The following is a 72,089-nucleotide window of genomic DNA, read 5'->3' as shown; positions in this document are numbered from 1 at the left end:
GGCATATTTGACCCCAAACCAACATGTAGAATTTTTCATAAATTGTTGTCGCCAGATTTTGTACAACAATGCCCGGTTTTTACAAGAGCATAGGTAGTTGACCATAAACAGTCGATCAATACAAATTGAGCCTGTTGGATTATGGTCCAATTTATTAGCGGACTAGGTTTTGTCACGCAGGACTAACAAAAGAAACCGAGCGTAAGTACACGGATAAAATCCAAAACTTGTTACATAATGTAAGATGACATTCAACTGACCAACCTAATAATACAAATTACTTAAAATGTTATCATGATGTTTTGTTAACAAGGGTAATATAACTAGTTTACACCAGCTTAAATATGGTGACTTAAGTGTTATTGTGTTTGTAATTAATATTATAATATTCCACTTTGATCCAATCTTGGATTTTGAATGCACAAATACATGAGGAGATACATTAAAAAACAAACAAATGTAAAAAAAAAGACATACAATTGACAGGTAATGGATAACTGAATGCAGTGCATTTCACAATCCTTTTTTTGTATAACCATGACTTCCTTTGACCTCTCCCGATTTTACGCGTCTGGCGGCAAATGATGCAAGCATTATCCTTTCGACCAATGACAATAGACGTCTAAGGTCGTTTTTATTACAAATGAAACCGAGTGATGTGAAAAAACTATTGACTACTTAAAGTTTTTGACAAAAGAAACACGTAAAATTTTTTTATTATATGTACAAATGAACTTGACACCAGGGTTTAAATTTTAAAACTAAAATTTAAGGAATACCTTAACTTAAAATTATCCTTAGGAAAGCATTACAAATTTTAAGGAAGCCTCCTTAACTTAAGATTTTTCCTTAACTTCTGAAGTGCTTTCCTATGGGTAATTTTAAGTTATGCGATGCATAAAACCGGGCCCATATGAAGTACAAAAAACACACCATGTACTGTCTGTGATGTTAGGCGACTCGTATTAGCATATGAGTGGTCCTAGAGGGCACGTCACTGAATGATAAGATTAAGATTAAAAGTAAGTTGTCAAACTTACCACTTTTTTCTGCGACATCCACCTGTGATATAAAGCGAATCGGAACCGTTTCGGCTTTTAAGTGGTCTCAGACGGCATGGCATTGAATGACAAGATGTAGGTCAAAAGTAAGGCTGTCATCTATTTACTTATTATTTGCTTACTTTCATTTCCACTGAAATAAAAGAAGTAACAGTGTTTTGTTATATACCGCAGTCTCACAAAACACGCACCACGCACCTCATAAAGACTACATACCGTTCTTACATGACCCTGGCTGTTTAAGTTATAAATGCCGTATTTTTCACGAATTGATAAGTGCTTTCATTATGTTATTCTCCACTAAAAATATTTTGAGAATTACAATTCATTCAATGCACGGGTTTTAATTTTGCAAGTACAAATAAGGGCCTTAAACGATTTTTGGCAGTACTGTAAAAAATAATAAAATTACATTAACGTTTAAAGTGCAGTGAAATTAGTACATACGGTCAGACCATGAAGCCAAATTGTTGTCTAGAATTTCATTTTACGTTTTTTCCGTATTACATGTAATTCCTACAGGTATGTTTCAATCAACACATATATAAAACATGAAATCAAGGATTTTACAGTGTATAACGCGTGTTCTTACTGACGTTTATATGGCTTCTATTAATGCATCGTATGTTTGTCTGTCCATTTGAATGATTTTCATAGCGTTGTTCATCAATCGAAATTGTTTTTAATAGATTACTCAAGAAAGATTAACATCTTAAATTCTTAAAGTTACGGCTTATATCACTTTAAAAGTCCTCAGGTGACCCAATAATAAGACGTTGAACTGATTAACATAAATATCCTTATTACCACTGCGTTAGATAAGAGGATCTGACAACATCCCATTAGGGTTCATATCTAGTTGACCTTTAGAAATGGCCAATCAAATTGCTGCTGCCAGACTCTTGAATGAGATTTAAAGGGGACGATTTGTTTGAAAGCTGTCAGAATTATTTTCGTGCGGGAGGTCATCTCGCCAAAGCAGCACAACAAAGCTAATTTTACATGTATACTGGGATGAAATGGCGCAAGTCAATTGGTGTAGCAATGATTGTTTGTTTGTTTGAATAATTAACGTCCTATTAACAGCTATGGTCATGTAAGGACGGCCTCCCATGTATGCGGTGTGTTGAGTGTGTGTTTTGGGAGACTGCGGTATATTCATGTTGTGTCTTCTTGTATAGTTGAACTGTTGCCGTTTTTATAGTGCTATATCACTGAAGCATGCCGTCGAAGACACCAAGCAACAATCCTCACCAGGTCACATAATACTGACAACGGGCGAACCAGTCGTCCCACTCCCTGTATGCTGAGCGCTAAGCAGGAACAGAAACTACCACTTTTATAGACTTTGGTGTGTCTCGGCCAGGGGACAGAACCCAGAGCCTTCCTCACAGGGGCGAACGCTCAACCCAAGGCCAAAAGTGAGGCGGTGCCAAAGAAGGCATTAGGAAAGATATAGTCAGTAAGGAAGAAGGGAAAAGATAAGATCCTAAATTTAGTCGCCTTTTACGATTATGCAATAGGGGCAGCAGGTACAATTCTAACGCCCTACTTGCAATGAATGGAAAATGCAGTAGAAAGTACAAGTGTTACAAAAGGTCCTCTATTGAACGGAGTGGCTAGAAGTATATGTATTTCAATCAGATTGTTGAACATAGGTAACCAACATATATACTACCACACCTGGAAATAGTCCTCCCTTAAATAACGCTGCTAATTTGACAATACATCTAATAAACCAAACATAACAACTGTAGTCTTATAAGGTCACGATTACTTACGAATTTCTCAGGGTTATTCAGTTCATTATTTCAGTACTATCGTGTTGATATAAATCCCGTAACATGTATAAAGTAAGGTTCGTTCCTTTTCCTCCAAGGCCACGTATTAAAATCAAAAGCCCATTTAATAGAACTGATACAAGTATGCCCTATGGTTTTACATATCAATTAGCTATCTAGATGTATGTGGGCTTATATTACTTTATCGTCAGTGGTCGGGTGGAGATCCTAGCTAATTGCATTGGAAACATTGTTAATGCGCTCAAGGTTATATGGGTTATGTTTTCACCGCATGATCTCCGCCTCTTGATTTACGTAATGTTTGATAAACAAATAATGAAACAGTATCTGCATGTGTATATATCTAAATAACGGGACATTAAAATCATCAACAGAAGCTGTAGCAGGTTCAAACGTAAGGAATTATTTTCTTGGGCATTTGCATTCCTTTATGATCCATAGTGATTGTACGAACTTCATGTTTATCAAATTTATTTTACAATCAAGTTGAAGTAAGAAGAACGCTTATCAAACATATCAGAGGTTTTGTTAGGAATATTATTGTGGTGCCAGGCCACTTGAATTAATGTATTTTAATAACTGCCAACAGAAGATACGAAAGTTCTGTATATTTAATACACTTCACTTTAATACCTGAGAAATTAAAGCAGGCACTTGTGGACTCCAGAAAATTCAAACAACAACATAGATAGATATTGTTTAGGACCTAGTTTGTTCTTATACACAAACGCTTTACACTATCAACGCATAACAGTAATATTTACGGTATTTCAATCAGTTTAACGGGTAAACACAATGATATAGATAATAATGAAAATATTAATAGCAATTTTTTACAAGAGACCCATGGGCCTTAATTGTCTCCTGACTATTGGAACAATACAACACCTCAAAGAATAAAGTAGTGGCACACTATTAAGGCAGTACAAATAGCTTCTCTAATAGTTCTAAAAGTTCAGGTTCTGATATATTTGATGAGTTAGACCATGAATGGTAGTCCCTTGGTCCCAACCAGTATCTAGGACTCTTAGTTATTCATAAGACGTAGTTAAAAGAGTTTAGCCCATTTGACCTCTGTGACCTTGTATGAAAATCAAGGTCATTCACTTGAACAAAATTAATAGTCCTTCATCCCAGCATGTCACAGGCCAAATATCAGGTCTCTTAGCCTCTTTGTCATTCACAAAAAGTGGTTTAAAGATTTTAGCATATTTGACCCCTGTGACCTTGAATGACGATCAAAGTCAATTATTCGAACAAACTTGGTACCCATTCTTCCCAGCATGTCACAGGCCCAATATCAAGTGTCTAGGCCTGTTAGTTATTCACAAGAAGTCGTTTAATGATTTTAGCTTGAATGACGGTCAAGGTACAGTGGGCCTTCTGGTTCTTGAGAAAAAGTCGTTTAAATATTTTAGCCTATTTGACCCCTATTACTTTGAATGAAGATCAAGGTCATTTATTTGAAAAAACTTGGTAGCCCTTCATTCCATCATGCTACAGTACCCTAGGCCTTTCGGTTAATGAGAAGAAGTCGTTTGAAGGAAAAGTTTACGGACAGCAGACGGCGCACAACGATTGACGTCGCATGATGACAATAGGGTCAGATGACCTTATAATATCATTTTCTCTGCACAAGCCATTGAGGACGACGTTTATAAGTATCCTCTAGCCGGATAAAATGTTCCTTCGGCGTGAACAGTGTAATAGTGTTGCAGCCGTTTTGCCCGCAATCTGTGTAACAGCACCAGATGTCGGTGTCTTCAGCAGTCATCTAATTGTAAGGCCTACATGACTTGTCTGTCCCCCGAGGTGAACAAAAATGCATTGTCGTGCTAGGTCGTTTTGGTTAAACTTATCCAACTCAAAGACTGATGTTGTCCTGACATATCTTATCTATTTGCGTACAACCAAAGATGTTAAAAATACAAATAGGATGTAGATCTACATGTTGTAGCGAGCAACACAGACTCACCGACACACAACATGTAAACATTGCGACGTCATCGGAATGTGCAAAACTGTACATTGTACAACATTGTTTATTTATCATACGCACGGAAGCATTGCTCAAAACAATGTAACTTTTCTACATTTGTATTTACACACGTACATGTATATGTGTTCAAACCTATTTTGATATTCGGTACTGAAAACACCAAAGGTTTCTGATTTGGACCATCATAAATTCATCCGCGCGGCTCCAAATTTCGCGTGACATACTCAAACTATTGAGAAATAAAGTTGAGTAGCCTTTGGTTGAAATCAACGGGGTTTATACTATCAATTCACCACTGACTGTAAACATACGTCAATATGGTAATTCTACCCATGAAAAATGTTTGGAAACATTCTGGTCGTGTAAACCTTGCCACTGGAAATTCAAATATGAATAAATCAATAATTGATTATACGTACATATTTTAGACTTTTTCTTATTTAAATAAATTAATAGTTATATATGCGGACATATTTCAAATTATGATCTATTTTAGTACAAAATTATTTAAATATGATTGCTGTAATTGTATTTCTATATTTGATTTGGTTTACATCCTTATTTGCTTACAGCCAAGGTCAGAGAAGTACCCAGAGAAAAATGACTGACCAGCGGTCAGTATCTGGCGTCTGCCCCATATGGGATTCAAACAGAGGTGGGAAGTGGAGGGACATGTGATATTGTGTGTGGACATCATAACCACTTGGTCTTCGTGACCCTTATATGTCTTTATAATGTGTATATAGCCATTTTGTGATTGCCCCAAAATAAGTATGTTATTATCAGTGTTTGTAAATAACAATAGAAACATTTTTAATTGAGACCTGAATGTATTCAGTAATACTTAAATCATAAACATCACCTGCATCAACAGTTACTTTGAAATACCAACACTCCAAAATCTATACGCAAACATGTTTACGTGACAAGCCAAGGTTACTATGGCCAAATAACAAGGGTCCATACCACGACATTGTTTGTTTGTTTGATTTATTAACGTCCTAAACAGCTATGGTCATGTAAGGACGGCCTCCCATGTATGCGGTGTGTTGCGTGTATGTTGTGCGAGGTGAGTGTACTGGGAGACTGCGGTATGTTCGTGTTGTGTCTTCTTGTATAGTGGAACTGTTGCCCTTTTTATAGTGCTATGTCACTGAAGCATGCCGCCGAAGACACCAAGCAACACATCCCACCCGGTCACATTATACTGACAACGGGCGAACCAGTCGTCCCACTCCTGTTTGCTGAACGCTAAGCAGGAGCAGAAACTACCACTTTTATAGACTTTGGTGTGTCTCGGCCAGGGACAGAACCCAGAGCCTTCCTCACAGGGGCGAACGCTCAACTCAAGGCCAAAAGTGAGGCGGTGCCAAGGGAGGCATTAGGAAAGATAAAGTCAGTTAGGAAGAAGAGAAAAGATAAGATCCTAAATTTAGTCGCCTTTTACGATCATGCAATAGGGATATTAAAACAGTATTTCGCAGGACGGCAGAATAACCTTCATGGAATCAGTTTGACATTTTCGCACTCATATTTGATGAGGCATGTAAAAGAATAATGTCGGATGACAAGAAAGGTCAAATTATGACAAATGGTGTATGGCAATACAAAATGAACCTGTGCTTTTTAATGATTTTGTCAACCTCTGCTTTTTTATGATTTTGATAATAGTTCGGAACAGTCTCCGATATACTCAAACGCTGTATAATCTGTTACTCCTATTGGTTACAATTCGTGAAAATTGTGTCATGAAACAATTTCCTTACATGACCATGGCTGTTAATAAGACGTTAATTAATTATACAAACAAACAGGCATAGTCCTGGCTGTTAATAGGACGTACATTTAATCAAATAAACAAATTATTTAGTCATTTTAACGTTGATACGCATGACGATGTTGGTATTGTATCTATTTAACGATTTAGTTTAGATAAGTATCGGCAACTGCATGCTAGTGGAGAACAGTTTCATTATCCGATATTTGGGATGGTACTGCGTTTAAACACAATTATCAATTGATATGAATTACAGTACGAATGTTAAAGTATCAGACTGAGTGTATTATGTGACTTAATTAAAAGATCAATTTCGTTTGCCTTCTGCAGTTCGTCACAATTCGTTATTGTCACTTACATAAATGGAATTGGGAAAGAATATACGTATATCTAAAAGGTTGGTCCTGCTTGTAGGGCAGGGTATATTTTTCACATCTTCCTCATTGGGGGCCGCGTTGCCGAGTGATTAAGATGTCCCGACATATCACCACAAGCGATCAACCTCTGGGATGCGAGTTCCAATCCAATGTGGAGCAGTTGCCAGGTACTGACCGCTGGTTGATGGATTTCCGGGTACTCTGGGTACCTCTACCAACAAACCTAGCACGTCCTTACATGACCCTGGCTTTTAATAAAACGTTATAATAATAGAACTCAAACCTTCTTCCTAACTGACATTATTCTTCCTAATGTCTTTCGTGATGCCACAAAACTGTTGATCTTCAATTGAGCGCTCGCCCCTGTATAACGTGACATTAAATAACATTGTCTTGTAATAGGGCTATTTACAATAAGCGGTATACCCATACGTATACGGATACGTATTTGAAGGGGAGCAATCATTACTTATAAGAAATGATGAATTTTCTCAATCTATGATAAAACTAATGTTATCGTAACTTATTTGGATTTGATTTGATTGTTTGTGAATATCTTAGTGTGTGTTGTTGATTGTAGTCTCTGGATAGCTACCTGTTTGACCTATAATGCAATATCTCGTCCACAAGTGTGTACCTGGGTGAACCGTAAAGGAGCGGAACTGTACGCTGGTCATTAGTGTGGTTCATCGGAGCGAGCATTGACTAAAGTGAACAGTAAATATAGAATTCAAGTAGGAATATTTCTCATGACTTTTATCATATTAATTTTGTTCATATGATTGTTCGATGTATGTATAAATTAAAATTAAGAACACAAAATCAACGTGTAGTTTGTTTTGTTGAAATTTTGTATTTAATGTGTATTTCGATTCCCAGTCAAAGCTTAATCCGTAGAACTACTGGAGTCGCTAGAGCTAGAGCTACTTGAACTCGAGCTCAACATATCACGCCTACTTTTTTATTTTCATTTTTTGTCTATATAAAAACGTAACAATTTATTTTGGAATTTCTCGTTTTCCTTTCTTAGTTGTTTTCTGGGTTTAGTATTCTTGAGTTTTTCCTTTTTTTCCCTGAAGCGACAGTCATTCTGATGTCGCTATCTGATATATCGCTACTTGTATGAGGTTCAACTGACGGGCTTGATACAGGTTGTAATGTTTCAGCCACTGTTGCAGTTTGTTGTGGGGCCACAGGCCTAGTGCTAGTCACATTTTGGGTTTCCAATCTCTTTATTTCTTCGACTTCTTTTCTGTTAATTAAGAAACATTTTAAAATTAACGATGGTACAAAGGATGGTAAAATCAATTCAAAATTGAATTATACATGAAAGTTTTTGTTTCTTATTCGTTTCTATATTTCTATCTTTCTTTCTTTATTTGACGATAATTTTAAGTCGAATTCGTCAAATTGAAGAGTTCTTTGTATTGTCGTAATTGCTTGCCACTACCAAAACCTACTCCGTTCCTTTAACAGACTTATCAGACGTTACCGAGTGTATGTTGAACATATAATTTACCAGCTGAAAATTTTCGCCGAGTGAGATTATTGTTCTGTGTGCCTATCTTCTGCAGTGTAGAGCTGATCTGTTTTTTCACGAATAAAAGTCTATACAAGTGTGCCTGCCTTCTTCGCAACTTGTACGACACCAATTATAATCCATAATATTGTCGTTTATTCTAGTACACATGCATACAGGTACATGAATCGTGCAATCTAATTAAAATTAGACTTGTAAATCCGCTCCACTACGATACTCTACGTTACGCTCCAATACAAGATCAAACGATGCCCCGTTCGTGGTCACCTCAGCTTGACCTCTGACCTAGAATCGGAACATCTCGGGACGTATTATTATCAGTTTACACTTCCGAATGAACCAACCACACCGAAGATTCCGTAGGCGACAGGCTGATTTGCTAACCATAGGGGTCATTCTGAGGTGACCCCGAACGGGACATCGTTAGATCTTGTATTGGAGCGTAACGTAGAATATCGTAGTGGAGCGGAATTACAAGTCTAATTTTAATTAGATTGATGAATCATGCGTTGTTCACCGCTCTGGCGACACACACATCGCTCGAGCTGTACGTTTATGACCGATTGTTTGTTTGTTTGTTTGATTCAATTTACGTCCTATTAACAGCTATGGTCATGTAAGGACGGCCTCCCATGTATGTGGTGTGTTGCGTGTATGTTGTGCGAGGTGCGTGTTTCGGGAGACTGCGGTATATTCATGTTGTGTCTTCTTGTATAGTGGAACTTTTGCACTTTTTATAGTGCGATATCACTGAAGCATGCCGCCGAAGACACCAAGCAACACACCGGAACGAACGGAGCATTAATTGACCAAATATGACTCAGACACTCACAGAATATTTGTACATATTTGTATGAAAAACATTTACTAATTATAGATGTGACTATTTAAAATCTGCAATGGATAATGAATAATGATTGCTCCCCCTCAAATACTTATCCGTATCCGTATGCGTATACCTATACCGCTTATTGTAAATAGCCCTAATAGGAAGGTTAACATAATATACCAAAATACACGATGTATATGACAGGAATAGGAATCATAATAAATGAAAAAAATAAGCATATCCCTCTCTTATATGAAAAGTGAAAAAATATCGAAAAGGCATTTTGCGTGAAGATACTTTTAACATTTGGAAATTGCAGATAGTTTGAAAAAAAGGAATAATTGACGTTGAAAAATATATTTCTCTCATACCTACACGTGGAATACTGGCTGATCTACAGCAATACACTCATGTCGCCTGAGACTGTATTGTATGGCTACCGATGCAATAAAGTCTCGTGACGTTACAGTGTTAACAAACTTTCTATTTCTAGGTACATTTTTAACATTTTTTTCAGAAAATAGGCTATATTTACTTTAAAAATACAAACAATGGGAATTGAGTTGAAAATATCGCGCAATTTTCAAATATATGAAGAATTGACTTGCAGTCCGTTTTCTTTCGAATTGATTTTAAAATTGCGGAAAATCACAGTAGTAAAATTGCAAAAAAACATCGAGGTATGAGAGAAGAATACTCTTTCATATTTAATATGAAGGATAGGTATATTCTACCCTCGGGATCACAAAATATCGGTTGCAAGCCTCTTGTTTTACAACATTTTTTATTCACATATGAAAGAGTCTTATAATGTTGTATGCCTTTACATAGGCACCTAAATCCGACGTTATGAAAGGAGTAGGTGTGTTTCCTTTGACGATAAATAATAAGATGTCTTCCGCACTCTAAGTTAAGACACTAAATCTCCTCCAGTGGTCGATTACATATGTTCGCAGTTGTCCTATAAACATTAACAAATCAAAATTGTACCAAAATTAGATTTCTAAATTGGGTATAAGATTGACAACCGTCTCGTGCTGTGTCATATGTTCTAAAAAAACATTTAATTGATCATGTGTCCTCAATATCATAGGCGCGCCAGACAATAATTCACTGTTGTGAACGTCTACCAGTTTCAGTACAGAGTTCATCTCCGTAATATATCATTTAGGCTCTGAATCTTATTCATTACAACAACTATTATAACATGGCTGTGGGTTTTGCTCGCTCCTGATTGACTGAAACTACACTTTCCCGACACAATACAACACGATATCCACCAGAAAATTTCGAATTATACATTGTGACGTCATCCCAGGTTGATATAAGATTCCAAAACCCGCAGGTCGTACCCAAATATAGAAATCTTGCATTGTGACGACATATAAAATGACTTCACGATCACTTCACAGGTTGATATTAGATTCCAATGGCTCCAGGTCTGTACCAAAAAATAGCGTATATGGAATTCCCGTGACGTCAAATATCTGTTGTGACGTCATCATTCAGTCAGATGTGACGGAGAGCAGAAGGTTTACTGGGAACAATTTGACTCTGTGTGTACATTTCTGACAGATTTTAAAAAAAATAATAAGTAAAATGTATTACGTGGTGTTTTCTCTATTTTATTAATATTATTAACCTTCATTTTCCTCTTAAATTATTCAACAGGACTATGGAGTATCAAGGAGATATCATGAATAGAAAATACATGTAGTCAATTGGTTTACATCATGTAAATGCCACAAAATAAAACAGATATCGATCTGTCACCTGAAAACATGTCGATGTTTGTATATTATCACTACTAATCGGTAAGGTTTACTTCTGTTAAGTTCAATTAAGGCAACAGTGGCCGAGTAGTTAGATGTCTCAATATATTACCACAAACCATCCACCTCTGTGACGCCAGACCAAATTCCATGTAGGAGTTCCTAGGTACTGATTGTTGTCGGTGGTGTTTCTCCGGGAACTCCGGTTTCCTCCTTTAATAAACATGACATACCCTTAAATGACCTCTGCTGTTAGTTGAACGTTTAATCAAACGAAACCAAAATGAAGATTTCGGTCAGTACCTAATAACTACCCAAATGTGGTTTTCGAGCTAGCTACCAAGAGATAGAGAGTTTTCGATTATGGGAAACTTACATTTCGCCAAAAAAATTTAAAAGTATAACTAAAATATATTCTTCATTTTAGCTAAGCCAAAATACATGTAGTGGAGGCGTGCCACATGTAATGCATATATCTCGTAACAGCGGAAGGACTGTCCTGTACAAAATATACAAGCCCAACCTGTACCAAGTTTTCTGAATTAGGTCGATAACAACACGTCATTTCTGTGTCAAAGTAATGAGCATAGTCTTATACAGTCACACGTAATAGTAACACGTTTGACATCTTCCCCACATTGTCAACAAAGTGTTAACGGAAAGTTTAACATGCTAACCAGCAAACATGTTTACGGTCTAAAATAAAAACAGTGAGTAAAGCTAATCAAAATTGATTAGGATCAATAAAAGACAAACACAGAACAAGTTGAGCAACAAGATATTATTTTCGTATTTTCAGAATTTAATATATATATAATTCCATATTTACATTTTTACTGCTCATACATTTCATACCGTTACATATAACAGATAATAGCATTCATAAAAACACTCAATACAACATGCGACATAACTGGTAGCACAATTAAGCAGAAAATTTGTACATTTAAATCAGGTAAGGCAATGCCAAGCCAATTTATATTTCAGCTCATCACAGATAATCAGTTATATCAAAATATATTTCAATGTTTGATTGATGTACAATCCGTACAGTATAGCACATGCTCAGGAATTCATGTTCAAAGAAATGCACTGGATTTTAATGACAACAATGAATCTATGTAATGGAAGAATATGCAAATTAGCACTTATCTTATTATTAAAATAAATTAATTGATTATAATAAATGTTATTATTTCAAAAACAGAAGATCAGCAAATTATTCTAAACAGCGATACATCATCAAAAAGATGCTGTCTAAAACGTAATTCTGTAGCTAAAGAATTGGTTTCAACATGTACATCTTCAGTTTCAATAAATATGAAATTTTAAAAAATATGATGCATGCAAATAATCTTCTTTAATAAAAATGTATAGGATATAACTCTTGCCCCTTGCAATGCCCCCACAGATAATTAGTCAAAGTCTACCATAAAATAGCGGTGTGACGTAAGACGCTTGGGTTGTATGTTATTTGACTTTTTCATCATTAATTCAGTATTGTTATGATGATTTTTGTCTTGGCGAAATTGAACAGTATCAATATCCCGTATATATCCGTTGTTTCAAGTATGTTCAGATGTTGTACACATAAATATAGTTCTGGTGTGTCACACTGCAACTAATAGTCAGAATAACTTTCGCTCTCTAGAGCTGGGGAACCAAACATTCTTTTGTTACATGGGGATTGGTCAGATCTTCGAAATAAAAAAGTTCGAGATAACCTCCTACAGCGAAGAATTCTTCGAAAAGCAAATCTAAAATCTCTTGAAAATAGCGCATAAATAACAGGATTTATCATTGAATTACAATACCCAAGCCAAAAAAATATTGAAAAAGCTAAACCTGGTACACAATCTGGACAAAACGCGCCAATCAGGTAGATAGTAAAAAAAGGAAACCAGCACAAAATGAAAGCGCCGACTATAATTGCGACGGTTTTTGCCGCCTTGGTGTCCCGTAGAAATTTCCTGATGTTGATTTTTTGATTAGTTTGTCCGTCATTGATATAAAGAACAGAACGATGGCGTCTGTTGGATTGACTAAAGTTCCGGTTGTTGACTATCAACTTTCGATTTTGATAAGGGCTCTCTGGATAATGAGCTCGTGAGGAGGTCGCCGTACCAAGATACACGGCGACACTGTCGCTAGCTGGATCAGCAGTACACCTATGTTTCTGACGGAAAGTTCCATTTCTCAAATCGGAGTCGGAATAGTTATGTCCTAACGATCTATTGTTATTATTGCACGCTATAGTGCGATTACGTAATGGTAAAAGTTCAATATCACTATTACAGTTCGCTAACTTCTCATCCTTACCACAGACTAAATAGGACGCCCTTCGGCTGGATACATTGGAAGGTGATCGGTAGATTGAGCCACCACCACGATGGACACGAAGGGCAATAGTGTCCATCTTTTGACACTTGTTTGACGGTTCATCTGAGCGTTTAGTCATCAGTATACCAGTTCTGAGCGACGCCGCCGTACGTGTGGCAGCCCTGTATATCCGGAAGTAGAAAAACGACATGATGAACATGGGAATATAAAATGATCCCAAAGCGGCATACACTCTGTAGCCTGTAGTTGTGGTAAGTTCACACTCGGGGTATAACTTCACACAGACCGTGTCATTAATGTCCTTTTCGTTGTATAAATGATCCGATATTGAATTATTACTCAGCTTTGTGTCGTTAGTTTCATCGAAGGTTGCTATTATCCAGTTGCTATGCTGATTAATTCCAGTTCTCTCGTCGTTCCAGCCAATTAGCGGTGGAAATGAAATAACAAAGGATAAAATCCACACACACATTACTAATATCTTCCCTCTCTTCTTTGATACGAGACTAGGATATCGAATTGGTTTTGTTACAGCAAGAAATCTATCTAAGCTTATGGCACAAAGATTTAAAATAGAAGCTGTACATAGCAAAACATCAATTGCTAGCCACATGGTGCAAAATGGTTGTCCAAATGGCCAAAAGTGTAAAACTTCTAAAGCAGCAGAAAATGGAAGAACAAAAATAGCAAGAAGCATGTCTGCGCATGCCAACGACACTATGTAAATATTGGTGATCGTGCGCAGCTTCCGGTTCCGTATTACAGCTGTGATAACTAAACTGTTGCCAAGAAGAACGACAAGGTTGATCAATCCGAGTGCCACACATGCAACAATCATCCCTGGGCTTAAATCGTAGAACGCGAATCCCTCTACTTCTGCCGAACAATTTTCCATGGTTAAATGTCGAGGTAGTTTTCTTCAAATATCACATATCTTCCATATCGATTAATGATATCCCATGAAATGAGAAACTTAAATAATTGTTTAAACCCTTGTGTGAATAAATTGATGATCAGTAAAGTTAATGTTCTTTTTCATTACGCCAAATACCAAAACATCATTTGCGGCTTTCTTTTCTGGGATGAAATTGATTCAATAAACAAATCAAATTTTGCCATAACGAATTGTTTTGTTTGAAAAATCTAATTTTGATCACACAAGTGTTCCATAATTTTTTTTTGATTTCTATTACGATTCAAGAAGTATTTGTTATTCCCCCTGCATGAATTCGTGAGGAGATTTGTCATTGAACTTCAGATCAAGACATTAATCCGTCATTGACTTTCATTATGGTTAAAAGGAACTCATTTTATTTTAATTCTAAGCGTTTCTATTATTTCGTAGGTAAACAAGTTCTGTTAAGAGAAATTTATTAAATGAATTGGTTTATTGAATTCAACACAGATATTGCAGAATATGTCAAATGATGTATTGGTGGAACTCTTTTCCTTCTTGCACCGATGTCTAGAATCATTTCCACATCGGATATTCTCTGGTGTAATTATTGACGTGATTAGACGCCCTGGATGAATATTGATTATAGTGCTTGACAGGAAAGCGGCGAAATTGATCCCTTGCTCTAATTCCACGTCATGTTCGTGGCAGCCAAACATGAATACCTCTTCCTGTGTCAATATTGTTGTCACCCTCCAAGCAGACCTGCAACATAACAAAAATGTTGTTTACATTCCAACATGCCGGTCATATTAGAAATAGTCCTCTGTAATTAACTTAGATTAATACACTATATCAGTGTCTAAATGTAGTGTGATGATAATATATCAGCCATTTTACTTTTTACCCGATTTGTCACTTAGATGGTTATCCTTGTATCAAATGAACAATTCATATGCCTGATCAATAAGGATAAAAAGAAACGTTTTATCATTTGTCATGACACGCTGTCCCTTACGAATTCAACCGCATTCACTGAAACTTTAAACACTTTACGGATGTCAAAGCATATTAGGATTGACAAATTTTGTTGTAAACGTGGGCGAGGCAAGCGAATTATTTCAAAACGTGTTTGTGGACCAATATCATTTTATTGAATAACATCATTTGATTTATGAGAATTTTTATACTCTCTGCAAAGTCTTTCAGAATAGATGCATTATACCAAGATACCAAGATATACATGTATATAAATCAATGTATGTCAGGACCAGCAATATATACATAATGTAGGTTTGGTATATGACAAAGGCACGTAAGATATTTATGTCTTTGTAACGTTTTTGTTAATTTCGAATTAGATTTTTCAATACTATATATTATTTGGATTTTAAATTCCCTTGTATTCGTTTTGAAGGCGTGTAAAAATACATTCCTTTTCAACACATTTTCTTCCAAAATTTTAAAAGTGTTGGTCTTGTGACAATGTGGATGATGTAAATGAATGTTTTTATTAATGACATCCGGTCAAAATTCCATTTGATAATGTTCCATCATCGGTAATAATTGAATACCTACTGGCAAAATAACTTCAGGAGGTGGGATTGTGATTTGGTTTGGTTTAATACATGTATGTCCTATTAACAACCAGCGTAATTTAAGGACGACCTCCCATGCATGTAGTGTCTTGCGTGTGTGAAGTGCGAGGTGCGTGTTTTGGGAGTCTGTGGTATATAAGAGGTCTGGTGTCTTCTTGTATAAATGAACTAGATAATAATATGGATATGGTTGTTTCATCCGAAAATGTTCAATATGCATATTTTCAGTTTCTCAAATTGCCGGTTGTGATGTGAACAATGTTATTAAGAATGTTTTAAAAACTCGGAATATAAGATACTTGACGTCATCTGACGACAGACAAGTTTTAAATACATTTTTGCGGAAATAACCTCCCTTATTATATAACAAGTATTGTGGTAGACACAAAATTGCCCTTGGGATACTCTGCACTACAATTATCAGTGTTTACAAGGAAATCAATCAATCTGTTTACTAAAATAACATATTTCGTTACATTAAAAATATTTTTTAAATGTCTTTCGCGAGTTCTGAATCCAACATAATACTGCATTTAACAATTGTGATATCGGTAAACATATGCTTGACAGATGATCGCATTTTATAAATGAAAACGAACCCAGGTTTCAGACTTGTGATATCGATTAACGTGTTCTAAGCCAAATGATTGCAATCCGTTTACTAAAGCGAGCCCATTGTTCATAAAAACATGTAAATATGTATACCTTTCTAACAATAATAACATATTGCTCGCATTTCGTGAGTGAGCCTTATGACGAAACGAAGTCCGGAATTACGTTCCGGAAAGAATTAAATGATACGATAATACAAAACTATACAAGCATGGTACAAAATAAATTGACGAAACATTCAGTATAACGTTATTTACTAGGGTATATGACCTATCAATAACTTCTCTTCAATAAAAACCTCTGATCTATAGGCCGGGGTTTTTGCTAACCTGTGGTAGTTATAGTGTCTTTGACCTGAACGATCTAGTCGTAGAATTCTTGAAGGAACCACGAGAATAACAGGTACAAAGCGGGAACACCAAACCAAAAATTATTCAATGTCATTTTCTTCATCTTAAGTTTTAAAAAGACAAAGAAGCCGGCTGCAGTTCTGGTCAAGGACGAATTAACAACATTGGATAATTTATTACTAGAGCAGTCGAATACGTGTTCCTAAAGTAATTGGTTCTCTCTTTAAATGTCTTTCAAACCTTGGATTACTTTGGCAGGACCTTAATGAGGACCAAAATAGACACTTATCTCATTAATGTTACATCGAGGTTAAAATCACAGATAAAAGATCCTATTAATAACATTGCAGTCAAGAAACATTTGGCCAGTCCTTTTAATGGTTACGATATATTACACATTGGCACGAAGATTATCTGAACACGAGCTTCAGGAAATTATGTATCGTGTAACGAAACCATGGTAATGGTAATGCTGGACATATAAGGTAATGTGAAGTATAGCACAATGATTTTACCAATAATTATGACATTTCCTTCGTCTGAGTTCCTGAGAAATGTGACTGTCTTCCCGATTTCATATAATATGTCCGTGCTACAAATAAATGTCGCTATGTCAATGTTGTAATGATGTTACTGAATCGTCCAACCAATCCCAGTACCAGACAAGTTGACCTAAGGGTAATGCACGGTAACATCTTAAATAATGGATATCGTTCTGTGAACAAGGCCATCTAAATGTAATGTAGATTACGTGTTTGATGGAACTTAGTACGGTCGTCCTGCATCCGATTGTTATTGGGTAACGTCTTGTCTATCGTAATGTTAAGTGCTATCTCGATGAAATATGCTGCCGAAAAAACAGCAATATTTTGGTTGATATTTATAACGTCTTTACACGATCGTCGTGTCATTTCAGGATGTCGTTCCAGTAAGGGATATATAGTGTGGTGATTGTTAAGTGCGAAGTCGCATTATGTAGCAACGGAGAAATGAGTACACGGAAAGACATTTGTTTGTTTGGCTAATTAACAGCTATGGTCATGTAAGGACGGTCTCCCATGTTTGCGGTGCGTTGCGTGTATGCAATGCGAGGTACGTGTTTTTGGGGACTGTGGTATATTCATGTTGTGTCTTCTTGTAGAGTGGACCTGTTGCCCTTTTATCGTGCTATATCACTGAAGCATGCCACCGAAGACACCAAGCAACACACCCACCCGATCACATTATACTGACAATGGGCGACTTGGGTGCATTTCGGCCAGGGGACAGAACCTAGAGCCTTTCTCACAGGGGCGAACGCTCAACGCAAGACCAAAAGTGAGGCAGTGCCAAGGGAGGCATAAGGAAAGATGAAGTCAGTTAGAATGAACAGAACAGATAAGATCCTAAATTTAGTGACCTTTTACGAATTATGCAATAGGGGTAGCAGGTACAATTCTAACGGCCTACCTGCAGGGCCATGGGGAAAGACATAAAGAAGTAATGAAGAAAGTAGGGGAAATTTAATACATACATATGAAATCCCTAACATTGCATCAATGGAATAAAGATGTCTTTTCTTGGCATATCTATACGTTATGATATCGCGTCTGCAGATACGTCCTCTTTTACGCAAATTGTGTAGATAGTGATTCCTCAGTGACATAGCTACGGCAATGTCTATTACATTATTATCCCAATAAACTGCAACTTCTTCAAAATGTGGCCGTCAGGATAAACTGTTTTTTTCAGATTCCTGAAGCTGTGGACATTTATATGTGCCATGTATTCTAATTACTCTGCTACAGAATTGCCAGGAGACAACGACCCACAGAGTTTTGTGCGAAGAGGAGGAAATTTTAAATGTCAAAAGTAAAGCATTTCATGGATTTAATACGCTCTATAGAAAACGTGTAGGAAAAAAAAGTACACGGCTTACAGAAGTGCCGGTTGTTATTTAGAAAACAAGAGACTCAAGAGGCCTTAATAACAATATGTTCCACAATTTTGTTCTGAAAGTGCTGGATGTAGCCTTGTTTTAAAGTGAAACATGGGGCCAAAAAGGGAATCGATTGGTAGAAAATCAAATACGATAAAACCAGTATACAATTAATTCTTGGTAATGAAAATGTGACAAAGACATTGGTGCCGACTTTACTTGGTAACAACGTTGATTCGGGGTATAATCGGTCTATGACTTTAACTTATAGTATCAGAAACTCTATAGCGAATTTCTTTTATAAGGTAGGGCGTTAGAATTGTACCTGCTGCCCCTTTTGCATGATCGTAAAAGGCGACTAAATTTAGGATCTTATCTTTTCTCCTCTTCCTAACTGACTTTATCATCCTAATGCCTCCCTTGGCAACGCCTCACTTTTGGCCTTGAGTTGAGCGTTCGCCCCTGTGAGGAAGGCTCTGGGTTCTGTCCCCTGGTCGAGACACACCAAAGTCTGTAAAAGTGGTAGTTTCTGCTCTTGCTTAGCGCTCAGCATACAGGGAGTTGGACGACTGGTTCGCCCGTTGTGAGTATAATGTGACCGGGTGGGGTGTGTTGCTTGGTGTCTTCGGCGACATGCTTCAGTGATATAGCACTATAAAAAGGGCAAGAGTTCCACTATACAAGAAGACACAACATGAATATACCGCAGTCTCCCAGCGCACGCACCTCGCACAACATACACGCAACGCACCGCACCGCACACATGGGAGGCCGTCCTTACATGACCATAGCTGTTAAAAGGACGTTAATGAATCAATCAAACAAACAAACAAACAAACAAACGAAATATTTTTTCTGGTTCCATTAAATTCGTTATAACAAATCTTTACTGTATATATTTGCAGACTAGATGAAGAATGGAACAATGAACTTGTAATAGCCTTTTCCATCATGGAAAGAGGAAGCAGGTTTTTAATAATATTAGCATTATAATCTCGATGAAATATGCTGCCGAAAAAACAGCAATATTTTGGTTGAAATTTATAACGTCTTTTCACGATCGTCGTGTCATTTCAGGATGGCGTTCCAGTAAGGGATGTATTGTGTGGTGATTGTTAAGTGCGAAGTCGCATTTTGTAGCAACGGAGAAATAAGTACACGGAAAAACATTTGTTTGTTTGGCTAATAAACAGCTATGGTCATGTAAGGACGGCCTCCCATTTTTGCGGTGCGTTGCGTGTATGCAATGCGAGGTGCGTGTCTTTGGGGACTGTGGGTATATTCATGTTGTGTCTTGTTGTAGAGTGGAACTGTTGCCCTTTTTATAGTGCTATATCACTGAAGCATGCCACCGAGGACACAAAGCAACACACCCACCAGGTCACATTATACTGACAATGGGCGACTTTGGTGCATTTCGGCCAGGGGACAGAACCCAGAGCCTTCCTCACAGGAGAAATAAAGAATGTAGGGGAAATTTAATACATACATATTAAATCCCTAACATTGCATCAATGGAATAAAGATGTCTTTTCTTGGCATATCTATACGTTATAAAATCGCGTCTGCAGATACGTCCTCTTTTACGCAAATTGTGTAGATAGTGATTCCTCAGTGACATAGCTACGGCAATGTCTATTACATTATATTTACACTTGCTAGGCTTGGTCACTATACTCTAATACTAGCCGATTTTGTTTACCATAACTGCATGGTAACATTGAACTTTGAACTTGCGTATGAAAATGTTCTGTGCAACGTAAAAGGACTACTTTAAAAAAAAAAAAAAAGAAACACATGGCTTTGTTTACATTTTGACGCAACATTACGTGTATATTGTTGTTTTTCATAGAATTTTGGAAAAATCTAAACAATATATACATGTTTTATATTTATGTATGATTCAAACAATTGTTAAATTAACAATTGTATAAAGAAATGGAAAAATATCCCGACCGGGCCGACGTGCTTTCATTTTTGTTAGAAATGATGGGTGTCAAATGTAAACATTACCTCTGTGTCATGTTCGTCCTACGATCGAGTCTTTGGGGTGGACGGGCGTGAGACCCTCTGATAGAGGTCAGTTATAAACATATCCTCTTGTCTTTGTTCTTTGAGAATTTAATCATGTGTATTATAAAACATGCACCGCTAGTAATCCACGTGTTGACAGTTACGCGTCACCACAAATGTACATACAAGTGAAGTTGTTCCATAGATGGCGATGGATCTAAGCGTATATTATATAATCACATGGCTCCGAAGGATGTAATATCGTCAAGTCAGACGACAATCTCAAACAAATTTAGCTACTTGAACACAGGTGTTTTGACAACTTCGAAAAACTCCAGTGTGTAAGCGTGCGTCAGCCTCGCCTCGCTGCACAATAACGGTTACCGAGTTCACACATGTGGCCGTGAACAAATACTTTATGTTATTACGCTATATATGAACTTATAGCAAAATTGAATACCTATTTAAAGTTCTGATCTGATTAAATAAAATTATCTCTGAAATTTACTTTGTTTGTCATGTTTATTTTACACTAAAATATTGCACTTTTTTGTCGTCGCGGATGAATAATTCTACCTTACGTGAAGCGTCATCATTCGCTGTTCAATTGAGTAAGCTCCTCCCACTATTGACCGACTTTTATTGAATAATTACGTCACTTTCAAATGACAATTTTATTGCATGAAATATTAATAAAAAGTCGTGTGAGTGTAAATATAGGGATTGGATTTCGTTTTTATGTTAACCATGCTTGTATGGAGCAATTCCTCTAAGAATATATTCTATGGGGCGCGTTATGATCCCAATAAACTGCAACTTCTTCAAAATGTGGCCGTCAGGATAAACTGGTTTTTCAGATTCCTGAAGCTGTGGACAGTTATATGTGCTATGTATTCTAATAACTCTGCTACAGAATTGCCAGGAGACAACGACCCGCAGAGTTTTGTGAGAAGAGGAGGAAATTTTAAATGTCAAAAGTAAAGTATTTCATGGGATTAATACGCTCTATAGAAAACGTGAAGGAAAAAAAGTACACGGCTTACAGAAGCCTTAATAACAATTTCTTCCACAATTTTGTTTTGAAAGTGCTGGATGTACCCTTGTTTTAAAGTGAAACATGGGGCCAAAAAGGGAATCGATTGGTAGAAAATCAAATACGATAAAACTAGTATACAATTAATTCTTGGTAATGAAAATCTGCCAAAGACATTGGTGCCGACTGTGCTTGGTAACAACGTTGATTCGGGGTATAATCGGTCTATGACTTTAACTTATAGTATCAGAAACTCTATAGCGAATTTCTGTTATAATGAATCATTTTTCTGATTCCATTAAATTCGTTATAACAAAGCTTTACTGTACATATTTGCAGACTAGATGAAGAATGGAACAATGAACTTGTAATCGCCTTTTCCATCAAGGAAAGAGGAAGCAGGTCTTTGATAATATTAGCATTTTAATAAAAAAATTCAGCAATCCGATATTCTGTCCAGTTCCACATTGAATATATAAAATTAGTTATTTTTACCAGCACACCATAAAGGAGTTTTCTAAAGAGGGCTAATTCAATCTTCGTGGTGAAGTCTAGAAGAACGGCCTCTTTAAGATACACTGATAAGTTGTCTTTGTACTTTATACACATGTATAAACAAAATAATAGATAATAGAGTTACAACAATAGCAATGATTGGATTATGTAGTATTGCTAAGTATAGTATTTTCTATTATTAAATATACACCATGTGACCGTGTTTGATTTGTGTGTGTCTTGATCAATGGGCAGACTGCCTTGACAAATTCACAATCTATTTTGTCTACACGGTTGGAATCACTTCCTGGTTTTACATTTTAGATACTAACAATACCATATAGTTCCTTCCTTGGTTCACACAAACGAGTATCGTTTCTTCTGTGCGATGTACTCTGACATTGTGTCCTGTAAAGTGGCTGAAGATCGTTACTTTGTGTGGTCTGAATTTCCTTCATGCATGCTCAACGAGAATAAATCATAGTATCAAATAACAACTATTTCCCCCCAAAACTCTACATTCACAAGATGTCTGTCTCAAGAAATGAGCTATTAGGGTCTTAGTAAAGAGACTTTCATGGAAAAAAATAACCAAGAGGACTATTTTGGCATCTTATGTCCATTAGGAATATGTAGATCAAATTAGGAAAACAACTATAAGTACGCTGCTACGCAGACACGGTCACATTCCGTCCCTACATGGGAAAATATTAATTGGGTTTCTTCCCAAACAAATGATACTTTGATAACATTGCTATTTTCCTAATGCAAATGTAAGCTAGTTCCTAAGATGACTAGTCGCTGCTGCTAGCTAGATGGCCAAGTCTGCTGAGGCAAAATGTAGCGTATGGTAGTGCTTGTAATTTTACTAATGAAGTTAATTCATTACGCTTTAATGTTTAATACATTGTAGACCTGCTGTTCCAAAATTCTATTCCTCAAAAAAATAAATATAAAAAAGTTTCAAATGCATGAATCGTGAACATTGATTATGTGATCGTGTTTATTAGCGGGTCGGGACTTTGTTTTGCAATGTAAATGTTGCGTTCTGTACCATTCTGAATGGTTCACACAGGAGCATATATATTTCTCTTTTTATAGCTTAATTGATCAAAGTTCATACATAATGGGTAGTACCAAAAGCAATTGTTCAGTGGATGACATTTTCCACTATTACAGAGAGACATAACATTAACATACCGCAGTCTTCCAAATTTTACAGACATTCACATAAACATATTGTATACAGGTGAGGAGGCCGTCCTGCAATGACCCTAGCTGTTAATACGACTTTAATAAATTAACAACCAAGCAATAACAATAGACAATGCAGACGTAACATTACGAAAAAGCAAATGATTTTGTATTACACTTAATTATTATTATCGTCATATTCATGTTTTTAATTGTAGTTTAAAATCATCATGCTCACAAGCTATACTTTCTGCGCCAATATAAATCTACGCTGCTGGGAATAAAATATGAAAGTCTATTTTCATATCATCTATTTTGCCTGCTGTGAGAACGTATACAGTATCAGTGGTAATAAACTAAACTTTCTTCATCGAACGCACACTTAATTGTTGCCTCTTTACAGTATAGATATTTGACATTTAAATCTTATCTGCTATAGCATAAGAAAATTGATGAAACACGAACGTAAGAGATGTTTTAGAATATTTGCATTGATAGGCTTTTCATAAATGTCAAAAACATTAATACTAGACCACTCTATTATCGAAATTGACTTTGATTGTGAACAGAATTAGTTATTTATACTATGGGTTACCTGTAGAAATATTCTAATATGGATATTTCTATCAGGCAAGATAATCTGAATTTACATATCTAGGTCATCTGGTTACATTGACACGATAAAAGCAAAATCATAGTATTGCAGGATATTTTGCAATCCAACTACATATGTTGGCCTTGTGTTGAGCATTCTCCCCGAAAGGAAGGTTCTGAGGCATGGCTCATTACGAAAACACCTTGGAATGGTCAATATCTTATTGTCACTATTACACTGAGACACAATAATTAACATCCTATTAACAGCCTGTCTCCCATGTATGCGGTGTGTTGCGTGTATGAAGTGCGAGGTGCATGTCCTGAGAGACTGCGGTATGTTTGTGTTGTGTATTCTTGTATAGCGGAACTCTTGCCCTTTTTATATTTGCTATATCACTGATGCATGCCGTCGAAGACACCGCACAAGCACACCAAACCCGGTCACATTATACTGACAACGAACCAGTCCTTCTTCTCCCTGTATACCGAACGCTAAGCAGGAGCAGAAACTACCACTTTTATAGACTTTGTTGTGTCTTGGCCAGGGGAACCCAGAGTCTACCTCACAGGGGGCAGCCCAAAAGTATGGCGGTGTCAATGTTGCATCTGTGAATCTAAGTGTGTGTCTGTAATATGGGCCCTGCAGATTAGGCCACACCAATTTGAAAAATAGTTCTTTGGGATTTTGGGGAAAAAAAGTGGGGCGAGAGGTTTTTTTTTTAAATTTTCATTTTCCAAAACAAATGAGGCGAGCGGTATCTAAAATGAGAATATGATGTATAAAAACATAAACACAAGGCCAAATTCATTATATTTGTGTTTTATGTGCATGCATGTTGTAGCATTTTAGGTTTGAGAGTCAAAAGGAAAGATATCAATAACATTTTGAGCCTCTGTGCTTTTGAATTGTCTGAAAGATTAAATTGTTGTCTGAAGAATGTTGTACAAGTTCATGTGCAAAGATCTAGAGATTTACAATATTGGGAACCTGTAAAATTTTGCCACACCAAATAGAACAAAAGCTGTGCAGACTATCACATAAGAGCAAAGCTCTTTCGCTTTGCGCGTCGAATGTCGAAGCTCTGTTCCGGTAACATGTACAAAAGCAAAATTAGTCTACAAATTGAGATCAATGACCTGCATGCATGAATGACTAAAAAAAATTCGTACTTCCAGTTTAACCTGTTCCGGTTGTGCGTTGCTCCAGTACTGCTCTCCCCAGTAAATATATATTTAACTAATGCAAATGCAACTTTGAAAATTAAAGGCTATGGAATGCGGTCAGAATATCTACCAAGCGAAGGAATCATGATATCACATCACATCAACAAATGGCGCAAAATCATAGGATTCGCGTACGCGGCACTCCATGCCTTGCATGGACACAGAGAAATCCGTATCTTTGAGTTCATTTCTTTGAGTTTAGGCTAGACAATTATTTTATCATATACGGCTATAGTTTAAAGTACATCCTTTTATTTCTAAATGATGTCTTCTAGCTACATGAAATAGAAACTAAAATAAACAAGCAGAGCTGATCGCTCTCTCCATGCCATGCATGATTCATATTATCATGCATCATATTAACTTAATTACACAAATTTTTATTTTATTTTCTGTGACCTTGCTTTCTTCTTTGAAAACAAAACAATCAATAAAAGGATTCTAAAGTTGGAAGGAGATAAATTATATGTATTGATGTTGTTGGCATGATATGAAGTCAAAGTAAAAAAATAAACATTGAATGTGATGTCAATTATCAGAAAAGAATATAGGTTCGCGATTTATCTCATTTAAGTTATTTATATAATATATCTAAAATGATATATAAGATATCTTATATAATTGAAATATCGTTGCTATATAAGATATCATGTATAGGAACGAGATTTCAACAAAGGCCCAGAAATGAAGTGTCCCTTACCTGGAAGTCATAGAGAGATGTACATTATTCTGCTACTCGTTCAGCCAGACTCTTGTTGGCTTCGCATACTACGCCAGTATTAAGCTTTTGGTTGAACGAGACAAAAGAATGCATGTATAGATAGGCCACCATTATAGCCAATATATCTATTGTCGCCATGTCCGAATTGACAACTAAAGAGATTTGAATTAACTTATTCTGCATCTTCAATACATCGTTTAATTAAACCAATCAGCGCTTGATTCTCCCTTTCATTGCCATCTCTATCATTGCTTTATAAGATATCTTATATAGCAGCGAGATTTCAATTGTATAAGATATCTCATATATTAATTAAGATATCTTATATACGATATAAGATATCTTATATAGAAAAGTTAATAAGATATCTTGTATACTATATGAGATATCTTGTATCTTATTTAATTTCTATATAATATATCTTATACACTATATAAGATATCTTATATAATAATATAAGATAACTTAAACAATTCGATTTAATACGGGATAGACATTTCTCCTTCCATAAATGTTAAATTGACTTGCCATACGACCAAGTAAGCAAGCAAGCAATCAATCATTCAATGAAGGAATGATTTTTATTGTTTGTTATTTACTGGTGTGTAAACTGCATTTTTTGTACAGATATTTTAAATGACGGGTGTCAGCCCGTCATGTTGAAATATCTGTGCAAAAAATGCAGTTTACACACCAGTAAACAACAAACAATAAAAATCATTCCTTCTATTAACATTTCGATTGACCATTTCATTCAAATCAAATGTTTAAATAAAATAAAACACTGTTTTTCCAATGTTATGCGATCGTTGGAACAGCCGGTCAATTGATGGAATCCCGGAACAGCTGGCTTCAATTTGGCGGGAAATGTTGTCAAATTTAGAGAGTACACAAAATATAGTTCAACACTGACTTTATCTTTTTTCATCCCATTTACACAATATTTGTTAATTTTTTATTTGCTGATATATAATTTAAGATTTACATAACATTCATACATGCAATCTATTGAAGATGTTTCATACAGAAACAATAGGCCTTACCGGATGCGCATTCACACTACTTGCGGAAGTCAGTGTTCCGGTGTGTGTATTCTTGCGCGACAACCACTGCGTTTACGCAAGTGTAAAACGATTTCGCAGTTGGTAAGGTTAATTAGCAAAAAGAAAACGGAAATGTAAATATTCGGTATTATCATGATGACGTAGAGCCCCTAACACAAATCCTAAACTGATGCAAACACTTGTCATTATAATATTGATGCCTAATCAGGCGCATGTACCCTATCACACAAAAGAAATTATTTCTATCGCATGTAGTAGGATCGTTTACAATTCTCTTTAACCCACAATTAAGTTGGTTTGACACATCTTCCATTTGCATTTGATGGAAACACTTGATTGTTTGTTTGTATCAAATGCCACTGTTTGTTTACAGATATCATAAGTGAACATTCGCGTGCAATAAGTCAGTTACTGCTGTTACGATGTGCCAACAGTAATGTCTCTTTACATTTCGTCGTTGTGCTACTGCTAAAAGGGAGTCGTAATGTAACTTGGAATAATATTTTCAAATAATGACGCGTTATCAAATGATTTTCAGACATTTCTTTAGATTTCGTTGCTATGAGCCCTTGTTTATTGTTTGTGAAAGACTTCAATGCAAACAAGAGGCCCAAGAGGCCCAAGAGGCCTTGACGGCCACCTGAGTACTGATTTACCTAGGTAATATATAATGTCAGCCAGGACCATCATAGACACTTATTATCCGATTACTATCCAATAAAATGGCTTACATGTGGACAAAACATAGTTTACCATCTTCCCTGGGAAGAGACATCCATGGACCCCATATTTATTATCCCCCGCCCAACGAAGTTGGCGGGGGATATACAAATGGGTTCCGTCCGTCCGTCTGTCCGTCCGTACGAATGGTTTCCGGAGCATAACTCTAAAACCGGTAGAGATATTTCCACGAAACTTCATACACACATTGGTCTTATGGTCTAGTATTGCCTTTTGCAATTTTTAGGTTTTTCATTTTTTGCATTTTTTCCGTAACCATGGAAACATTGCTGAAAATATCATTTTTTTGTACCAGGTTCGTTTCCGGAGCATAACTCTAAAACCAGAAGAGATATTTCCACGAAACTTAATAGACACATTGGTCTTATGGTCTAGTAGTGCCTTTTGCTATTTTAAGGTTTTCACTTTTTGCACTTTTTTCTGTAACCATGGAAACATTGCTGAAAATGGCAGATTTTTGTGTAAGAATCGTTTCCGGAGCACAACTCTAAAACCAGCAGAGATATTTCCATGAAACTTCATAGACACATTGTTCTTATGGTCTAGTAGTGCCTTTTGCTATTTTTAGATTTTCATTTTTTGCACTTTTTCCGTAACCATGGAAACATTGCTGAAAATATCATATTTGTGCACCAGGTTTGTTTCCGCAGCATAACTGGAAAACCCGTTGAGATATATGCACGGAACTCCATAGGCACATTAGTCTTATGGTCTAGTAGTGCATTTTGCTATTTTAAGGTTTTCACTTTTTGTACTTTTTTCTGTAACCATGGAAACATTGCTGAAAATGGCAGATTTTAATGTAAGAATCGTTTCCGGAGCACAACTCTAAAACCAGCAGAGATATTTCCATGAAACTTCATAGACACATTGTTCTTATGGTCTAGTAGTGCCTTTTGCTATTTTTAGGTTTCCACTATTTGTGCTTTTTTCTGTAACCATAGAAACATTGCTGAAAATATCATATTTTTGTAGCAGGTTCATTTCCGGAGCATAACTCTAAAACCAGCAGAGATATTTCCACGAAACTTCAACTACTTGAATTATACTCCATCTTTCTTTAGCTCAACTTCCTTTTTCCTGTTTTTTCATACACATAAGTCTCCACAATCAAACTTACTTCAGCTTTGATATCTCCATTGGCGGGGGATCTGAATGACTATGTCCATGTTTAAATCAATTTTGTTTGAAAGGTCATTTTGAGTTTTATTTATTTGAAGGGAATAAAATTATGCTTATTGTTGAGAAGAACATTTTGAAGCATAAATGGTTACGTACTGTAAAACCTTTTTGGCCCCTTTTGCTCCCGCCCCTCTTCAATCACCGTTTCATACTGATAATTATGACAACATTTGACTTGATTCCTATAACAAATGGCCAAATAATGCTCAAAACCTGTTTTTCCTATTTTAATATCATAAATTTGACCCCCTCCCCAGGAAAAACGCGAGACATCAAGGTCATATAATCCACACTTTTTTTTTTTGTAATTGACTTGAGACTTTCAATCTATGAAGAGTATTTGATGCTACCAATTCTGGAATTATTGAAGAATTTTTTTTAAAGTTTTTAACACCTTTTAGCCCCATCCCTCGGGCCCCTTTGGGGCTCAGAGCATATAATTCATAATTATGGTTGACGTTTGGGCATGCAAGGTTTCTGCAAAATTTCAACGAATTCGGTTTAGTGGTTTTGGAGAAGTCGAAAATAACAATTGTTTATCGCCATACGACAGACAACGCACGACGACTGGTAAAAGGTGTATGAATAGGTCACTAGAGACTTCGTCTCAGATGACGTAAAAACCAAACGTTTCATAAAAGTGTTTTGAAAAGGTAGTTAATGAAATAATAAAAAGAGTCTGGATATCGGAATATTCCATCAAGATTTGCATATAAATATAAACATTTTATTGTTTAATGTGCCTCGCGATGTATTTGCACTTGAACAATGTCGATAGAATGGCTAGTAAAATTAATAAATCTATTATTTAAACCAATCGTATATCATGTAAATCGTCCTTTTAAATATGCCGTTATATTTTCATATTTTCGTGTAAATAAAGACATTAACTTCGTTTAATGTGTAAATTTACTAAGCAGATAAATATATCTGCATTGATTATTTACAAATGGTTGACACTGTAAATATGTGTAATATTATAGTTTAGTATAGGAAGGAGAATCAAATATTGATCAGTAGGTATTCTGTATCACTGTTAAACTTCAATAGGAATCGCATTTCTAAAAGAACTCATCATTATATGGGAATGTCAGACACCCTCCGGTGACAGCCAGAAGTTTATCCCAATGTTATTTCTAATCGGCATCGTAAATCTGCTTGATTCAGATTAATGCAAAGTTAAGCATGATTTATACCGGTATTGAATGTATGGGAACTAGACTATGTACTGATCGTTACTAGAGAATCCAGTTAAAAGCATGAATCCTGGGGTTGTTTGATGTATAATCCATCAATTCCTTTTGTATTTTCAAGCAGCCACTATATCTTTCCATGCTCAACGCGTTAATATCCGTAGAGTAAATTACATTATAATGGCATCCTTACGAATGGTTTAAAAACATTGGCAATATTTGCAATTTATTCTAAATGACCATAACATTAATTGCCAACAAAGTCAATGCTTGTAAATAAAGTTTAAAATATCTCAGCAGTCATTTCATCTCACTACCTAAGTCATTTTAGGGAACGAAAGAGTTGTTGATAGAATATATAAGGTATGTGGCTTCGAAAGGAGAACGTCGATCAGCAATCGGTACCTAAAATTCGTTGATTTTAAAATGGTAGCCCATTCGTGACTGGATAGTTTTGGAATGTCGGGCATATTACCCAGTTAACTACCACAACTACTACTTCTTTTCGCAATTATAATGCAAAATCATCGGCGGTGACCCACGGTAGATTGTACTACACTTTGCTACGAGTGTAGCGTAGTGCAGTGCAATCAATCGAGGGTCACCCACGATGATGCAAAATAAGATGGGCCGAAAACACCACATTAGAAAAAAAACGAAAATAAGAAACATCTTAGCAAAACCAAATAAAATGTTTAAAAAGATGGGCAGAAAACAACACCTTAGTAAAGGCAAATAAGAATGTAAAATAAAATGGGCAGAAAACAGCACCTTAGCACAATCAAATAAAAAACATGTATTTTATATCAAGAGTATACACGTAGGGAAACGAAAAGTCCATTCACAAGATACGCTATGTTTCAGTATTGAGAACTATTCACGATACAGGTGTATCTGCTGATAGATCATGGATTCATAGTCGCTGTAGTCTTTTATCACAGCTTGGGTCTTACAAAATCTCACTGGAAAGGTTTAGTGGATAATTATTGACTGATCAGTCTGAATTGACATTCACTTGGCGCCTCTGGTCTCGGAACCTGTTAACTGTACTACATTGAAACTGCGGGGTTCACCACCGTATTGACATGGAATCGAAAGTTACTGTGACATTGTGTAGTTCAGGTTTATCAACGTCTGCGGTAATTGACGGATGACCTCTATCCACGTCCGTCGTTTTATGGGATTGTAATTACGTGATAGGAAAAAGTTGTACACTAGCCAATTTGAGACGTTACGAAGAGCAGAAAAATACTCAGTCTTCGTTTAATATCTTATTTTTTTTAGTTTAATTGCAGCTTCTTAAAAAGGAAGTGATGTGATATGTACCCGCTGGTTTAAGTATTTTCTTTAAATTACCCTGTACCAGGTGCAACATATATTCGATATTATTTGTGAAATGTACATGTGTAAAACGTCTCTTGGAAGAGAAGTTTATTGTTGATATTTTCGGGATACTTGATTTATTAACATGGGCTAAATTTAATATCTCGTAATACTTTGTTTTAAAAATCATGGTTCTATACTTTTTAGTATTTCAGCCTGTCGCGTGAATGACGCTTTCAAAGCCTACAAATGGAGACTTTCGAAATTAAACCCCCTTGAATAAGTTTCAAACCATAAATCGTGAAAAGTTACTTTCACCTGCAAACTTCAATCATTATACAGTATGCAAAAGAATGGGAAACGTACAGATGTTTGTTTGTTGACGTTATCATTAACGTCCTGTTATTTGCCAGGGATTTTTTTCGTGGTAATAGTCCGTCCGTCAAGGACTCATCAGTTACGTATGTTAAATACCAAAACCAGGAAGTGGATATTAAAAAAACCAAGGCATATATATCCTTCCATTAGAACATTGCACTAAGTTTAAGCAGGCTGTAAGGGGTGATGTTCGATTTAGTTTAGATATGCACTAGATCATGTATAGCTATCTGAAGGATGAAGGTTTCGAATTCGTTCCTTGCTTTGTGTCTTCGGTGGCATGTTTGTGAGTAACATAGCACTATAAAAAAGGGCAACAGTTTGACTATACAAGAAGACACAACACGAACATACCGCAGTCTCCCAAAAACGCACCACGGGAAACATACACGCTACACACCGCGTGCATGGGAGGCCGTCCTTACACGACCATAGCTGTAAAAATGACTTTTATTAATCAAACAAACAGACAAACAAATTATCAAAGATACGAGTCCTCTGTTTGTCTCAGGAAATTGGCTCGAATGGAAAATTCATTTGAAATTGTTTCAACGGCTTCTAACACTGGTTTAATTTGAAAAAAATGCTTTTGTTAATACCAAAGAATTTTATTTGCAAAAGCAGGATGTCCGTCAGAACGTTTTGACCCCACTACTGATATATATATATATATATCCAGTTGTACGAATTTTTCATAACTTCCAAAAGCAATGTTGTACTTATTTTATCCCCCGGCAATCATATCGTTGTGTTAGAGTTTCTTTCCCCGGACGACAGAAGTCACTAGCACCACTCCAAGGATTAAAAGCTTATATTGTAATAATGTACTTTGAGCAACGAAGAATTGTAGTAGGAAACCAGACCGGAGACGATTTTCCGTAATACAACTTTTCTAATCCAAGGGTATTTATTTGAACACGCACCGAGCGTAAACAGGAAATTTAACAATTTGGACGATGAAAATCACTCAACTCCGATCATCAAAAGAGATAAATCGACTACAAAATAATAACGGAATTATACCAGATCGCTCAAACAACACGGTTTAATTAGAGCGCACACTGCGACAATACAAAGGTATTGATTTATATAATTATGCAGATCAAAGGAGATAGATAGTAAAGTGGATTTTTTATTTATCATCTTACACATGGATGTATTTTATATAAACCTGAGTAAATTGTCATTTTCTAAAGTCAGTGATGAAGCTAGATGTTTTTGAATGTACAAGCTTTGCAGTCGCTGTTATCAAAATTTACACATAAGCAAAAACATTGTTAGATTAAAAGATCTACAAATTGTAAAGCGCGTATATTTGTAATAGAATATGTAAGATATGATTATCAAACATAATGAAGGAATCGATTTTCTCCATAAGTAACGCGTTCGCCCCTGTGAAAAAGGCTGTGGGTTCTGTCCCCTGGCCGAGAACACCAAAGTCTATAAAAGTGGTAGTTTCTGCTCCTGCTTAGCGCTCAGCAAAAAGGGAGTGTGGACGACTGGTTCAGTATAATGTGACCGGGTGTGGTGTGTTGCTTGGTGTCTTCGGCGGCATGCTCCAGTGATATAGCACTATAAAAAGGGCAACAGTTTCACTATACAAGAAGACACAACATGAATATACCGCAGTCTCCCGAAACATGCACCCCGCACAACATACACGCAACACACCGCAAACATGGGAGGCCGTCCTTACATGACCATACCTGTTAGTAGGACGTTAATTAATGAAACAAACAAACAATCCATAAGTTAAACATTATGAGCTATATGATATTGATTGATTCTGCTATCGTAAAGGTGAAAATGTCGATGGACATGAGCGGTGACAAGAAGTTGGATCACAGTAAAGTGAATGAAATGGGTTTTCGTGTGTAACAAAATGCGAACCATCAGGACTAAGTCATTATTTCCACTCCGTTTCAGAAAGGAAAGTAGTGATAATAAAGATATGTAATGGATTAAGGTGAATGCAGATTGCATATTTATCTGTTGACAAGCAAAATCAAATAGCCTTATTATTTATTGATTGATTAGCAAAGTTCAGTAGTCTTTGGTCGAAAACAATAAATAAAATTACACAATACAGACAAATTACAAAGAATTCCATTTAACGTCTGAAGTAACATTACATGTTTGACATTATGAATGATAATCTAATATGTTCTGACCAGGAAGTCATTATGAGAAAGAGAGCTTCTAAGTTTGTTTATTCCCAATTATATCAATAACAGGTAAACACCATTATCAATCTTGGTCAACATTACGGAACCCAAGTAGAGTTAGAAGCCGTTAAACGTTTGTCATCCTTTATAGTTGGTCTATATCACTTGGGACACACAATTTCTCCCATACTTCACAGGGATATCCCGCGGTTGCTATGGAAAAGATATCTCAATCTTCCACAGTGGGGTGTAAGACAGCTCACACGCGCTAGACAATAACGTGACGTCATCAACACATGCGGCGTAACTGCGGCGCGCATTGTAGATGACGTCATCATTTTTCGCGCATAACGACGTTCCTGCGATAATGGCGCGATGAAAAAGCTGGAAACCAAGTGGAATTTCATCATTTTTTTCTACTTGGTATGGTAGAAAAAGAATCAAACATGGGTCTGTGAAGTGGACAGGGATATCTCAACCCTCGTGAAAGATTTTGTCTGGCAGCCTCGGGTTGATCGGCTATAATCTTTCACTCGGGTTGAGATATCCCTGTCCACTTCACAGACCCATGTAAGATTCTATTAATCTTTTGTTTTGTGTCATCGTTATCTTGTTTATCAGTACCCTAGATACTGGCTAACAAATACATTGTAATTTCCCCACCCTTGTTCGAGCATGTTGGATAGTCAATCCACTAGAGTCAAAATTGTGTTTGGTTTGCAAGGTTACGGATGTCTTCCTATGCATGCGTTGTTTAACCTGTATAAATTGCCTGGTGCATGTTGTGTTAAATATTATACAGTGGTATCCCACTGATGATTGCCGCTGAAAACAACCAGAATATAGGATGTATCTCGACCGGGGTACAGAACCAATCGCATTCCTACCAGGTGCGAGCCGCAACCGGTGACCAAAAAGAGGCGTTGTCAAGGAAGACGTTCGGAAGAAGGTCAGTTAGGGAGAAGAGAAAGTATAATGTTAACTCAGTATCCAGGTATAGGTCAAATGTCAAAAGCGTCTATACCTGCTTATATAATAGCGCAAGTAAATTGAAAAAAACAACAACATTAAGATGGCTTTATGTTGTATTAAAAGCTCAGATATGATAATATTTTGAAGGTTATGAATTTTAATATGTTTTCATCTGTGAAACTGGGCATTGATCATAATGCCGCTCTCAGAATTACAAATGTATCTTATATACGTACAATGCAAAAAAAGACCTCGCCACTTTCATGTTTAAAATTAGAAAAAACAGTAATGATAAGAAAATATATCTGCTGCTTCGCCTTCTTAAATGATCTTGTAAATGGAACAAGAGATGAAACATCCAGACTTCATTAATCTGACAGGGTTTTAAATTTGCAAGCCTTGATGAAAAATGGAATTTCGTGATAATCTTCATTCAATACCGCTTTACATGGCAAAGTGCTCAATTAAAGATTCCCATTACAATGTCTGCGCCCACGATTGTATCGTCACATATCTTTTAGCCATTTGTTTGCATTAAGGTTGTAAAACTGTTATTCTACAGGGATATGTTTTATAGCAGCGATGTTGCAATGCATGTCGTTTATTGATGAGGAGGGATTCAGAACAATTATGTTAATAACACCGGATCAAAACAGATTATTATCATTCGTGGTGTAATTAGACATTGACCGAAATGTAAACTGTGTTATTCAAGGTCAGCACAGGATTGGTATTAAGCTATCAGCAAGAGACTTGTATTTGTCTGTTTCGATGTGGAAAATCGTGTCACTCACAAATAAAACACAGGTGTCGCACTCTCATAGTAACTCACGAGGGATATTTGGGATAATAGACTTCGTTGTTAAATGATATTAATACTGACGGAGCATGTAAATCATTATTGACTGACCGGGCCTTTTATACACTGAATTTCCCAGGATAACAAACGTATGAGAATAATGACAGTTCTATTGCTTTATTGTTTCAATATAATCTGTCGTTATTATTCTTTTGTATCTACATACACTATGATTTAACATTCAAATCCATTGTTTTGATGACTGCGATTTGTGTTGTTGTATGATGTTATGGTTTTATTTATTACTGTTGTGAACATAACCTGTACCGGCCCTCCCAATCACATAAAACTGATAACGGCCAGACCTAAATCTTGTATTAGTTACAAAACTATTAAAACAAAATTCCTTGTCATACGTATGGTTGTGTTTGTCGAAATGAGCATGGAGTCGACGAGAAAGATTAAGACGGTCTTTATGCAAAATTATCGCTCTTACTACTGAAACGGAATATTATAACATATCTGCAGAGATTACGTACTTTTGATACTGTTAGACATTATCACACCTACTTGGCTTTAGAGAAACGCTTCCTGTAGTATCATGATTCAGTCCGTCCTGAAGACCAGTTGTTATAATTGTACCAGTCCACTGCCTGATCGTAAAAGTCTGAATTAGGGATCTAATCTTTTCTCTTCTTCCTAACCTGACTTGTTTTTTTCTTCCTTAACGTCTCCCTTAATGCCGCCCGGTAGTGTTTGTCAGATTATCAAGTGCATGTCTGTTTTAATGCATGTACATTTCTCGACAATCCTGCTGTAACGAGGATAAAGACCTGATTAATACAATACACTAGTTATCGGTTTGTTATTACTCTTTTTTTTTATTTTCCATAATTTTTCAGACATTTTCACGTCTTCAGAACGTACGTACTTACGTTTATGTTATCTATTTATCATTAAACGAACTCCCACACGATTTGAAAAAAACGTACACTGACCTAAAAAATCATGTTATCTGACCTAAAAGCGTTAAACGTAAGGAAGATGAAACTGTATTAGAAGAGAGTTCACACTCGCTGCTGTGACCATAGTTAAAAGTTAAAAGTGTTAGTTTCTAAGAATTGAGTTAGACTGGTTTCTCAGTTGTCGGTTAAATGTAACCGGATAGGGTGTGTTGATTGAGTCATGCAGATAGCACTATAAAAAAGAGTCCATCCCACTATTATGAAGAGGCACAGCACGAACAAACTGCAGCCTCATAAAACATACTGACGTTTACACACACACAACGCATTATATACATCGGAAGCCTTCCTTAAATATCACTAGCTGTTAATAGGATATTAAGCGTAATCAACCAATTTGCCTAACGTTATCGGTATTTAGTGTAAGCTATAGTTTCCTTTATCTATCGTCGGTGTTTATTTTGAGGTAATAATACCAAGCATACATGTAGAACCCATGGTGAATGTGCATGTATATTGCCGATGATGACCAAACTCATACATATAAGATCAGACCGATGGCCTTAACCAAAGATTTGGAAACCTTGGTTATAGGAAGCGACGAACATCAATTGTTCAATACATCACATGATCAGATCTCTATCCCGCTATCACAATATAACAGAAGATACACATGTCGCGTACATAAAATAAAACACCAAAGGAATCCCATCCTTTATCTTTAACAGAAAGTAGTTCTCCACTTTAGAAAATAATGTAACATAAATTGATGGAGTACTAACAGCAGGGACAGAAAAATAATTGTTGCATTTTCACCGAGTATAATGCATCCTTTTCTGTATTTCTGTATCGTTTCATTCTAATATACAATGATTGTTTTACATTAACGAAACGCGTTTCTCAGTAAGGAACACAATGCTTAATTCATCTTAATTACACTGTGCCTCTTAGTCGCTGTGGGATATACGACAACTTAATGACAGTGATTTCGGGCTGTAATACCTACTAATCATTAGTGCTTTGTTTTTCCTTCAACTGCTTTTATGATAGATAAAATTACCTGTAACGGTTCATCAATTAGTTCTTGCATTCGTAATATGTCTATTTTATCTGTAGAGTAAGAAAAAATAATGCCGAAACGCTTATCAAGTTGCGATATGGAATATAAATATTTCATTATAATATTATAGGATATAGAATATATATCTGTTTCGATCCTGCAATTTTATCAAACAAAGACAATAAAATAATAAAACGCAAAATGTATTGATGTCTGCCCAAGGCCATCGCCCACGATTCATGCGTTTGTTTATTTCAGTTTTACGACTTCCGCAGAGCATTTAAAGCACTGCATTTTTTATAAGGGGTAATTTTGTCAGCAGTTACGAACAAATGGGCAAGATAAGTAAGTAATTTAAATATTAACTTAGATATATTTTATGTTATAGAGATATAACACAAGCATCTGATTATACTCTAAATTAATCGCTAAATAGTTTATACGGATTTTTGTGTAAAAAATAACTTAACTTTTAGGTAACCTGAGACAAAGTCTCCAGTGATTAATTATAATTGTGTAAGGCATAAGGCCAACCAAAACTTTGAATTGTGTGGTCCCCCCTCCAGGGGCCTGTAGGAGGGGTCGAAAAGGGTCAAAATGGCTAAAATTTCAATATCTTCTCTTCTCACAGATGAAGTAGAATCAATACTTTTCATAGTAGACAGGTCTTAAGGTCCTTTACAAAATGTGTGAATTATATGACCTGGAGACTCTCGTTTTCCCCTGGGGAGGGGGTTAAGTTTATTATAGTACAAGGAAAACACATTTTTGAGCATTATTGGTCATTTGTAATAGCAAATGAGTCAAATATTGTCAACAATATCAGTATAAGATGGCCATTAAATCCTACTATTGACAAAAAAAATTGTGATTGACCCCAAGGGGCATTAGGGGCGGGGTCAATTGGCTAAAACTTCAAAAATCGTCTTCTGGAATTCTGGCAATTGCAAAGTTCTTAAGGTGTTATAAAAATTGTGAATTATATGATGCTGGGGTCTCGCGTTTCGTCCTGGTGAGGAGGTCAAGTTTACTTTAGTTTATATTGGAAAAACACTTAAACATTATTTGCTCAATTTTCATAGGAAAGGATATAAACTTGATTAGAATCATTAGCCACAGACACGATTTCATTTTTTCTCTAACAATATTGGATTTTTGCGGGGAAACTATCTGTTATATGTTGTTAATTCAAGTAAATAAACAAAATACAATGACGTAATATGTTTATACATCTTCATCAACGAAGACTAGCAACGGATCACAAAGAAAAAGGTGTGGTCAGATTTAAACATTTACGAAGTTATCAGCATCTGGTGGAAATCAATTTAACATATTACAGACTGCATCTGATTCATAACAAGAAACGTTGACTGAAATACAAAACGATACTGCTACAAATATTTCCCACTAATTAACCATGAGACGCCTACTGATATTCACTGATGATATACCTGTCTGTCGAATCAACCAGTGGTTCATATATCGATTAAGTCGTTAATAGACAGTACGTCAGACTACATTTTGACACGCCCCCGTTCAGAGTCGCGCGTATCAAAGATGAAAACCTGAACATTATAGTCACGTGCAGTTTTAGCGGCAGCTGACGCAACACAAGCAGTCTTTTTTATAAATGTAATTAAATAAGTTAAAAATTTATTCAAGGTCGACAGAAATTTCTTGACGCTGTAAAAGGTTTGCCAATATTATAGACTTGTCAGTATTGTTTTACACGGATAGAATAATAATTGTTCTCGTCCTACCTAATTACTGTCCCGAATAATATATAAAATATAAAAAAATATGATATTGGCGAGTTTTTTTTCCAGTTGCATTAAGTATACTGCTGACGATAACGACTCCAGCTAAATAATCAATATAAAATGCTGTTTTAATTTAAGCAATTTACCTATTTTTGTTGAAAATCACACACAAGTTGTCATGAATAAAGTGATTAAGCTTTCGGTGAATTAGTACAAACTATCGTTTAGACCTTACTCAGCAACCCAAAAGGACGATATAACAGCAAATTAATTTATATTATGTCTAAATCAAACAATGCATAGGGGAATTTAGTGTTTTCTGAATCATCGTCTACACAATTCATACAAGAATTTAACAAACCCAATAGGAGTATTATGAGACCCTCTCGTTATCTATAATATATCTTCAGAGACCATCATCAGGTTCGTAATAAGTAATTTACTTCACATACACCATTGTATTACGGATGTGTATCGGACTTTTATGTCATAGTCATTTGGTATTTGTACTGCAATAAAGGATGTTATAAAACAGGGATTGCCATTGGCATTTGTATCACATGTTTGTTCTAGGATGAAATGTCATTAATCAAGCGGGTGCAGTGAGACATCGCTGTTGTCTCCGCCAATGGCAAACATGTATAATTCTTAATACATTTCAATAAATATATATCGTTTTGTAATATTTTCATATCTCAAAATTTTCATTGACTTAACAGTGGGGTTATCTGAACTGGTTCGCCCGTTGTCTGTATAATGTGACCGGGAGGGATGTGTGGCTTGGTGTGTTTGACGAAATGCTTCAGCGATATGATAGTATCAAAAGGGCAAGAGTTCCACTATGTAAGAAGACACGACAAAAGTCTCCCTCAACACACACCCCGTATTTCGCACATATAATATACCACATACACGCGAGTCCCTAGCTGGTATTAGGACATAAATATAGTAATCCAACCTAAACCAAGCTGTCTTATCTAAATGATGAGCATCTGTCGCATATTTGAGCTGGTTGGTTGTTGTTCATGATGTGCAATAGAGCGCTACTAAGGAAACAATTTAGATGGCCGGGATGATGAAAACATTAAATAGAGTTAACATGTACAGTAACAGATTATCTGTTTACCATGATGTAATAAATATTCTATATCGGAAAAGAAAGAAACTGCCGTATTCATATGTGAAGATGTCAAAAAGAAGTGACCATTCCCATATTATTGAAAAAAATCCGAGCAGTTTCCGTAATTAAAGCGTGGATGCATCCGACACAATGTTTCCTAATGTCTCTTGTATTAGATTTGACATCCGTTTGATAACTACGTTTAGCTCAAAGGCCGTCATGTCTACAAAACTATCTAACCCAGTGCCATAAACATATGTTATATTCATTAATAGATAATTACTTGTTAAACCCACATAAAAAGACCAGGCCAACAAATGGCTAATTTCACTGCAGAAATATGAATTCCTCCCTGGCAACAGCGCATGTTTAAAGACTTCCCTTTAAATTGGAATCAAATAGCTATCAAAATCAAGTGCCTGTATCCGTACACCGGATATTGGTATCGACGAGGCGGTGACCGGTCACAACAAGGGGAAGTTTTGCAATATTTTCACAGTTTTAATGTAATTAATGTATCTGTAACTATTGTCCAGTTCAAGCTTATTATATATCGCGTCCGTATGAGGTCTGTCAGCCCCCAGCGCCATATATTTATTTAGGAATAAACAGGAATCCAGGGTCACATGCAGAGGGGTACCGCAGTGAAAAAGTCGGTTCAAAATAAATCATTGATATGGATATTTAATGCTTTCCTGATAACGGAATTCGTTTTCTATGGCTAATTTACAACATATGAAAGCAACTCACGCCCGATGGCTAATTTTGAGGTCATGAAGATTACGAAATGAATCAGTGAATATCACATTGTGTACGGGCGCTTGCTTGTTGTTAAAAATCAAGTGTACGGGGGCTTGGATGTTGATTGTACGGCAGCTTGCATTGGTTGACGATTGTACGACGAATTGGTTGGTGAATTGAGTAACGCAGCTTTTTAAGCCAAATATTCCTTTCTATATAGCAATATATATCGTTCTATACGATTATTAAATTACTGATTGAAACGATACGCAATGTAGAATGATTAATCATTTTGATTTTGATCAATTCAGGCAAAAACTGTTCTCTTCAATTAGTTTTGAGTTTGGGCAACTAAAAGTATTAAAACATTAACTTTAGATAAAAATAAATAACTGCAAATGATAAACAATAAATCTGACAAATAAGGATAGGATGCAAAATTAAAACGGAAAATGTAAGAAACGGAATCATATCAGTAAAGGGTGACATCTGGACAGTGTGCATTAAACTGAAGTTCCGTGCTGTATTCTCGAATTATAGAGTTCATGGGTTTGTCATCAAACACGACCGCATTGCAAAATACATCGTCAATATTTAAATCTGTAATGACGAGTTTTGCAGCTGCTGAGGGTTACAGACTTTCCGTCAAACATTGCACCGTTAATATCGTTAAATATTACAATTAACTATGCTAAAATATACTACTCACCTTCGTTGTGTTGGAGCATTGTGGAAAATACCTGATTGGAGTTTTTCTTGTATAAACGCGATGTTAAAACAATGCTATGACAAATATGTATTCGTAGCCATGGTAAACAGTTCAAAAGTAAAATTACTTGAATCTTACCAGATGAAATTATATTTCTTATCGAAATCGGCGCTATATGGTTGTGTAATACAAGTACATTCCTTCCTCAAATGATCCCCTCAGTTAAAGAATTTAACAAAATTGCCAGCAAATAAAAAAACTGATATTGTATACAGAGTCTACAGACCAACCAACATCCATCATCTTCGTCTGGTAGGCCTACTATTCCATTGACATTTTAACGTGAGATCTACGAAGACATAGACGTCGGAAAAAACTTGACATCTGTCTTTTTGACGACTAGACACTATCTGTTTTAAGGAGGGCTGAAGTTGGTTGCGAGTTCCTAGTTCCTAGTTCCGTTTAATAAACGGAACTAGGAACCAGACCCGAGTTCCGTTTAACTTAAACGGAACTAGGAACCAGACCCGAGTTCCGTTTAACTTAAACGGAACTAGGAACCAGACCCGAGTTCCGTTTAACTTAAACGGAACTAGGAACCAGACCCGAGTTCCGTTTAAGCTTATACGGAACTAGGAACCAGACCCGAGTTCCGTTTAACAAACATACTGGCCAACGAGCGGAGTTCCGTTTATTAGGATTCCTATCTCTAACTGCATGTTCAATTACCTATTATATACAGGAATCGAACTTAGAGCTTCCATGAATAATATAGAACAGAATTAATATCTATAACACAGATTTCCTTAAACGGATCTGATACCTAGACCTCAGTTCCGTTTAACTTAAACGGAACTAGGAACCAGACCCGAGTTCCGTTTAAGCTTATACGGAACTAGGAACCAGACCCGAGTTCCGTTTAACAAAAATACTGGTCAACGAGCGGAGTTCCGTTTATTAGGATTCCTATCTCTAACTGCATGTTCAATTACCTATTATATACAGGAATCGAACTTAGAGCTTCCATGAATAATATAGAACAGAATTAATATCTATAACACAGATTTCCTTAAACGGATCTGATACCTAGACCTCAGTTCCGTTTAACTTAAACGGAACTAGGAACCAGACCCGAGTTCCGTTTAAGCTTATACGGAACTAGGAACCAGACCCGAGTTCCGTTTAACAAACATACTGGCCAACGAGCGGAGTTCCGTTTATTAGGATTCCTATCTCTAACTGCATGTTCAATTACCTATTATATACAGGAATCGAACTTAGAGCTTCCATGAATAATATAGAACAGAATTAATATCTATAACACAGATTTCCTTAAACGGATCTGATACCTAGACCTCAGTTCCGTTTAACTTAAACGGAACTAGGAACCAGACCCGAGTTCCGTTTAAGCTTATACGGAACTAGGAACCAGACCCGAGTTCCGTTTAACAAACATACTGGCCAACGAGCGGAGTTCCGTTTATTAGGATTCCTATCTCTAACTGCATGTTCAATTACCTATTATATACAGGAATCGAACTTAGAGCTTCCATGAATAATATAGAACAGAATTAATATCTATAACACAGATTTCCTTAAACGGATCTGATACCTAGACCTCAGTTCCGTTTAACTTAAACGGAACTAGGAACCAGACGTTGGTTCTTTTTAAGCTCAAACAGAACTAGGAACCATATTCGACTTCCGTTTATTTGATCGAATCTAGGAAATAGACCCGAGGTCAGTTTAGAGCTGACGCTCGAAACCTGTTCTGTTCTGTTTAATAGTATACGGATCTAGGAACAAGATCCTAGTTCTGTTTAAGCCGATGTTGGCCTATACATTGCCTTTAAAGACTTTAATGAATATCTTGATGCTTAATAGGGCCCCGTATCGCAATACGGGTGCCTTATAGTAATCAGGTTGTCGATCTATCTGTCCGTCCGTCCGTCCGTCCGTCCGCCTGTCCTTTTTTAGTTTTTTTTTTTTTTTTTTTTACCAAGAAGTCTTAAATTGCAGATGTAGGTTACCTTAGTGCCCCTGTTCTGCATATTACATTTTAGGGCCAATCGACATGATGGCTGATAGAGAAACAACTTTGATTTTGGAAGTTGAAGATGTTTATCTCTATTTCTCAGAAAGCACCAAAGGGATCTGTCTGAAATTTCAGAGGTTGGTTTCCCCTAGGTTCCTAGTTGCGTATAATGCATTTTTGAACCGATCTATCAACAAGATAGCCCCAAATGGGCCATACAACTCAATGAAACAAAATCAACAAGATGGCCAAGAGGCAGCCATCTTGGATTTTAATATTTATAGTTTAAAAAGCAGAGAAAAATATTCCTCTTTCGTCAGACATACATCATTCTTTCGTAGGCGCCAAGGATCCTCTAAGATCTCTTGTACTATACTGTCATCAAACATTTCGAAATCAGAGCTTCAATTGTACATTTCATTGTCAAGATATTACTTTTCCTAATCGCAAAGCACCTTGAGCGGTTCCTTTTTTGACGTGTCAGTGTTCTAGCATTTTACAGTAATCGTCTTCGGAACCTTTAGGAACATATAATCACAGTAAAACTCATTATAGCGTAGAAACGGAGTCGACAAACCATGTCAGAGTCCCGTTTAAGATCATACGAATCTAGGGATTAGACCCGAGTTCCTTTTAGCCCAACGCATTCAAATTCCATATTCAGTTCACGTGCTTTTACTGACCAATGCGTTGAGTTTGTTTATTATGATTCCCACGTGTAATAAGATGTTTACTAGATATTTTCATTGGACAATTTGACGGGTGTTTATCTAACAAGGAAAAGTGGTCAATGACATTCATATCTTAACTTGAGTTATGAAGAAGAATTTTTCCTCATCTCGCACGCTTAGGTTAGCCCTGTTGCACCTCAGTTTTGGTCAAAGGTTCAAGCCCCTGGTTATGCAATACATGATAGACTGCCGTCCTCTTTGCCAGCTAAGCTTGAGTGTTGAACTCGGGAAACTTGGTCAGGGAACCAGGTAGTGTTCGGCTCCAAGGAGCACCACAAGATGGAGAGGCTGTTGCGTCTCTCCATCCAGAATGTCATATATAAACTTGAATACTTCTGCCCTGAACAGGACATTGAGATCATTGGCTTCTTTGAAGGTGCCATTGCTCGTCAATGTCTTGTTGGCTAGGAGTTTTTTTCTCTGTTTTGAAAACATAGAAAAAATTCAGAGATTGGAGGCCATTACCTCACAGAGGTCAGCACCACCAAAGAAGAAGGCTAGAAATTCTGCTCCCACTGTTATATGCGACCGAAGTCAAAGCCTTATTTCAAGAGTAACATTGGGAAGGGTAGGAAGAGTACAAACCCTCATTGGGACAAGACGAAAAGTTCCTGATATGTTTCTCCGTCCTTGATCGTTCCATACGAAAGGTCTGTTCTTGAGAATTCAGCCAGTCTGAGATTCAAGTCCTCCTCTCGTAAATTAGGGTTTGGGTTAAGCAACTATTCTCCATCTGTGGAGGTCTCGATATTCCTCGTTTTCATCTTCCTGTAGGAGATCGTCAGTCCACCTTCTTTCTAGAGTCAATGGAAGAATATCACACAGGACTCTTGAGCCTTTTCTGTAGTGAAGGAGCGGTTTGGCATTCCATACTTGCGGCATCCACACTTTGTGTAAAGGATGTATTTTTCCCACCTTCGGGGGATCCGGAGAAGGCAGTTTCCATCCGGGAGGAAGTAAGGACCATGCTTTTAAAGGGCGTGGTCGAGGGGTGCCTATTATGGACTACACACTCGGCTTCTATTCCAGAATATTTCTGATCCGCAAGAGGTTGGGAGCTTGGTGTCCCATCAACTGCTGTTGGTTGTAGTGTGATTTCTGCACTCTAGGGAAGATATGTTCACAACTATGTCGAAGAATTGCTAACGATACATCTAGTTCGGGAATCTGTGGATCGGAACACCCGATCCACAGAGACTTTTTAGAGGATTCTGCATTCCAATGCGGTTTGAATGGCTACGGACAACTCTACAGTGGTCGCTTATCTGGAGAGACAGGGACATCAGCTTACCTCCTTTGTGCCCTCGCTGTCCGTATTTCCGTATTATTCCTATCTATAAGGAAATGCAGTTAACAATTTTAGTCAAGCATTTTCCAGGAAGGGCGGATAATCTCCAGGCAGCGCCAGCTGGTTATGACAGAACGGCATCTATATCCCTCGACCTTTTTGCCTCTTTTCTCAATAGTCAGTTGTCAACCTTTGTGTCTCCGTGCCAAACCAAATGGCTTGGGCCGTGGACGCAGGGTTCTACAGAAGTTTCCGGGGTATTATTGCTCCCTCTTTCCGATAGCGCCACTGTTGCCGCGACAACCCTGGTTTTCGGAGCTCTTGTCGTTTCTGGTGGCTCGTCCTCTGGTTCTCCCACCAAAAACAAATGTCTTTCGTTAGAATCGGCCCAGACGTTACCTTCACGCTTGGACATGATTTCAGGAGTCCTAGCTCAGACAAGCTTTTCTGCGGATATGTCAGCTCGCATCGCCCGATCAATTAGGTCTTTCTCCTCTGCCGTCTACCAGTCACGCTGGAAGATCTTCTTTGATTGGTGTATCGTCAGGAGGATTGATCCGGTCATGGCCTCTGCCCAGCTGATTGCGAGTTTCATTCTCCTTGTTGTTTAGGGAGCGCAATAATGTACTATTGCAGGCTATCGCACAGCTATTGCCAGTGGGTATGATCTTCATTTCTTTGTCTGTCTTGATTCGGGGGTTCAATCTGGACAGGCCTAACGTCAGCTCCACAGTGGAACCTAGAACTCGTGTTAAAGTCACAAATGGGGGCTTCGGCTTCTAATGTGCCTTTAGGATCGGTCTCCATAAAGTTTTTAACTTTAAAGACTGTCTTCCTGCTTGCTGTTGCCTCAGGCCACAGGAGAAGTGATATTCATGCATTGTCTTTTCGCTCTTCGCGTATTTCTAGCGACTTCTTTGGCTCTCCGCAATAGGTCCTTGTACCAGGACATGATGTCTTCTGCCGTTTGGCGTGGTCAGTCTACTTTCACCTCCGGTCTCTGTCCTTCCACTCTGATGGACTGTTTTCCTTGGGCCCAGTTGTGATGATTCAGTCTGTGACTGTTCTTCCTCAGTAGACATTATATACATATATGGTCTTTTAACATTATGCAAGCAGGTTTCACAATGGTGCACCTCTTTCCACGGGGAGGTATTTTCGTTTTTTCCTTTGTTCATTCAACCCTGTTTTATATTCTCTGCCTGGGGCCTGTCCCCTACATTTGCCATTTGACTGGGCTGCCTGGCTTCGGACTCTCCATTACGGTAAGACAAATTTGCGTACTAAAGTTATGGTAGCGTATTACTGAAAAGAAATTGAGGTTTTTCAATGTAAAACCAATTTAACATGATGTAAAACTAACAATAACTTTATGGGGTTCCACCCTTCTGTCCTCATTCCCTTTCCTCCTCAGTCATTTGTCCTCGTGGCTACATAGAGGTTTTTAGAAAGGGACACCATTCTATATACTCTCGTCGAGTACGAAATAAAGTACGGTAGGGAGACGGGATTCTCAAATATAATGTTTTCAGGGCTATAAAAATTGGTGTATGTAGTGTATTTGAATTCTAAAGTTACGGTAAATATTATATCATGAAAAGTGGCTTAACATTGAAAAACTCTAATTTCCGTATAAAAGACTTCTTCTCTAAAACTTAGCACGATATATAACAAAAAATATTGCAAAGGTAGTATCTGTATGGGATGAGGATACAAAATTATACAAAGGGTGTGGCTTATCCCCTTGGGCCTGAGGGGCGGGGCCAAAAGGGGTCAATGTGTTTATTTCCATATAAACGACTTTTCTCTGAAATTAAGTATGGGATAGTGCTCATATTGCGATGGTAGCATCCTTAGTGGGAATTCAAAATTGTAAAAATACTGGGACTGACTCTCTACCGTACGGCGGCGTATTAGGGCCACTGCAAAATTTGATTTATCTTGTACGTACAAGTTATAATCTTGTACGTACAAGTTAATATCTTGTACGTACAACTTAGTATCTTGTACGTACAAGTTACTATCTTGTACGTACAACTTAGTATCTTGTACGTACAAGTTACTATCTTGTACGTACAACCTAGTATCTTGAACGTACAACTTAGTATCTTGTACGTACAAGTTAGTATCTTGTACGTACAAGATACTGCAAGATAGTATCTTGTACGTACAACTTAGTATCTTGTACGTACAAGATACTGCAAGTTAGTATCTTGTACGTACAAGTTAATATCTTGTACGTTCACGTTAGTATCTTGTACGTACAACTTAGTATCTTGTACGTACAAGATAGTACAATGTTGAAACTCTCGGTATTAAAGAATGTGACTGGTTTACTGTCACAATCGCATCGCATGAAGCTATACGTATATTACGTACCCTTTGTTTAAGCCAAATGGAAAAAAAGAATACCTTGCGACATTTTGTGGAGTTGTGATGCTTTGATAAGTTTCCGAACATATACAGGGTGTCCCAAAAAACATGTCCCGACTTTGACGGATAATAAATTTTGCAATACTAAACTTTTTTTGAAAATTCAAAATGATTTGGAAAGCAGGAGTATCCAAATTTAACTTAATTGGGTACAAATTTACAGATTACATCGCCATTATGTGTGATGACGTCATAATAGAAATGATGATATCATCGATTATGTCATATTTTGATGACTTTCTAGCACCATGAAGATTCATGCTGAAGTTATTAAAATCTACAATGCGATCGGAAAATCCCATACTTACATTAATGAAATTTTATGAAAATGTCACCCAGGTATGCTGTCCATCTGCAGGAAGCAGATTTACAGAATTGTGAGGTGGTGAGGAATTTCTGGGTCAGAATTCATCTTGTCATCGAAAAGAAGGGCGGACAAGCTCGTGCCCATTCTTTAACTGAAAGTTATTGATTTTCTGAACAAAACGCAAAATTAGCGAAATATGACTTTCTCTCGATTTTCAATATAAGTCTTCACAAAAAGATATTTGTCCGGATTGTTATATATCGTTGTACAGAGCAGATTACTACCTTTCTAATGGTAAATAGATCAAATTCCTCTGTCTACCAAAACCATTTTTATAAAGCGTCAAACTCGGGATATGTTTTTGGGCACCCTGTACATGTAAATGTTTATAACGGAGTAATAAATATGATCATCATTTGGACAATAATTGATGTGTGTATATATGTCTAATAAACACACAAAAAAAACATATGAAATAATTTGTTTTGCCTTTGTTGTCTTTGCAATCAGTGCAATCAGTAACTCGTTCGAATTAGGGCATAATGCTTAGGATTTTTTTCGGAGGCAGTTAATTATTTTCAATACTAATATTCTGATGTAAAATAAATGCTCCAACATTTCCAATAATGGCACCAGTATGAAGTATTTAACTTTAATTACTGAAGAAAATTACGAATTTGTTTTCTCCTCTTTTTAATAGATAAAACTTATCATTTATCGGAGATGTATCATATACATTTTATCACTAAAATATATCTTATCTATAAAACAAGCGACTATACAGTTTCCTCGAAAGGAACTATACAGTGTCAGTTTCAAAATAATGCAAGTGACTATACAGTTTCAACTCATAATCCGGCAATTTCAAATTATGATTGTGAAAAAGATATTGTCCTCATTAATATATATTTATATTTTGAATATTGTCAAATAAGTTAATAAACCTGTGATCGTGCTTGAAGCAATGAAAAGTAGACAGACTATCTTTAATTACGAAAAATATCAGGCAGAGGACTCAATTCTGCGGTGATGAACAGCAGTTCAACTCAACTTGTATGTACAAGTACTAAGTTATACGTACAAGATACTATCTTGTACGTACAAGATACTAACTTGTAAGTACAAGATACTAAGTGTGTACGTACAAGATACTAAGTTGTACGTACAAGAAAATAACTTGTACGTACAAGATAAATTAAATTATATAGTGGCCCTAATACGCCGCCCTACTACCGCTATTGCAAATCGTGGAGCCTGTTTTACTATTTCCAATTGTTTTTGTGACAATTACTTCATAAAACAGGTGCTTCCTTGTGATCTATTTTGTTGACTCATGGAAGGATATTCTTAACCAAGATCAATAGGTACAATATACATGTATATTTCAAAGGCAGTTTTGGTTTATGCTTGAAGTTCGATAAAATGCACATCAATTTAACAGAATATTAAAATATCAGAAAAAAAAATTTGAAATACTCTTTCACATAAAAATAAAAATAAAAATAAATGAAGAAACATAATCTGGAAATCTGAATATTTCGAGAAAACATTGTTAGATTTAAAATTTAAAATAAAATCCTTTTACCATGGGGATTAGATAAAGATATCTGTAAAAAATCGTATGTACTGGGCTTAAACGGTCTGTTGCCTAGAATTTCCATTTAATTTCAACGGAATTCCGGTCTCATTCATCAACGCCGCACGTCGCGCTATTGCATAACTTAACTCGGTCCTTTGGACCAGTTGAGCTAAAATGAGTAAATGCTATGGCAAGCCAATTTAAAATTTATTGAAGGAGCAAGGTCCATCCAGAATTTAATCGCATTATATAAGATATCTCATATTATTATATTCGATATCGGGCCCTTCGGGTCAGGTGAGCTTTACAAATGTCTATGCAAGCGATGGGTTATACGGAACTCGGGTCTGGTTCCTAGTTCCGTATAAGCTTAAACGGAACTCGGGTCTGGTTCCTAGTTCCGTTTAAGTTAAACGGAACTGAGGTCTAGGTATCAGATCCGTTTAAGAAAATCTGTGTTATAGAGATAAATTATATAAGTTGTATCGTTCCTGAAGCTCAGAGCTAGATTCCTTTATAACATATGTAATTTATTATCTTATAAGAGGTAGAAATCCTAATAAACGGAACTCGGCTCGTTGACCAGTATTTTTGTTAAACGGAACTCGGGTCTGGTTCCTAGTTCCGTATAAGCTTAAACGGAACTCGGGTCTGGTTCCTAGTTCCGTTTAAGTTAAACGGAACTGAGGTCTAGGTATCAGATCCGTTTAAGGAAATCTGTGTTATAGATATTAATTCTGTTCTGTATTATGAATGTAAGCTTTAAGTTCGATTCCCGTATATGATATGTAATTGAACATGCAATTAGAGGTAGAAATCCTAATAAACGGAACTCGGCTCGTTGACCAGTATGTTTGTTAAACGGAACTCGGGTCTGGTTCCTAGTTCCGTATAAGCTTAAACGGAACTCGGGTCTGGTTCCTAGTTCTGGAGTCTAGGTGTCAGATCCGTTTAAGGGAATTTGTGTTATAGATATTAATTCTGTGCTGTATTATTCATGGAAGCTCTAAGTTCGATTCCTGTATATAATATGTAATTGAACATGCAGTTAGAGATAGGAATCCTAATAAACGGAACTCCGCTCGTTGGCCAGTATGTTTGTTAAACGGAACTCGGGTCTGGTTCCTAGTTCCGTTTAAGTTAAACGGAACTGAGGTCTAGGTATCAGATCCGTTTAAGAAAATCTGTGTTATAGAGATAAATTATATAAGTTGTATCGTTCCTGAAGCTCAGAGCTAGATTCCTTTATAACATATGTAATTTATTATCTTATAAGAGGTAGAAATCCTAATAAACGGAACTCCGCTCGTTGGCCAGTATGTTTGTTAAACGGAACTCGGGTCTGGTTCCTAGTTCCGTATAAGCTTAAACGGAACTCGGGTCTGGTTCCTAGTTCCGTTTAAGTTAAACGGAACTGAGGTCTAGGTATCAGATCCGTTTAAGGAAATCTGTGTTATAGATATTAATTCTGTTCTATATTATTCATGGAAGCTCTAAGTTCGATTCCTGTATATAATAGGTAATTGAACATGCAGTTAGAGATAGGAATCCTAATAAACGGAACTCCGCTCGTTGGCCAGTATGTTTGTTAAACGGAACTCGGGTCTGGTTCCTAGTTCCGTATAAGCTTAAACGGAACTCGGGTCTGGTTCCTAGTTCCGTTTAAGTTAAACGGAACTGAGGTCTAGGTATCAGATCCGTTTAAGGAAATCTGTGTTATAGATATTAATTCTGTTCTATATTATTCATGGAAGCTCTAAGTTCGATTCCTGTATATAATAGGTAATTGAACATGCAGTTAGAGATAGGAATCCTAATAAACGGAACTCCGCTCGTTGGCCAGTATGTTTGTTAAACGGAACTCGGGTCTGGTTCCTAGTTCCGTATAAGCTTAAACGGAACTCGGGTCTGGTTCCTAGTTCCGTTTAAAGTTCTAAACGGAACTGAGGTCTAGGTATCAGATCCGTTTAAGGAAATCTGTGTTATAGATATTAATTCTGTTCTATATTATTCATGGAAGCTCTAAGTTCGATTCCTGTATATAATAGGTAATTGAACATGCAGTTAGAGATAGGAATCCTAATAAACGGAACTCCGCTCGTTGGCCAGTATGTTTGTTAAACGGAACTCGGGTCTGGTTCCTAGTTCCGTATAAGCTTAAACGGAACTCGGGTCTGGTTCCTAGTTCCGTTTAAGTTAAACGGAACTGAGGTCTAGGTATCAGATCCGTTTAAGGAAATCTGTGTTATAGATATTAATTCTGTTCTATATTATTCATGGAAGCTCTAAGTTCGATTCCTGTATATAATAGGTAATTGAACATGCAGTTAGAGATAGGAATCCTAATAAACGGAACTCCGCTCGTTGGCCAGTATGTTTGTTAAACGGAACTCGGGTCTGGTTCCTAGTTCCGTATAAGCTTAAACGGAACTCGGGTCTGGTTCCTAGTTCCGTTTAAGTTAAACGGAACTGAGGTCTAGGTATCAGATCCGTTTAAGGAAATCTGTGTTATAGATATTAATTCTGTTCTATATTATTCATGGAAGCTCTAAGTTCGATTCCTGTATATAATAGGTAATTGAACATGCAGTTAGAGATAGGAATCCTAATAAACGGAACTCCGCTCGTTGGCCAGTATGTTTGTTAAACGGAACTCGGGTCTGGTTCCTAGTTCCGTATAAGCTTAAACGGAACTCGGGTCTGGTTCCTAGTTCCGTTTAAGTTAAACGGAACTGAGGTCTAGGTATCAGATCCGTTTAAGGAAATCTGTGTTATAGATATTAATTCTGTTCTATATTATTCATGGAAGCTCTAAGTTCGATTCCTGTATATAATAGGTAATTGAACATGCAGTTAGAGATAGGAATCCTAATAAACGGAACTCCGCTCGTTGGCAGTATGTTTGTTAAACGGAACTCGGGTCTGGTTCCTAGTTCCGTATAAGCTTAAACGGAACTCGGGTCTGGTTCCTAGTTCCGTTTAAGTTAAACGGAACTGAGGTCTAGGTATCAGATCCGTTTAAGGAAATCTGTGTTATAGATATTAATTCTGTTCTATATTATTCATGGAAGCTCTAAGTTCGATTCCTGTATATAATAGGTAATTGAACATGCAGTTAGAGATAGGAATCCTAATAAACGGAACTCCGCTCGTTGGCCAGTATGTTTGTTAAACGGAACTCGGGTCTGGTTCCTAGTTCCGTATAAGCTTAAACGGAACTCGGGTCTGGTTCCTAGTTCCGTTTAAGTTAAACGGAACTGAGGTCTAGGTATCAGATCCGTTTAAGGAAATCAGTGTTATAGATATTAATTCTGTTCTATATTATTCATGGAAGCTCTAAGTTCGATTCCTGTATATAATAGGTAATTGAACATGCAGTTAGAGATAGGAATCCTAATAAACGGAACTCCGCTCGTTGGCCAGTATGTTTGTTAAACGGAACTGGGGTCTGGTTCCTAGTTCCGTATAAGCTTAAACGGAACTCGGGTCTGGTTCCTAGTTCCGTTTAAGTTAAACGGAACTGAGGTCTAGGTATCAGATCCGTTTAAGGAAATCTGTGTTATAGATATTAATTCTGTTCTATATTATTCATGGAAGCTCTAAGTTCGATTCCTGTATATAATAGGTAATTGAACATGCAGTTAGAGATAGGAATCCTAATAAACGGAACTCCGCTCGTTGGCCAGTATGTTTGTTAAACGGAACTCGGGTCTGGTTCCTAGTTCCGTATAAGCTTAAACGGAACTCGGGTCTGGTTCCTAGTTCCGTTTAAGTTAAACGGAACTCGGGTCTGGTTCCTAGTTCCGTTTAAGTTAAACGGAACTCGGGTCTGGTTCCTAGTTCCGTTTAAGTTAAACGGAACTCGGGTCTGGTTCCTAGTTCCGTTTATTAAACGGAACTAGGAACTAGGAACTCGCAACCAACTTCAGCCCTCCCTGTTTTAAATATATTGTGAAGATTGTCATTTTAATGATCCCAAGCCCCCGTACACCATTTTTATCGCATAAACCAAGTCCCCGTACACCAGTTTAGCAAGTCCCCGTACACAAGCTAAATTTTGAGTCGTCTTGTTGAAACATCCATGGCCACGACAGTATGAAATTGGCCTAAAAATGAACTTCCCTATCATAACCCGTCTATACAACCCGAAAATGGTAACCTGGAACAATCTAGTAATTCAATATCACGAACAATTGTTCACAGTCGTTTTCATTGCGGTACCCCCTTACAGGTGACCCTGGACTCCTGTCTATTCCTCAATAGATATATGACGCTGGGGGTTGACAGATCGCACACAAACGCGATATATAACATGCTTGAGCTGACCAATAGTTACAATTATTACATTAAAACTGTGAAAATATTGCAAAACTTCTCCTTGTTGTAACCGGCCACCGCCTCGTCGATTCCAATATCCGGTGTACGGGTACCCACAGTGATCATATCTGTATCTGCTGCACTCATATTCCGATAGTTTTATACGCTTAATAATTGGGCGAGAGCCTACCTATTACTTCCATTTCACCCAAGACAGAATATAAAACTGAATGAATCTTTACGATTACCGACAATGCTTTAGTGACTTGTTTTATTGTAGTGTCAGTGAAAGGTATGCCATTTATATCCAAACAACAGGCGATAATCAGTTTAAATTGAAGAACATCGAACTAAAAAGCATTGCTGGTATATGATTGGTGGTACATGTATATGCCTTAGCGCCATTAATTACAAAGATAAAAAAAAAACATTATTTATCTTCCCTTACCGCAACGCTATCCCAGAATGGGGGTAAATGGGATTTCTATGAAGCTATAAATCCCACACAAAACAAAAATAAATGACAAAAGTATATGAAAAAGAATGTTTATGGTACACATGTAGTTTTGGCGATGTATTATACTTGAAACCACATTAATAAAACGGGTGAAATATTCATGTTCCTCTTATATCAAGTGAAAATACAATTTCATTGCGGCCTATTGGAATTTGTGATTTTGTAAATTGTCATTTTGCAACGTCCCTTATAGGTAACAGTTCAAAATCTTTGACCTAATCGTGAATTCCTTTTGGAGTTAAAGTTCAGGTTTGATGACATTCTAGTACGATTTACCGTAAGGAGTAGAAAATGCACATATCTAACAAGTACCTCGACTTGGAATCGAATTCGGCTCTCCGTCGTGATAAAGCGATCACCGATCCGCTCCTTGCACATAGTGAATGATATTGATTGCATGTAGGTTATCGCAACTGTCATTCAATCCTACTTTTGTGCAATTTGTCGATGTGAATCTTTGTCATATAACAACTTGTTTTATTGTCATATAACAACTTGTTTTATTGTCATATAACAACTTGTTTTATCAGACTTTCAATAGCGTTATATCAGTTAATGACGGGAGATTACCACCGCCACCAGCACGGATGGCTGATAAGAATGTTTTTTGTGTAAGGAAATTGGTACCAAATTGACGTCCTAACACAATATATCATGCTGGTTCTGGGAGATACACGTGCGGTGAAAGACTGTAACGTTTGTCCAGCTGGATTTAGATCCGATCATCGTGCCAAATAGGTAAACACAGTTTCCAAATAGAGCGAAGAATTTAAGGTCCTTTAAGGCTATTTTAGTGGATGATTATCAGTCTTACGACCGTTTTAGCTGTTTGGTGTCATTACTATTTTCGTGCTGAACGTGGAAAAAATGTGAAGCATATCGCAGAGTAAGTGTAATGATCACCAATACATGTAATGGCATGCGAGTCTATTATGATAACCATATTTTAATTCCAAAGAAGTGTGACATTAACGAAAAATACATAGTTAGAATTTGTTTGCATATAGGCTTAAAATGCAAAAATATTGATCGATCAGCTCACTATAAGATATTTTTGGTTGATGAGAGGGACCATCACCTATTCACATTCCATGTTCTATAAATTTGAAATCACTTACAACTTTCTGTCCGCATGATTTTCACTTTCTGTAGTAGTTTTCTGAGATAGCCTACTTTGGTTATCTTCTGATGAAAAACTCGTCTAGCCCGCTGGCAATAGGCACGGAATTATAGACACTGATTAACTCATTTATTCAAAGTGATATTCCATGGTGTAATTTAACAATCATGAATGCGTTGCGTTCGTTCATGAAATATTTACTAAAGGGGATGTGGAATTGATTATTGATTATCGCTCATTTCCATAATTTTGCCTTTAAATCAAGCAAAACGTAGGTTATCAAAGGCATGTGATTTTTCATTTTAAAAAACAAAATAAAAACCATCTCAATTTTCATCACAAAAATTAAAATCTAACAAAAAAAACCAACTACAATAAGACTTGATAAACTTAAAAGATCGAAATAATATCTACCTATTGCTACTAAAACAACCCTACTAATTTAGAATACCAAATTATATGTATATATGGATATTATATTTCTATAGATGCAGATGAAACATTAAATTCTCGTTAAGTATCTGTTTATATTTAAGTGCTAGCTGCAGTAAACAAGATAAAATTATTTCAAATGTATGATAAATATTAATAGATTAAATTATCGGGGAAATATGGCCGGTAGTCCGTCAAATGTTTGCACCATTATTCTAATTAACACATCTTGTCGTGGTCTTTTGTGCTGAAATCATGTATAGTTGATAAGCAACAGATTATCAACGCGATACTTCAGTAATTCGCTGATGGTTAATGTGTTGTCCTTGATATACTATGGAGATAAATATTCATTTTGGAGAGATTTTTGTAGGTATGGGAATAGCTTCTGGAAAATTATTTTGAGGAATATGTATTATTCAGCGCCTTTAATTGGACAAATATGACCTCCAAAATCCGGAACGTTGCGCCTGACAACACTTAATGAATTATAGACTAGTATATAGCTTTTGGTGAGGTTTTTATTATTACTTCTAATTTGAATAGATTTCGGTCACGCAACGACATAATTTATACATTACTCTCGTAAAATGTCGTCATGTGGATTAATTTCATCAACTCAAGAAAAACTGAAGGTAAAAGGTCAATGGTCAATCATAACAAAACTCACACGATTACCCAATACTAGAAATTTCCAATCTTTCGTTACTACTCTCGCCTGTTCTTGAGTTGGGTTTTCACGGTAAAGGCCCACTGCTTTTCCGAAACATGATTTCTTAAAACTATTATAGCATAACAAAATTGATATGGATACTCTAAGATGAGATTACAAACTCTAAACAAATGCGAATTTCCCTACGTAATAAATAGCCAAAACTATCACTAGGTTATAAGTACGACAACAGGAAACATAATACGACCCGCGTTATGAACATTAATTTGTTTTAATCCAATTGTTCGGAATATAATGATCAGTGTTGAATTATCGGTAAAATAATAATTTTATGGCTCTACAAATTATTAATCTCGTTTCATGTTTCCATTTCGGAAATTAAAATCTGTTTCGGATCTTTAAAGAAGGCACGCAAAAACGTCAACAGAACATCGAAGGAGATAATTGTTGCATGGCTGAACTATGTATCACAAAAAAGAACATCGGTAAGACTATCTATTGTGTATGGTTATCGGAACAGTCAAGAGATAGGATGATACGCTGTACTGTGTCAAACCGACAGCAAAACTCCTTAATGACTCGACGGAATGACGACACACTGGCAGTATTGCCCTAGAGATAGATAACCAGGATGCAATCGATGAAGAAGAGCAGCATAGCAGGCCAAGAGAGAACTCCTAGGAGATAAGGCCATGCTGGACCAGATTCTTTGACTTGTTTTAGAAAATCCTAGCAATATGTCTCATACTTCATATCTCATTATATCTATCTTTACTGAGTGTTTTATGGAACCAATATACTGTTGGAAAATAGCTGATTTTGTTTCGTCAAAAATAACCAGATATATATTTATAGAATTTAAAAGTACATGACGTCCATCTAATGTTCCAATTGGTGCAAATCTAACGTATGTCGTGTTGTCATCTCTACAGTGTTCAAGTTTCGCCGTTGACCATAAATTAAACGGTCAACATAATGTTTGCTTTTTTCCAGTCAAAGGTCTTCGAATGCTTGTTCCGGTTTGTAAAACAAGACGTCATTCTTACTAGGAATAGTGACTGTAATGACGATCGTAAGCTAGTGAAGGTAAAATATCATTTGAGGGAACAGATTACCGCTTCGGATAGCAATTATGTCAAAAGATGTTATGATGGTGTACATTTCAAAATATTTCCGGTATAATCACTATGTCAGTCAATATGAGTCTTCTACAGGCAATAGTCAAAACTATTTCTACGCTGTGTCCGAGTTTATATACACTAGGGGCGTCCTTGGGCGACATGTTTTTGAAACAAGAAATGTAGTAGTGTTATTTTACTACTTTTATTTTGTATACGTTATATTTTAGTGCGCGTTCGCGTATGGTCTGTGTAGCGATATTCGCGGGTCGCGGATACGCAATGCGACAAGATCGTTGGCGCGCGCGCGGAAAAGGCACGTGTGAGTGAGAGCGATGAGTTATGTGAATGTGACGTAACGTGTATGTCAATCATATTTGTGTCCTTATATGGTATTAGTCTATTGTCTACGTTGAGTGAATGTTGGGTAGTTTATCTGGGGTATCGGTCACTTGGGGTTTAGATGACCAAGAGGCAACATCGATCTCTAGTAGATGAACTGATTGCAGACTCATAGGGAATTAGCCAAATACATAATTGTAAATACCTGTATGTAGTTTAAATATTATTACCATAATATAATATCTATTTAATACATTGGATTATGGTAATCGTTTTATTTAAAAGTAACCTATCGTTTTTGGAATTTCGATAAATTTTGATATATGGGGGTAATTATTCAGACGGAGAGTGATTGCGATGGTATTCGTATTGTTTTAATTAATTGTATTGTTTTATTATTTTAACAGTTGTGTAAAACGAGTGGTTCGATCTCGTCGGACGATGGTCCGGTAAAACCCTCTTCACACTGAAGAGGTGAGTATTTTAATATATACTATGGTTATGTAATAGTTGCCATCTATACATATAGATGTTTTTAATTGCTATTATATATGTTCTGATAACGAAATGGTTAGCTATCCGTTAGAATATGTAAAGTAATATTGAACATATGAGTATAGTCGTATAATTGTATGTATATACTTAATTCTGTATTAAATGGTAATATGATGTAATTCATGTTACAGGGTATTATTTTAATGAATAAATGAAGTAAACCCGACAACAGCATTGGCGTCTTCCTTGAAACCACAGCTACTACAGAAAAATGTTCTCCGGTGATATTTTCGCCCAAACGCAATGAATATGAAACAACAACATTGTTCTCGGAACAAAATCTAACACCACCTCCAAAGCGGGAGCAAAAAGAAAAACTAGAACAAACATGGCGGCAAAGTAAATGTTAGCCTTTCGCTTCAATATGACTTTCTTGTTTGTGGCCGTGAAAAGTGATTATAAGATCAAAAATACTGATGTAACGGCTTATTGTGAATTTATATCATTGTTAAGTAATAATAGGTCGTAAAACATTGTGAAGTTCGATTTTTGACGAATTTTCAATGATCTCTTCATATTGATGTAACGTTACTGCACACGCTACGTGTCCAGAAATGCGAGAAACGCTGGCACGAGTGTTTATAAGGTGTTTTTTTATGATTGTCATTTAAATGCTATCTCCAATTCGGTTTCTTCTTAAGAAAATCATCTATAAATTGATAAATTGCATATGTTTCCTACTTCGGCCATCGCTATATTTGTTCTCGGGTGAGAATACATGTCCTCATTCGACCCTCGGGTTGAAAAAAAGTTGTCGCCCAAAGACACCTAATCATGAAAACCCCACACCTTTTGATATTGAACATTAATTGTTTGAAGCTGATTCAGATTCAATTAAAAAATTTCACTTCTTAAAATGCAATCTGGCCAGTCAATCTTTTAGGCCTAATGCATAATTGACACTCGTGCCAGTGTTTCTCGCATTTCTAAACACGTTCTCGTTTCTTATGTCAAGAACATGTCGCCCAAGGAAGCACCTTAGGAGTAAAGATCTAAAATAAAACACTCGTCGATATAATTTTTTAACATCGTTTGTTCAACATATTGTCTATCCTTTGTTTTAAATCCTCTTTTGAACGGGGGCCAGTTTATTAATCCTATTCGCCATTTCTTCTGCAAATTATTTTGTTCAGACGCTGTATCTTGTGACAGACACGACATGCATAAACTTAACACTACATCTGATTTACATTCAGAAAAAATGACCGGGTGGGGGGTGTTGTTTGGTGTCTTCGGCGGCATGCTTCAGTGATATAGCACTATAAAAAGGACAACAGTTCCACTATACAAGAAGACACAACATGAATATACCGCAGTTTCCCAACACACGCACCTCGCACAACATACACGCAACGCATCGCATACATGGAAGGCCGTCCTTACATGACCATAGCTGTTAATAGGACGTTAATGAATCAAACAAACAAACAAACATTCAGAAAATGGTGTTTTCGGGGCTGTACTGTAAGTGTGAATTAAAAGCAATGAAATTGACCCTAAGCTGATGGTATTTCCACCGCATATACCTGGAAGGTATGTTTAATAAAATGAACCTGGGTGTTAATACGACGTAACATACAAAGTAAAACAAAACATATCCTTGTATGTCGAGTAATGGTTAGAACCAAAACAACAGTTTTCGATTCGAATCAGTTCTTGCTCTATGCATAAGAGATGGACAAGGAACAGTTTTAAAAGAAAATCGGTAAATGATGGAGAAAACGGATATCTGATAAAAGGAAGTCTCAGTTCTTGCTCTATGCATAAGAGATGAACAAGGAACAGTTTTAAAAGAAAATCGGTAAATGATGGAGAAAACAGATATCTGATAAAAGGAAGTCTCAGTTCTTGCTCTATGCATAAGAGATGAACAAGGAACAGTTTTAAAAGAAAATCGGTAAATTATGGAGAAAACGGATATCTGATAAAAGGAAGTCTCAGTTCTTGCTCTATGCATAAGAGATGAACAAGGAACAGTTTTAAAAGAAAATCGGTAAATTATGGAGAAAACGGATATCTGATAAAAGGAAGTCTCAGTTCTTGCTCTATGCATAAGAGATGAACAAGGAACAGTTTTAAAAGAAAATCGGTAAATGATGGAGAAAACAGATATCTGATAAAAGGAAGTCGATATATAACGATGAAAGAGAAGGAATGTAAACCATCGTCTAATCCATTAATCCCTTACTTCTTCCCAATAACCCGATTTACCTTTTGTGGATGTATTGAATAATTTCCACACCTATCCGTATATAATACTTTCTTTCATTTAGAACATAATGATATCTGCCAATAAGAACCGTAGAATACCATGAACAACATCCGATAGTGGAGATGTTGTTTACGGGAAAGACAATCTTAAAGAGTTATATAACTGACAAGACAACCGTCAATCTGTTTGATACGAACACATATAATGCTATTCTGTTGGTTTTTTTTCATTCATGGAAATTGATATAGCCCTGATATGAAAAATATACAAGGTTACCTAGTTACATGCCAAACCTATAAATTATAATGCTATTTAATGTTCAGCTATAATTGATTTGTTTTTGTTTCCGTGATCAACAACATGGTTTAAAAATGAATTTGCGTTTGACTTTGAAGGAGAATTGGAGGGAGGCCGATATCTTAATTGTATGGCTAGTTGTTTGGGTGATTACGCTTAGCGTTATATTAAAAGATAGGGTAATTAAATTGTTCCTCATCTGTAAAATAATCAAGATGGCTTGAAATAACGAGCAAAACCAAAATTCGAAGAATCAAGCAATTAATATCACAAAAGATATTTGTATCACAAGATATGATGTAATTACGATAATTGTTGTGTAATTTGCGTCGAGTAATTACAACCATGTAGCATTTATTAACTATTTTTCATTAAAAATAATTATTTTTATTACACAATTTCCTCGAATCAAAGAAGAAGCCCAATTACAGCAATTGCAAGGAAGGACTTGAATTATATATAGACATGAAATTTATATATACTTATCTTCAAGGTTGGGAAGCTCTACCATTTATTACAAATTCATAGAATGAGAGGGCTGGGTAGGGTGTTTTCATGTTACAACAAAATCCTTCGCAATGTAACTTCAAAGTCGAAACTCTTATGATTATACGAAATACACGGTAATTTAAACTCAATAAATATTGTAAAGCGGTTAAATTTCGATGGTTTATTTTCACACTATCTGCTGAAATCTGCTAACCAGCGAAATCTTTATGAAATCAACGTACCTATGAGCAACTAATATACAAATCGGTTGACAACAACATTAAATCAGTATTTGACTAATTTACATGTATTTTATTAGTTGGGTGCTTAGGTCTAACATCGTAGTAAAAAAGACGGCATATCTTGTGTGCAATGTGTTGCATGTGTTATTGTATGGGTTGGGAGATGCGGTATATCCATGTGGTGTCTTTCTGCTCCTGCTTAGCGCTCAATAAACAGAGAGTGGGACGACTGGTTCACCCGTTGTCAGTATAATGTGACCGTATGGGATGTGTTGCTTGGCGTCTTTGATGGCATGCTTCAGTGATATAGCACTATAAAAACAGTTCCACTATACAAGAAGACACAACGCGAACATACCGCAGTCTCCCTAAACACGCACCTCGCACTTCACACACGCTACACACTGCATACATGGAAGGCCGTCCTTATATGACCTTGGCTGTCAATAGGACGTTAAAATAATCAAACAAACATGTGGTGTCGCCTTTCTGTTAGTGCTACATCAGCTTTGTTTTAATTACAAGATGACGTTCATTCATATATAACAATTAAGGATTATGATACATTTTGACCTCGTTTATCTAAAAAATATAGATGTCGTGCATTTCCTGATTACTTGTTTGTTTGTTTGATTAAAGATCGTCGTATGATTAAAGATCGTCGTATTAACAGGGTAATGTTTGTTTGTTTGTTTGAATTATACGGACCATCGACAACTAAGGTCATTTAGGGCCAAACTACAAATTAGGCATTGATATCACGATATAATTGCATCTAAAAAGTCAGGATAAGAAAAAGGAAAGTAGTTACTCTAAAAACAGATTTGCCATGGATAAAATAGTTTTGGCTAAAACACATGAGAAAACTCATGCACACTGTTGATGAAACGATGACATGTCGAGTTGATACGATGAGAAAACAATATTTTGCTTAAAATACCGATTTCTTTGAGAGGGTTATGTAAGGACGGCCCCCATGTATGCGGTGTGTAGCGTGCATGTAGTGCGAGGTACGTGTTTTGGGAGACTGCGGTATCCTTGATTGATGATATCTTGCTTTACTGTAAGCTTTTTTTCATTTCGAAGTTTGAAGTTTTAATTTCAAAGTTTGCATTTCTCCATTGAATTGCACAACTTTTTCTATGCAATTGAAGTCATGAACTTTGGTTCTTGTTCTATTTATATGTGCTCAACTTGTTAAGCTAAAGATACCACTTACGCACATGCGATATGCAATGCTGGCAGTTTATGAGATTTACAAGTAAATTGCATTTGATAGGACATCCGGGATGTTTGTTGATATTTTTAATCGCGAAGAGAACATAACGTGCTTCACTTTAATGTATATTCATATCCTATGGCTAGCTATGGTTGTGAGTGCGTTATGCAGTAAATTGGCAAGTGCAAATTATATTAAGGTTTGATGCTAAATGTAAGCAGAACATTAGGAAGACCTCACGTTAAATGTCAGTCATGACATGTTCTGATGCAGGCTGTGTATTAAAGACCGAGGAGTATTGATAATTGATTCAACATTAAAGTAAAGGAAACACAGACACTCGACCCGGATGCGAGTTCTCCGATGCTTGATTTCCATCATACATCTTCACATGCGTGTCTATACCTACTGGTATACCGTTATAATCATTGATGGATAGAACACGAAACTGCCAGGAGCCAAGGTGCTGAATTTACCTCTTTAAACTTTGAACAAGGCCTTTATTCTAAATTCGTAGACTAGGCATTATGAATAATTTAACCCATTTAAATGTTCTTGGACAGTTAAATGATCTGTTTCAAACAAAATCGGCTAAAACAGTTTGGACGACCGCCCAAAGATTTGGAATGTGTAGATAAGGGTTTTAGGATATTGTGTTACTGAATAAATAATATTTGTTATCGACAAAACTTAAATAAAAGTGTCAGAACGCTGTTTGAAACTTAAATCAACATTTTTCACACATCATCAATTCAACAATGTTTTATTACTGTGGAGTATCTTTGAAATTAGAGAAATGCTGATGAAAACCAGATTTCCATCTCCCTTCTCGTTCCAACACTGCTGTCTTGATAATTATGAGTTTGAGTGTTCCTGGATAAGGAAAAAATAGTATTTTCATCTTTATCTTGTATACATCTTGTAGATATTCTAAAATACATCGATGTATTTGTAATTCAATATTTTGTTCATGTATTAAATATATATAATATATCTTGAGTGGTGTAAAACATTGATTATTTCGGCTAATGCACTTTGTCTTGAGAATTGTTAATGTTGGCGACAACCGCAATCTAAAACCCGTAGCCGAATTTGTTCCTAAAGAAATCGTCTGGGCATGGGCCATTAATTAAATGAATTAATAACAAATAAAACGGTTGTGCATTCAATGTAATGCAAGGATCATTTTTACTGCGAATACAGGCTTTCTCTGCACTCCCTGTTTTAAGGCATCCCTACATTTCCTGTTTTCAAAAACAATTTTATAGCTTTCGTTACAATTTTCATTTCATCACAACTTCCTGTTCTAAATGTTTAGGGCTATATACAATTCGATTCAATGTTCATAATAAAAAGTGCTGTTTATTGGAAAAAACTTGACTTGAGTAAATAAAAGATATACCACCAGGCTTATGTGATTGAAATAAAAAAGGAAAATGACAATAACCGAATTGTATCATACTGCTAGTCTAAGAGCTTTTTATATTGCCTCGAGGTATCTCAATCGTAACAACCGACTCATTTTATGTTCATTGACGTCTCGACTGAATGAAACTAAAATCGCTGTTGGTATATCAATAAAATTTATGTGATAGCGTCAAAACTATCCCCGTCTTGTAAAGAAACCTTTTATCATAGAATTTTAATATCGGCGTTTTGACAGATACAATTAAGTAAGAAAACATTTTTTTTGTTGAATTTTTGTTGCCTGATTTCTCGAAAAATAAAAAATCTGACTTCAGTTAAAAACTAAAATGAATTTAGTATGCATCTTTAGTGCAAATAGAAACAAGAAGTATGTTTGTGACTTAAGTTTAGTTCGCCAAATGCAAACAACGTAACAGCCATAATTTTGTCGTTAATATAAAATCAAACTTAAACCCATAAGATAACTGAGGATAGAGATTTAGAACATTGAATCAATATATTACTTATACCACTTCGACTTTGAACTTTTATTATTCGTGCAATGTCTAAACCTTCCCGGAAACCGAAAAAGTTGTCGATAAGCTGCACTACACCAGCGACTGATGCAGACTGTGTATAAGATTATTTACAGCAAGGGCAGTACTTAGATAACGGAGAATTAGGCTCGGAAGCACTTAAGAATGATAAGATTGTTTTCGCCATTCGATCAGCTTTGATCAGGATGACCTCCTCTACATGCGACTTGTAGGCGTGTGGTAATTGTATAAGTATTTGGAGACTGAAGAACATTATCTACCTCCAGGTAATTGCTGGAACTGTTGTCTCTATCATAATGCGATTAACGTAATACGTACGAACGTGTCGAGAATTGAACATTAGTTCCTGGGAAGAAGGCTCTGCGTCCGATCTCATAACCGTGACACACCTTAGTCTAATAAAAATGGTCGTTTCTGTTCTGTGTAAGCGCTTTGCCCGTTGTCAGTATAATGTGATCGGATGGAAATTGCTCGGTCGGTGTATCTGACTGCATGCTTCAGTGAGACAGCGCTATAAAAAGGCCAATTTGTGCATTATCACCAAAAGCCTCGACAGGAAAGATTCAAAGTTCTAAGCAACATACTACATACACCGGAGGTCTTCCTTTACTCTTCATTTCAAACGAAATCGTGTAGAATACGATACAGCAAGTGAATGTTTTAGTCGAGTGTCACAATTTTTATTTTGAATTTCTTGATAGGAAACCGTTCTTATAAAGATGCTTATTAGTATTAATACAACCCCTTTATACAGGATTGTCTGCTTGTAATATAAGTGTACTCTACGTTTTATGTATGCTGTGTCTCATTGTGAAAGCTAAATTCGTACTTAATAGTTCTACAAAAACACATTATACAATATACGGTAAATATGTTAATAAACCACAGATACAGCAGCTGGCAAAGATAGGAAAACTCCAATAATTTATATTGGTATCACGGGGTGTGGCGACCATTAATGGGCTTACTTTTCAAACAGTATGACGGTTATCACGAAGAAAATGTTGTCTTTTATTTCTAATCCCGTTCGGGCTAAGTGTATTTTTATTTATATTATTTAAAAGAATTCACACAATGACATACAAATACATATCCTGTAACAATGTTGGACAGCTGTATCGTAAACCCTTTCTGTGGTAATCCATGAAAAGGGAGTACAGCACTTTTTACTCGTCTGCATAGTATACATTTTTCTTTCATACTTACGGGTTTAATACTTATATTCTAGGGCGATACACTCATGCCGCCTGAGGCTGTATTGCATGGCTACCCATGCATTAAAGCCTCGTGACGTCACGGCGTCAACAAAATTTATATTTCCTCGCTAAAATGTTAACATTTTATTTTCACAACCTTGACTGGTTTTTCTACGAATTTATTTCAAAATGGCGGGATATTATAGTTGTATAATTGCAATAAAATGTCGAGGTATGAAAGAAAAATACTCTTTCATAAGTGGATATTAACGATAGGGATATTCTGCCCTCGGGATCACAAAATGTTGCAAAACCCTCGACAAGCCTCGGGTTTTACCGCATTTTGTGACCCTCGGGTTTCTAGAATATCCCTATCCTTCATATCCACGTATGAAAGAGTCTTATGATATATGCCGCTATACATTGTGTACAATATATTATATACTGTATCCCCTTTGATGTGCAGTAAATTTGTGATGATGTGTATTATGTGGTATGTTTTACATCAACATATCACCAGTGATGATATTTACAGGTTATGACAGATATAGCATTGAACACAATCTACTTATAACAAAACCACGATAGAGAGACCAGTCTTGTTCCATTGTGAATGTAGTTGTTACTTTAGGAACATGTTGAAACGCTATTCACATTCTAAGAATTCGCTTATTGAGAAACGTATTTGAATTAATATAGTAAACGTATGCGATATTGAATCAATATCGGCAAAATGATGTTTTTTCTAATATTGAATATTGATCAATGTAGAAATGAACATCATTCGTACAACCTAAATACTGCAGAACAATTTAGAAATACTTTTATATTGTGTAAGTGTAATCCATGTAAATATAAAAAGAAGTAGCAGCAAACGTCCATGTGATATTATTTTTTATCAGTGTTGCAATAAAGATGCACCGAACTTTTTTTTCCAACTTTTTCATGAAAAACAATTACGAAATATTATAAGATATACTTACTTCTTGAAGAATGTGTTTTTCCTGGAACAATTTCATTCACAATTCGCTGATGATCAATAAATCACACGCAGATTTTTTTTCAAAATATCATTGGTTGAGTTTTAAAATTGTAATATCCATTTGGTAGGAATCGTTACTGATCCACAGCAGAATTGATCCAACTCTGTTCCCACAACTAGATATTGAAATTAAACTGTAGAAAAAGCACTATGGATTAGTTTTAAAGTAAGAATTAAGATGTCGCCACATCATTACTTGAGCAATTTCTTACTTTATTACGAGCGAAAGCAGTTAGAGAGACGTTTTGGATAGTTAACTTTGTACTGATTACATCGTTTTCTCATTAGTTTCACATCTCTCTTTACATAGCATCACATTCATTATACAGCGTATTCACTCAACGTTAACCGTGTGTGCTCGAACGAATGTGATCTCGTCGGGGCTCTTCAGGTTACTGCAATGTAAACTGTTAACGATCCTTCTACCAATCGGTTCAGGTTGAATTGAGGCTTAGATCGATAACGTACAAGCTATATAGCAGTACAACATTCGTTCATCGATGTAACGGTATCGTAATCGTCCATCACTTCAGAATATCATAAAGAAGCTTGGAGCATCAGACCAGCAAATAAAACCCCAATCATCCCACCATTAGCATGAGAATTGTACATAAGGGCCCGATAGTAAACCTGGTGATAAACAGTCTTCATTTCATAGTTGTACCTACTTGTATACAAGGGAATGTTCTGTTATAGCTGTCATAGACCAGTCATACGGTCGTAAATATAGGAAATGTATACCTGATGCGTGTCCGTGCTGGTGTGTTTATACAAATTTAAACAAGCACTTGACTTGTTGATCAGCGCCCTGCTGATGCCTGGCACAATGTCGAACATCCTTAATTCTACACGGATTCGCTTTGATGTGCGCCCTTGTGTTTCTTCATCCGTCTAACGCTATGTGTTTTGATTGAGAACAAAACAGGCTTAATTTCATTTTTAAAATTGATATAAAAACGTAACACCACACATCGCTTCATTCATGGCTTTGTTGTTCTCCGTATGACCGATGTAATCTAACCTATTGAATTATTTTGAAATATTGCTGGGAAGCCATTTTGTTGCATATAAATCCAGACAGGTATACTGAAGATTGTCCTTGAGCACAGTATTCATAAAATTGACTAGTGGTTAATTAGCATATTCCAAAGAACCGATTTAACTGTTTTAAAGATAGTTTCCTATTCACTGTATGGTAACGGGATCCGGCCCCGGTTGTTTGGTATCTACTTCCGGAAAAATTGTACCCAAACAAATGAGAGGGGTACGTGCTAAATTGCTTTAAAAACTCGATAGTATTTCATTTGTTTATTGAAACCTATTAAAAATTAGATCAGTGAAAGCTTAACATTTTAATATATCCAACAATTATATGTGAAAATGGGAATATAAAGCCTCCTTATTTGTATTCAAACATGTAACCTGGATTGTATTTCCGTGCAAAACTGAAAAAAATGCGTGAAAATATAAACATATCTCAAGATATAGGATGCATTTCTTTAAGTTTAGATGATGAATGAAGAATTAGGATATAACAAAAACTATCTACCACTTCAAATTTATCGTAAATACATCCTTTGTGCCATAATCGATTATGTTTAGTGAGCGTGTTATGACTAGAGTGTACGTGTTTGGTACGCACAAAATTCCGGTTTAGTATACGGTTGGGTATAACAACCTAGTTAAATTTGAATCACAAACAGGGAGCCGCAAATAAAGCGTGGCATAATCCTCGCGCTTCAAAGTTGGTATGAAAACCCAGATATCAAGCTCAAAGTAAGAGTTATTAATGTGTGTATTGTAAAACTGACAAAAACCAGCTGGTGACAAAAAATAAACAGTAATTTGATATATTTGACTAGTTTCCATGACTACAAAAAATACCAAAAATGGAAGATTTGCAATAGCAAAAGGCACAACTAGGGCACTTGTCTGATATATACACAGAAAACGCGTTTCTCAGGGGATAATAAAATCCGATTTACTGAAGGAACGAAAAAACGATCAAAGTGACGAAGTAACGAACAAGCAAAAAAGGACGCACGAAAGAAATCTTTTTTTTTTGGTTTGACAAGACTACTTTCGTACGAAATTTTGAATATTTTAGCATTATCAGCAGACAAATATACATCTAAGATAACTATTTCCGGTAGATCGTTCCGAATGTTATGGACAGCCGTGGGCCCAGCACGGATCCTTGAGGGATTCATTCCTGGATTTCATATACGTCCTTGTTCTTTTCACTAGACATTTCTAACAGAGACCCAGACTCGGAGCACGACTTCGACGGTTTGAGGGGTCATCTCACAATGCATAACAATGTATTATTAAAATATCTTTGTACATTTCTCTTACACTATAGTTACATATTCGCTAATTGTGGCGCATTTAAAGTATCTACATTTCAAACTTGTAGTTTTGCAGCGTCATAGAAACTATGATAAAACGCAAAGATCTGCCGGAGTATATACATAACCGTGTACACTTACCTCGGTTGAGATGCATATTCTTTAGCTGGATATACTATCATATGAACAAGCCATTTCGTCACATCATACATATGTTGTTAGGGAGAAATGACTACATTGTGTATAAATATATAAAAAGATTATGTTTGCTCTGGACGATATTTCATTTTACCTTTATGATTGGCCAATCCGAGAGGTCACCGGAACTTGAGCTCTTATGGCAACTTAGTGCTACGTGAAAAACTATGTTTATCTCTTAATGTTCAATTCGCACTTCAAATGATCGACGTTAGAAATGTCTAGTAGGAATGCTGTTTAAATAGATGTAGGGCAGTCGAACAACTGAAATGACACCACAGCCAGAAAATTATATTTACACTTGCTAGGCTTGGTCACTATACTCTAATACTAGCGGATTTTGTTTACCATAACTGCATGGTAACATTGCACTTTGAACTTGAGTATGAAAATGTTCTGTGCAACGTAAAAGGACTACTTTTAAAAAAAAAATAAACACATGGCTTTGTTTACATTTTGACGCAACATTACGTGTATATTGTTGTTTTTCATAGAATTTTGGAAAAATCTAAACAATATATACATGTTTTATATTTATATATGATTCAAACAATTGTTAAATTAACAATTGTATAAAGAAATGGAAAAATATCCCGACCGGGCCGACGTTTGTTAAAAATGATGGGTGTCAAATGTAAACATTACCTCTGTGCCTATGTTCGTCCTACGATCGAGTCTTTGGGGTGGACGGGCGTGAGACCCTCTGATAGAGGTCAGTTATAAACATATCCTCTTGTCTTTGTTCTTTGAGAATTTAATCATGTGTATTATAAAACATGCACCGCTAGTAATCCACGTGTTGACAGTTACGCGTCACCACAAATACATACAAGTGAAGTTGTTCCATAGATGGCGATGGATCTAAGCGTAGATTATATAATCACATGGCTCCGAAGGATGTAATATCGTCAAGTCAGACGACAATCTCAAACAAATTTAGCTACTTGAACACTGGTGTTTTGACAACTTCGGAAACCTCCAGTGTGTAAGCGTGCGTCAGCCTCGCCTCGCTGCACAATAACGGTCACCGAGTTCACACATGTGGCCGTGAACAAATACTTTTATGTTATTACGCTATATATGAACTTATAGCAAAATTGAATACCTATTTAAAGT

At 36.4% G+C, this 72,089-nt stretch overlaps 1 protein-coding gene across 2 annotated transcripts; it reads right to left on the bottom strand.

Moving 5' to 3' along the window:
• Positions 1-11,929: 11,929 nt before the first annotated feature.
• Positions 11,930-70,995, bottom strand: LOC138335276 (probable G-protein coupled receptor No9). Of its 2 annotated transcripts, none has more exons than XM_069284292.1 (2): positions 70,917-70,995; positions 11,930-15,157 (listed from the first exon to the last, which is right to left on the bottom strand). In XM_069284292.1, exon 2 carries the CDS (start codon positions 14,390-14,392, stop codon positions 12,779-12,781), a length of 1,614 nt encoding a protein of 537 aa, XP_069140393.1. In that variant the 5' UTR covers positions 14,393-15,157; positions 70,917-70,995; the 3' UTR covers positions 11,930-12,778. The 2 variants fall into 2 exon arrangements, with proteins under 2 accessions (XP_069140393.1, XP_069140391.1); XM_069284290.1 differs by lacking the exon at positions 70,917-70,995 and adding an exon at positions 68,369-68,928.
• Positions 70,996-72,089: the final 1,094 nt, after the last annotated feature.

The sequence above is a fragment of the Argopecten irradians genome, chromosome 11 (genome assembly GCF_041381155.1).
Source record: "Argopecten irradians isolate NY chromosome 11, Ai_NY, whole genome shotgun sequence".
In the NCBI taxonomy this organism is placed as follows: domain Eukaryota; kingdom Metazoa; phylum Mollusca; class Bivalvia; order Pectinida; family Pectinidae; genus Argopecten; species Argopecten irradians.
Note: the sequence above shows the minus strand (reverse complement) of the source record. Positions and strands in the feature narration are given on the sequence as shown.

Coding starts and splice junctions, on each gene's coding strand:
- LOC138335276 (XM_069284292.1), bottom strand. CDS start 14,392: ATGGAAAATTGTTCGGCAGAAGTAGAGGGATTCGCGTTCTACGATTTA.